We start from the raw sequence: 68,118 nt of genomic DNA, 5'->3' as shown, positions 1-68,118 counted from the left end.
CGGATTAGCACACTGGCGGAGGTAGCCCCGCCCCCAGGGCACCAAAATGCCTAATTAGCATGTGAAATAAACTGTTAATATCCCAAAAGCGGTGCAGAGAATAAAGAATAAAGATAAGAAACTTACCTTCATCCTCAGCGCCCTGTGTCCTATAAGGACATATCAGCAGGTAAGATGCTTCTAACCTGCTGATAGTTTTCAGTTGCTCAAAGTCTCAGGAATTGGACAGACAGCATATTATGTAGAAATAAAAAAATAAAAAATAAACTCAGATTTCTTTATGTCAGAAAAAGCTTTAATCAACACTCAAAGGTAAATTCATCCCCACACAATCAAATAGAAGTACTGGCGGACATCCTTTTATACTGGTAATTGGCAATTTGGGAAAGGCAGGCGGTCAGGAGATACAAGCACATGCCTGAACCTAACCCGTAATCAAAGGGAGAGGATGAAGGCAGGCAAATGAGAAGTAGAAAAATCATTAAACGTCCTTAGAAATGGTCTGACACGGCCTTTCAGGACAGATTTGTTTAGATGAAAGGAAGTTACATTATTTACATGACATTACAGGACTCTCAGCATTGCCTGACTTTTCTAATACATGTAGCGCTATACTTGCCAATGGCTTTGTTAAATATGTATGTCAGGAATTTTTTTGCAGCTCCATATACTTGCTATGGAACCACCAGAGATGGTTGTATTTGACTATTACCATCAGTCTCCTAAGGTGACCATACACATTCAATACCTGTCAGATGATTAATCGTTTGGCTCACAGCTATCTCTCTCTTCTCACCATACACAGGAAAGTTCGTCACTGCTAAACTTCCTGCCTTCTCTATGGGGAGAGGAAGGGTAAACCACAGCCAGATTGCTCTGGCGGCAGCTTATCTCTTTCAGAATATAGGGTTCGAGTCGTAAAATTCCATCACACCTCACCTTTATCTCCACCAACATCTTCTTTCAGCGGAGTGTTGGGAGACCCCATGAGCAGGGGTTCGGACTATAGAAGTATACAGTGTATGGGGATCTTAAATGAGAGAAGTAAGCAGCAGCATTTACACTTGGGCTCTACTTTATTCAAATGGGGGGGGGGACACGGGACCCCTCTGTCAAGAAAAGTGAAGGTCCCAGTGGTTGGTATCACAAAGATCAGATACTGTGGATAAGGGATACCATACAATCTTTAGTTAGATACAGTCTTACCAGAGGAAGTTACATTTGCCATACATTTTCCCTTCAGTGACTTCTGCAGGAGGAATATAACATATATATAGCAGCCATTTAATGTACATCATTCTCTATTGGGGGCTCTCCGGGAGGGTCCTAGACAGGGACTGTCCTCTACAACCTCACTATGCACATTTATACATTTGATACAGTGCAGTCATAGTGCACAATGCTTCTTTCATTTTTTTTCCCCCAAAAAATGGTTTAAAAAAAAAAAGTATAATTTTCATACTATTTTTATTCTGTTTGGGATCTACTTTTAAATATCTAGAAAAAATGCATTAAATTTAACCAAACTGCACTGTATGAACAGGAAGTCAGATAACAATGACCTTCACAGTTTTCGTTAAAAAAAAAAACCTTTTTCTTTATCATCCCTTAGTCAGTTGTGTACGGATTGCTGGTAGGTGTGGTGTTACTTAGCTCTAAGGCAGCTGTCCTCTGCAGCTTTTCAACCATGCTGGATCATCTTGACAGCCGCCCAACTAGCCTTAGGCATGTGATGTCCTGATCACAGAAGTCTGAGGTATAAGCAGAGGAAAAGCTCCTGAAGGCAGACGGCCATGTAGTTGCTAAAACAAAACCACTGCATCTATGAAGAACCTGATTGTTTCCGGTGGCAATGCTCAACCACCTCAAGCTTATTCCCATTATAAGGTAGTTTGCTGGTAGTTTGCTGGTTGCGAGAATATGAAGGCATTGGGGGAGATTTGGCTCAGTTGCCCCTAGCAACCAATCAGATTCCACCTTTCATTCCTCACAGACTCTTTGGAAAATAAAAGGTGGAATCTGATTGGTTGCTAGGGGCAACTGAGCCAGTTTCACTTTACACCATATTTAATAAATCTCCCCCATTGTGTGTTAAAGGGGTTATCCAGTGCTACAAAAACATGGCCACTTTCTTTCAGAGACAACAGAACTCTTGTCTCCAGTTCAGGTGCATTTTGCAATTAAGCTCCATTCACTTCAATGGAACTGAGCAGCAAAACCCCACCCAAGCTGGAGACAAGAGTGGGGCTGTCTCTGGAAGAAAGTGGCCATGTTTTTGTAGCGCTGGATAACCCCTTTAAGGTTAAAGGAGTATTCCCATCTTAACTATTATAGTTATACTTGTAGCTAGGGATGAGCGAACCGAACCGTTATGAACCAGATTCGTTACGAACTTTGCAAAAAGTTTGGTTCGGTACCGAACCGAACTTTCAAAAAGTTTGTTACGAAGTTTGTTAAAATCGCAACGGCGTCGCAAAACTGTATTGTTTTCACAGAATGGAAGAGGATCTAAGGAATTATTACTCCTATAATCCCTTTTATCCTGTTTTTATGTGAATATCAAGGTGTGTGACGTCACTACAGGAACAGGAAGTGCCTGAGCGTCCATGCTCTTTCTCATTTGTGTGTCTAGACTGCAGAGAGAGAGGAGCTCCGTGCTAGTTAGGGAGGGAAAGCACATAGATAGATAGGCAAACAAGTAGATAGCTACAGGGAGGTAGAGAGAGGGAGAGATAGGCAGAGATAGGAAGTAAAAAACTTGTGATATCCAGGCAGAGATAGGGAGATAAAAAAAAAGACAGAGAAAAGTGAGAAGAGTCAGAACCAGCTACCGTTCTGTGACTGAGAGGAGACGCTAGTTGTTGCTGCTGTGGTGGGTGCCGTCAACCCTGTATAGCTGCAACCAAAAAAGTTCATTAAAAAAAAAAAAAACTTAAAAAAAACTTAAACCCCCCCCCCCCCCCCAAAAAAAAAAAAAAAAAAGTTTGTTTGTTTGTGATACCCTGTACATTGCTGCTTTGCTGGGTGCTGTCAACCCCGTATAGCTGCAACCCAAAAAGTTGTTAGAAAAAAGAACCTAAAAAGTAAAAAAAAAAAAAAAGGTTGTTTGTTCGTTTGTGATAACCTGTGTATTGCTGCTTTGCTGGGTGCTGTCAACCCCGTATAACTGCAACCCAAAAAGTTGTTAAAAAAAAAAAACTAAAAAAGTTAAAAAAAAAAAAAAAAAAGGTTGTTTGTTCGTTTGTGATAACCTGTACATTGCTGCTTTGCTGGGTGCTGTCAACCCCGTATAGCTGCAACCCAAAAAGTTGTTAAAAAACCCCCTGAAAAAGTAAAAAAAAAAAAAGGTTGTTTGTTTGTTCGTTTGTGATAACCTGTACATTGCTGCTTTGCTGGGTGCTGTTAACCCCGTATAGCTGCCTGCAACCACAAAAGTTCTTAAAAAAGTTAATTGAAAAAAAGTTTTAAAAAAGTACAAAAAAAACCACAAAAAAGTAAAAATAAAAAAAAGTTTTTTTGTGATTACCTGTACATTGCTACTTTGCTGGGTGCCGACACCCACAAGATTGTCACTGAAAGTTTGTTCCTTGCGGCCAGTAGCTTCTTTCATTTTCCCCCAACAAAAGAACCATGTCCAAGCGTCCTACATCCAGCACTTCACAGGCAAGGACTGCAACAGGCGGTGAGGCTAGAAGTGGTAGCACCAGGCCTGGTGGCAGCTGGGGCAACAGGCGTGGCAGCAGGGTGTAGCTACCCAAGACACCCAGTGGTTCTGTAAGAACCACACAGCCAGCGGTTCTAGATTGGCTTACCCAATCCTCCACTTCCACCGCCCAAAGCTCCCAAACGAGGTCGGCTGGATCATCCGACACCACCCTTACATGGGACGGTCAGCGAGAGTCCTCTGCCTCGTCCCCTGTTATTACTATGCCACTCACCTCTGAGGCACTGCAACTAAACGAAACTATACCCTATCACACTCCCACTATTGTAGCTGCAATTATTCAGCCGATAGAGCAAGGTTCGTTTTCGGTTCAGTTCGGACCGATCCGAACTTCACGAAAGTTTGCCAGATCGAACCGAACCAAACTTTTCAAAAGTTCGCTCATCCCTACTTGTAGCACTTGTATATGTTTTGCAATCGCATTTATTTAGCAAACTTGTCTCCTAATATGCTGCTCTTTCCCTCCCATTGTTGACAGCTTGTTGTCGAGGTTACCATTCACCACTCTGCTCTAAAAGCAGCGGTCTGGCTGGTGTGTATATATATATATATATATATATATATAGTGTATATACGTATACACCATCCAGACCACTGCTTTTAGAGCAGAGTGGTGAATGGTAACCTCGACAACAAGCTGTCAACAATGGGAGGGAAAGAGCAGCATATCAGGAGAAGGAGGCAAGTTTGTTAACGTATTTGCATCCTACACGTTATCTATATTACATAGAACAAAAGAAAATGCGTTTTTAGGAAAAAAAATATATAGAATACTTTTATTGGTACATGAAAAATAAAAGACCCAAACATTCGGGTCAAAATAGAGATTACCTTAAGAATATACTTAAATGTACTTGAGTAATCTTGAGGTAATCTCAATTTTTTATGAATGTGACTGTGCATATTTCTGCACTGCTGCACTTTAATGAGGTACTGTATACCTGTAACATCTATATGTTCATTATTTATTACATGTAGGGGGAATACTGCATTGCACGTTGTCATTTATTTACAGGGTTGTTGTCCTGGGGTCCTTTCTTTTGTTCTTTGTGGGGTCTCTGTGTTGTGTCTGTATTTCATTTGTCTGTATTTCTTTCATGTTGTACTTTATTGACCCGAATGTTTGGGTCTTTTATTTTTTATGTACCAATAAAAGTATTCTATATATTTTTCCCTAAAAACACATTTCCTTTTGTTCTACGTATCTTTTTCACGTTTGTTGTATTAAACGCTATCTATATTAGTTGAGAAGGGAATACCTTTTTAGGCTATGTTCCCAAACAGTATTTTTGCTCAATATTTTACAACAAAAACCAGAAGTGGATAGAAAACACAGAAAGGCTATGTTCACAAACTGTTGAAATTGAGTGGACGGCTGCTGTTTAATGGCAAATAATGACAGTTATTTCAAAAGAACATCCGTGGTTTTAAAATAACGGCCATTATTTGTCATTAAATGGAGGCCATCCACTTAATTTTAGCAGCATGTGAACATAGCCTTTCTGTGTTTTCTATCCACTCCTGGTTTTAGTTGCAAAATACTGATCAAAAAAATACTGTGTGGGAACATAACCTTGCTTCCAATTTTTTAACATTCAGAGCAATTTGACACTATAAAAACTATGATTTAAATCCTCTGTTAAAGTGTGACAAAGTATAATACCACACACAACCTGAGGATAGGGGTGGCACTGTTCTTGCGTGTTTTTCTAATCTTGGATAACCCCTTTGTCCCCTAAAAGTAATGCAGTGTTGTCTGACATCCTTCTCTTTATATTGTGCGCCATCTTGTGATGTGATGCATATACTACCAGTACGTATTGTGTCACGGCCAAAATTCCTAATTATCCAACAGAGATAACGGCAAGCCGTGAGTGATCCTGGCAGGGCTACCTGGCACGGGTCCACAATAGCAATAAATGTTATTTTTATTTCGGCTTTGTCATTTTCATCAGTACTGATGTAGAAAATCAGAAAATAAATCCGATATAGCATATTTTATTAGAAATAAATGAGAAACCTCAGGTTATATCAGCTGGATGTAAACAGTTCTGACCTTTTAGTGAATACATATTGTCAACATGCAAGAAGTGACTATCTAACATTGTGGCTTAGAGAATTATGCCGCCATAGGGAATAAAAGGCAGAATAAATGAATGCCAGAAATTTTCCATACTTACAATATTGCACAGTAAATCCTTGTTTATTAACTCCTTAACTACCCACCTAACCCTAAGGACCTGACCTTTTTACCTTTTTTATTATTATATTCGCCCCTAAAATAATTCATTTTATTTTTCGATTAAAGAGGTTATCTGGGTAACAAAAACAATATTCTAAACAATCCCTCTTCTCAATAACACCCTATGTCTAATATACATGTATAACCTATCTTGCACCCTTTTCCTATTTTTTTTTCTCATTCGTATCCACTCTGGAGGTCTGAAATCCTCTACTCTGGGACCACTCTGATTCTCAACTCCCTCCTCCACCCTCCCTTTGTAGTCACAGGACATGTGATCTCCTCTCTTGGGGCTGGGCTAGCTGTCTATTGACTTGGTAACCTGACCAATCGGAGACAATATCTGCATCATCTCCATGCACCTGTGCTGCTTCCATAGACTTACATGTGTCCCTGAGCCTAGGTTTCTGTAATATGAAATGTTATAGTTCTATCTCTGTTTGCTGTCAGTGAATGCAGACATATGTACCTGTCTTTGTCCCTCAGCTCTGTATATTGTAAGTGTTATGGATGTTCTTAGAGTCTAGATGAAACTAGAATGTTTTCATTCACTGTCCGCAAGCAGATATCTAAACCTACACTACACCCCCCACCCCCAGTAAACAGATGCCCGTTATGCAACACATAGCTACACCATGCGCGCGGCAGCTCTGCTACATCATCAGCTAGTATGGAATACATATTGGGGTGATGTGATATGTAAAATCAGTAAAAAAAAAAAAATGGTATATTCTGGAGAGTACCAAGAGGAAGTGTGCACAATCACTGAGACCAGGGATTAACCACGGGCCTCCAGTGGACTAAGAGCAACATAGGTAACATAGTAACATAGTTAATAAGGTTGAAAGAAAACAAGAGTCCATCAGGTTCAACCTAGGGAAACCCTACTGTGTTAATCCCGGGGAAGGCAAACCCCCCCACGAGGCAGATGACAACCGCCCCACCACAGGAGAACACCCCCCACCCCCCGACTCCAATGGCAATCAGAACAATCCCCAGTTCAACGTATCACCAGAAATAAGGGATGAGTGTTTTTCATATCCCCTACTATTCCCTACCACCTGCCAATAGCTTTTTTTTTTTTAACCACCCAAAATTGATCTTAAAAGTGGTACTGGGAGCGATGCTGGTAGCAGCAGTGGCGTAGCCACCGTGGTCGCGGGGGTCGCCCTCAGGGCCCCGCAAGGCCCTCCCTTTCAATCACTCTTGTGACCGCAAGCATTGTTTTGCTTGCGGTCACAAGAGTCCGACTCTGTCTTCCCCCGGCTGCTGCGCAGCTGCCGTGGATGTTGCATCTTATCCCCGGCAGCGCACGCATCCCAGAGCTCCCTGCGCGCCTTGGGCCCTGACTTACGGTTCCGGCGCGCAGGGAGCTCTGGGATGCGCGCGCTGCCGGGGATAAGACGCGACACCCCAGGCAGCTGCGCAGCAGCCGGGGACAGACTGAAGGAGTGAGGATTAACGTGGGAGCGCGTTGTCAGGTGAGTTAAGTTTTGTTTTTTATCAGCCTGTACGGGTGGGGGGAAAGAGGGGGGCATCTATGAGGGTGGGGGGAAAGAGGGGGGCATCTATGAGGGTGGGGGGAAAGAGGGGGGCATCTATGAGGGTGGGGGGAAAGGGGACCATCTATAAGGGAGGAGGGGGGGTGAAGGGGACCATCTATAAGGGAGGAGGGGGGGGTGAAGGGGACCATCTATAAAGGGAGGAGGGGGGGTGAAGGGGACCATCTATAAGGGAGGAGGGGGGTGAAGGGGACCATCTATAAGGGAGGAGGGGGGGTGAAGGGGACCATCTATAAGGGAGGAGGGGGGGTGAAGGGGACCATCTATAAGGGAGGAGGGGGGGGTGAAGGGGACCATCTATAAGGGAGGGGGGGTGAAGGGGACCATCTATAAGGGAGGAGGGGGGGGGGTGAAGGGGACCATCTATAAAGGGAGGGGGGGGTGAAGGGGACCATCTATAAGGGAGGAGGGGGGGGTGAAGGGGACCATCTATAAGGGAGGAGGGGGGGGGGGTGAAGGGGACCATCTATAAGGGAGGAGGGGGTTGAAGGGGACCATCTATAAGGGAGGGGGGGGTGAAGGGGACCATCTATAAGGGAGGGGGGGTGAAGGGGACCATCTATAAGGGAGGGGGGGTGAAGGGGGCCATCTATAAGGGAGGGGGGGGTGAAGGGGACCATCTATAAGGGAGGGGGGGGTGAAGGGGGCCATCTATAAGGGAGGGGGGGTGAAGGGGGCCATCTATAAGGGAGGGGGGGTGAAGGGGACCATCTATAAGGGAGGGTGGGGGGAGAGGGGGCCATCCATAAGGGAGGGGGTGAAGGGGACCATCTATAAGGGAGGGGGGGTGAAGGGGACCATCTATAAGGGAGGGGGGGTGAAGGGGACCATCTATAAGGGAGGGGGGAAGGGGACCATCTATAAGGGAGGGGGGGAGAGGGGGCCATCTATAAGGGAGGGTGGGGGGAGAGGGGGCCATCCATAAGGGAGGGTGAGGAGAGAGGGGGCCATCTATAAGGGAGGCGGTAAAGGGGGCCATCTATATGGAGCGGGGAGAGGAGGCCATCTATAAGGGAGGGTGGGGGGAGAGGGGGCCATCTATAAGGAGGGCAACATGGGGGGAGAGGGGCCATCTATTTGGGGGGGGCAACATAGGGGGAGAGGGAATACACAGAGGGGGGCATATATTATTAGGGGGTCACATAGAGTCAGGGCTACCCACTAAAGGAGTGTGTAAAGGGGACAATACAGATGTGCAGTGTGTATATAGATGAGGATGGTGCCAGAGTGAGGAGACTAATATGTCTGTCTGGCAGATTCTGTGGATTCGTGGCTCGGAGAAGTTCTCATAACGGCCCAGGGCAAATGGAGAAGAAGATGAAAAGGGAAGAACTCCGATCAGAGAAGACGTCCCCCTGTGAGTCACTTGATATAACTGCACTGTAATGTATATGGTGTATAGAGCCTGTGTAGAGCTGGGGCCACCTCTATATGACTGGATGAGGTGATTTAGTGTACTGGATTTGGTCAGTAACAATATGGTGGTGATGGTAGTGGTTGTGGTGTGGCAGTAATGTTTCCTTCCTATATACTGGTATTACTGGTAATATAGGTCTCAGTATACAGGATTTGGTCGCTAACAGTATGGCAGTAATATGTACGGTGATAATACTTTCTCTTCCAATATGCTGGTGTTAGTGGTAATATCTGTCTTGGTGTGTGTATATATATATATATATATATATATATATATATATATATATATATATATATATACACACACCAATAGCATCACTTGGTCGTGAAAGGAGGGGGGGGGGGGCCCAAGTTGGCCTCTCGCACCAGGGCCCAGGAGACATTAGCTACGCCCCTGGGTAGCAGGCTCTGGAGAAGCGGTGTCATATTAGATGCCACCGAGATTTCCCATAATTAGCTAATTGTTCCCTTCTTTATACTGCCCGCATTATTTTTTTTTAATAATTTGAAATTTTTAAAGGATTTTGCGCTGGACTGCTCCAATCTCCATAGCCCCTTCATTATGATGACTTATTGGGGCCCTGTAAAAGGATAAGCAATCAATAAAGAATTTTGGAATACCCCTTTAAAAATCACATACATGTGATTCAAACAGCTGATGGGTGGCAAGATGTACTGTCATCTCTTGCATTAAATCAGCCTGTCTGAATCACATATGTGCCATAACAGAGGGATTTGCTGGATACCAGTAGAAAAAATGCTGTTTATTCCACATTGAAGACATATGGTTTGCAGAATGCTCCACAATGCTGCCAGGGTTTGTCAGCTGTCTATGTAAATTTATAGGAATACTGTAAACTCCTAATATAACAAAACAAGAAAAAAAGCACAGTCTTTTATTCTGCTGGTTGAATTGTTCCAGAACATTCCCCAAATCCAACTCGATAGCCTTCACCTTGGCAGTAACCTGTTGTAGCAAAATAGATGAGAAGTCATGAGCAGTGGAAAAGTATACAGTAATACCATGTTCTCAAACACAATCGGTTCTGGAAGGCAGTTCTGGTGTAAAAACCAATTAAATGTCTTTAATTGTTTTTTACACTCTGCGGGTCATATGTAAAGCGCCCAGCCCACAGAGTTAAAAGAGTAGCTCTAGGTAGCAGTGCATCTTGCACCAAAACTTACTGTACAGGAGCGGGGATTCCCATCATTGACATGCGCAAGTTCAAAATTTTTCTCTCTGCCTTTGCTGCGGGAAACACCCGTTTAGAGCAGGGATTCCAATCATTATGATCGAAATCCCCGCTCCTTTACAGGGTGTTCCCTGCAGCTGGGGCAGAGAAAAAGGCAGGAGCGGGTGGTTGATTGAATTTCCCATGCCATCCTTGCTTCTCTCAGCTGCGGGGAACAGAGCCTCCAGCCTGCCTCAGCTCACAACACCCTTCTCCAGGCCGCCAGTGCCCGTGTTCTGTCCCCGCCGGCTCTCTGCACCACTTACCCGGCAGCCGCTGGCTTACTCTTCCCCTTGCCACCGTTGCTAGCTCTCACAGCGACTGGTGACTGCTCCCCCGTCCTGCCCCAGCTGTCTGCACCTTTCTCCAGGCCACCGATGCCTGTGCTGGTGCAAAACAGCGGCGGTGATCCCTAAGGCATGGAGAGTCGGCAGCGCCAAGAGCCAGCAGTGGCAGCCAGGAGAAAAGAGAGCTGGCGGCTGCCGGGTGAGCGTTGCGCGGTGGGGGGAGGGGGCGGCTGGCATGAGCGCTAGTGGCCTAGAAAAGGGTGCTGTAAGCTAGGGCAGCCAGGAGGGGCTGCATTATCACATAGTTTTGCCCATTGGACATATATTTTCTAAGGTTGAAGTATAAGCCTAGTTTTACCAAAAATGCTAGTAACACACGCATATAATGTATATGACAGTACCTCTTAAGACTACAGTGTCTCCATCCCTCAAGAATGTTCGAGTCTGACCATTTCCAAGATCAATTGGCTTGGCCCCTCTCCAGGAAAGTTCTAACATGGAACCAAAACTTTCAGGATCCTGTAACGGAAAAAAATGAAAATATGTGCCATAAATTCAGACAAGTTTATTCAAAGAGGAATCCCCCGCCCCCGCTGTATGACGCGGCTCTATTGATTCTAATAAAGCCGCGTCATAGAGGGGAGGGAATTCCCTCCCACTGGGGGCGGGTCAGTCCACCTCCTGTGCCTCAGCTCCGGCCCGGGACCCGTGGATAGAACGGCGCCGTACACGGGATCCAGGCCGCGGTTCAAAGAATGGGCCGCGGCACCGGCTTCCCTGTTCTATCCCTGGATCTGATTAAAGAGGATGTACCTGATGGTACATTCTCTTTATGGGATACTCTGCTTTGGACAATACCTGTTTGTTAGGAGAAGGGTCCCCTGAAAGTAATCTCATCAAAAGGTGCGGTTTACACCCAGATTACCCATAAACACCCCCAGGTTACCTGTAATCTAATAGCAGTTACTAGCTGAGTTTTTTGCCCCAGCAACATCTACAATAAAGATGCAAAATGGCGCTCCTTCCCTTCTGAGCCCTGCTGTGTGCCCAGACAGTGGTTTATGCACAAATATGGGGTACTGTTTTTTCCTTCCCCCTGCTCCCTGGTGCTGCCACTCTGCAAGGTGCTGCCCTAACCACCAGACCACGGGTGCCAAGTGGTAAATACGGCCCTGTCGACTGGGATGATACACTCAATTACAAAAAAGAATAGACCGATATAGAAATGTCAGTTTTTTGCAAAAAACTGTGTGCAGTTATGTCTCAGAATGCATAAGACAGTGCGTAACCCCTTGTAGTGATAAGAGGGAACCTCAGTGATATGCATAGGACATCATTAGGATACGTGTTTTGCTTCTCATGGTCGGGCCTCCAGTTGGTACTTTTCAGCAGGATAATGCTCACCAACTACCAGGAAGGGTTTCCCTTGAAGGTCTTCCCCAGATTACTACATATCCTTTACCCTACTCTGTGCCAAAATTTAACACGAATCATGTATTTATGGTGAGCCAGATATGGCAACATACAAGTGTGCAGGATCTACAGGCCCAAAGGTAACTGTGAGCCACATGATGCCATACAGAACCTGTGTGCCTCCATGCCCAACCGTATCTCATCTTGTATCCAGACTATAGGCGCCCAACAGCGTACTAGTGTGGTGCTTTGAACGGTCACTTACTAAGTTGTTACTGGGGACGCCACTTCAGTGGTGGTTGGTTGGTTGTGTTGTACAGCTCAGCCAGGGATGGTATTGTTGTGACGCCAGTGCTAGTGCAGCACACAGGTGTGAAGTTGGTACCTGCTTTTAGGTTGTGGCTGGCTGCATCCCCCTGAAATGGTTGGTGACCTGCCGGGCTGTGATGGGTCCCTTGGGCTCTTGTCATGGTAGTCCTGAGTGGCAATTGACCCACCAGGACTATTGGTTCCGCCACCCACAGAAAGGGGAAGATTAACCCAAGGTGTGTAGCGGATGTGTATAGGTGCTGGTGCTGATGAAAAGATGACTAAGTCCCAGTTAAATAAATAGAACAGCTTTACTGTGCAGTCTCTGAACAATATAAACAATTTGACAGTAGATAGATAATCTTGGCATAGACTTTAGTGCTTCACTGGATCTGTGCTGTGGAGATACTTGAAAGAGAGATAGTTGTAGCAGTGCTTAAAGAGTTTAGAGTAGAGTGGAGCAGCATAGGAAAGAAGAGTTTGTCAAGGGAGTCCCAACCCAAAGTAGTACTGTGCTCTACCGGAACTTTAGAGAAGAATACTTGAGACTTGAGAGTGAAAGATACTTGTACCCGTGTTTAGACTGTGTCTAACCACCTTCTGCCCTCTAGTGTTGAGGTACTCATCCTAATAGGGTGATACAAGCCCCAGCCGTTGTAACCTTGGTGAAGCTAAGTGTCCGAGGTTCCCCGGTGTCACCTGCACTATGAGATAGGATACGTAGACTTCCTGGTAGGTTTGTCCTATCCAGGCTAGTTCCTCTGTGTTTCAGGATACTGTCCTGCACTTTGTAGAGTGGTTCTCAGGGTGGGTTAGAATGACCCCCGACTTTCTCCCTCTGTAGTGTCTAGCACTGCATCATGGATATAGTTGATAGACTAGGAAAGATGAATGTTTCTGGCTGGTACATACACGTGTCTTGACTCCCTAACAGAACTGGGCTGACCCGGACAGGGGTCCTGGCAGAGCCAGGCCCTGGCTTGGCTACAGCAGGGACGTCTGCTCTGTGTGTCCTCCTCCCATGAGAATCTGAGTAAGACTGACCCTACACTTCCTCACACCAAGTGACTACTTCCTACAGGGATGTGTAAAAGACCCTGTGGTGGAGAAGAATGTGTGCAAAGGAAAGAAGAGAAAGGATAGGCTAGAAAAGAGGAGTATCTCCATTGGTCAGAAACACAGAAAACCTTAACCCATTATAAACTACAGCTATATGCAATATGCTATGTGCAATATCTAGACATATACAACACTGACATCTAGTGGTGAAACAACAAAAGTACTTCATCCTCACTTAACCTGGATATGAAACTTTTGCTAACAGTGTGAATAAGACACACAAAAGACACCACACTAGAGCCTCCTTCCCATTGTACAGGTTTCCCAATAAACATATCCTTTTGATCTAATTTTTGTGCAGGTTTCCCCAATAAAGGTATCCTTTCAGTCTTTATAATAAGTGATCATCAATACATTTACAAATATTAAGTTTCATTTAATTCTAACAACTTGGTGAATTATTATTATTTATTTTTTTTGTCAGTGAGTGTCCTTGTAGCCAAACATCATCCTGAACAAAAGATCAGACTCCTGAATAGGGGAGCCCACTAATAACATACTTTATCTGGGTATTTAGCCAGATGACTCTTTTAACTAAACCCTTTACTGTTTTTTTGTTTAGGGGTTCTCACATTGTATGGTCGTCTCTCCATTCGCACATCGCCAAAACCTCTGTAACCTCGCAGTGACATTATACTGACTGAATTGTTGCATAACAAAGAGCATTGTCTCCTGTTAAGTTGTATTGTTTATAATATAATTAGCCCAAGTTAATTGTCCTGCCTGATGAACAGCTGCAAAGGACTTGGACTTCCCGTCTATTTATTCATAATAAACATAAAAAAATAAAGGGAGTATATTGCACAACCCCTGTTGACTTCCTTAAAAATAAAATTGCGACAGGTATGCCATCATCGCCAAATATCAGACGTCATGGCCGGTGGCCGTAGTCAATGACAGCCGCAAAATCCTGTAGTGTGAACATAGCCTATGTGTCATTTTAGGAATTCGCCAACTCGTTTTCCAGAGCGGGGGCTTTATCTATGACTCTAGATAAGTGTTCAGACTTACCGGTCCACTTATAGTTCCGGAAGCCAAAAGATCTCCAGGGCGGACATTGCAGCCTGTCACGGTGTGATGGGCCAGTTGCTGCTTCATAGTCCAATACATGTACTGAAAAAAAAGTGTCTTTAATCAACAGATGAATCAGCCTCTAGTCAGCTAATGGGCTCAAGGGAATCAATATTACCTAAGCTGTGTAATAGAAAAAATTATATGGCTAATAGGAGCTATACAGATAGTCTGACTAGAATAGATTTTCATGTATGTTCTCTAAATAAAAAAAAATAATGTATCAATATAGTTATAGGTGTTACATAGTATGTATATCTACAAGCATTAAAAAAATCTGTATTTTAAAGAAGTACACAGGAGAAATAGAGACACACATCCCATGTATTTGACTCCCTGATGAACTTTAAGTTTACTATATTGTTCTTGCATTGCTTTAATTATATATATTTTTTTACTTTGCTGATGTGCCAGTACACCCACATGATCAATATAGCCAATCGCTGGCTTCAGGGGTAATATCTAGATGTATGACCCAAGACCAGTAGGGTCAGTGATTGGCTTCATCTGTCATGTGGATGCACAGACATGTCATTACTGCAGTAAAGTGAGAAGTGGTGACTGAAGTTGTGATTACAGCTCTGAATCAAAGAGATACTAATTCTCCTTGAGGAGAGCATCATAAAGACATATGGAGACTTACAGGCCATTCAAGCTCCACTGGGAATTATTAGACAAAAGATATGCAAAGTAGCTCTTTTATATCACCTTGTCAAGGAGACTTTCCTTTCAAGTTAGTATTTTCCACCAAAAAAGTTACATTCGTCTTTGATCACCATTTACATTAGGATTTCTGAAGCTTTCCTGTCACCAGACAGCAGTGCACCGTTGGGAATTTAGATGACAATGAAACAGTTTGGCCTAAATTATGAAGTCACATATGTAATAGATAATGGAGAAGCTACACATGAATGGAGAAAAATACATAAAATAACTTAAAGGGGTACTTCTAGTTTAAAAAACAAAATCAAGTCTTCCTGTACTTATCAGCTGCTGCATACTTTGTAGGAAGTGGTGTATTCTTTCCAGTCTGACACAGTGCTCTCTGCTGCCACCTCTGTCCTTGTCATGAATTGTCCACAGCAGTAGCAAATCCCCATAGAAAACATCTCCTGCTCTGAACAGTTCCTGATACAAACAGAGGTGGCAGCAGAGAGCATCATATCAGACTGGAAAGAATACACCACTTCCTTCAGGACATACAGCAGCGGATAGGAACTGAAGTGCTTGATATTTTTAAATATAAGTAATTGACAAATCTGTATAACTTCCTGACACCAGTCGATTTCAAAATATTTTTTTCTCCAGAGCACCCCTTTAAAATTAGTATAAAGGCCGTGAAGCAAAGTGACCTATTTTTCCTGTCTATGTGAAATGATGTAGAGAATTAGACAGACGGGGTTAGAAGCAGAGGTGACAGTGCACATGATAATGGCATCATAAACCATATGAATTGCTTACTTTGAAGTTAGATCTGCATATAGTGGCCGGCTCCTTCATTCCATCCCCTGTACAGAAAATTACACTGTTGTTGCAGGTTAGTTGTAAATAACAGAATATAAACAGAATAACAGAAAATGGTGTATATTGTAGTATACCATACATAACACAGCAGGAAGTTCTCTGGGCCGTCGTCAGAAATGTCAGGGCCCCCTACAGTGTAATTGGTCAGGGCTCCTGGAGGGGGATTGGTGTTGAAGTATTTAGAGCAGGGATGGGGAACCTTGGCTCTCTAGCTGTTGCAATACTACAACTCCCATCATGCCTGGACAGCCAAAGCTTTACTTTCCGACTGCGATATCTCTGCAACGGAGCCGGTCCAGGAGTGGGACTTTGTGCACAGGGTAAGTATAAGGGTCTCCACTGGGGGGTCGGCCAGGCTCGCCCCTGGCACGGGGGGGGGGGGGGGGGTGTCGGACTAGGGGCAGGTCCTCTTTAAAAGTAAAGTTTTAATGTACAGTATTATGTTAAATCTAAAATAAATGAAAGAAAATTAAAATTGATGCTTAGGCTAAGGCTACAATTCCCGGTTGCATGACTTAGAACCTTCATGATGCACTGCCCTTTACTCAATGGCTATTTTCCCACTTTGTTAAAATATCATTGGAAGTCTGCTGTCTTGTTAAACAGATAATCTATATCATAAAAATCAAAGTCTGTCTGTCTGTCTGTCCTTCTGTCTGTCTGTCTGTCCTTCTGTCTGTCTGTCCTCTATAGACTTCCAAACGCCTGAACCGTTTGACCCCAAATTTGGCACACAGATACATTGGGTACCCGGGAAGGTTATTGCGAAGGTCCCGTCCCCGCCAGATGTACAGGAGGGAAGGGGGAGGGGAAAGAGAGGCGCCCCATAGAGATGAATGGGAAAATCTCCTCACTGCACACACAGGTGATATAATTAGCTGCAGCAGACACGGCAGTTGGAGCCTTAGCAACCAATAGGATTACTGCTTTCATTTTCACAGGAAGCAATGGTTGCTAGGGAAGCTGCCTCACAACATCCACAGTAATAACTGGTAGACCCCCTACTCCATCTATACAGTACATGTATACAGGGCCCCCTACTCCATCTATACAGTACATGTATATACAGGACCCCCTACTCCATCTATACAGTACATGTATATACAGGGCCCCCTACTCCATCTATACAGTACATGTATATACAGGGCCCCCTACTCCATCTATACAGTACATGTATATACAGGACCCCCTACTCCATCTATACAGTACATGTATATACAGGGCCCCCTACTCCATCCATACAGTACATGTATATACAGGGCACAACAGGTATACCAAACTGTGACTGGGTAACACTGCCACACCAGACCTGACCAATACCGCCACACTGTGACTGGGTAACACTGCCATACCAGACCTGACCAATACCGCCACACTGTGACTGGGTACCACTGCCATACCAGACCTGACCAATACCGCCACACTGTGACTGGATAACACTGCCACACCAGACCTGACCAATACCACCATACTGTGACTGGATAACACTGTCATACAAGACCTGACCAATACCGCCATACTGTGACTGGATAACACTGCCACACCAGACCTGACCAATACCGCCATACTGTGACTGGATAACACTGTCATACCAGACCTGACCAATACCGCCATGCTGTGACTGGATAATACCGCCACACCAGACCTGATCAATACCGCTATACTATGCTGGATAACACTGTCATACCAGACCTAACCAATAACGCCATACTGTGACTGGATAACACTGCCATTACCAGACCTGACCAATACCGCCATACTGTGCTGGATAACACTGTCATACCAGACCTGACCAATACCGCCATACTGTGACTGGATAACACTGCCATACCAGACCTGACCAATGCCGGCAAACTGTGACTGGGTAACACCGCCACACCAGACCTGACCAATACCGCCATACTGTGACTGGATAACACCATCATATCAGACCTGACCAATACTGCCATACTGTGACTGGATAACACCGCTATACCAGACCTGACCAATACCACCATACCATGACTGGATAACACCGCCACACCAGACCTGACCAATACCGCCATACTGTGACTGGATAACACCGCCATACCAGACATGACCAATACCGACACACTGTGACTGAATAACACTGCCATACGGGTAAATACAACCCTGCAGGTATAAAGGACACTACAGGTATACAGGACCCCAAAACTATACACTACAGGTGCACGGGACCTCCACAAAACTATATACTACAGGTATACAGGACCCCAAACTTTACACTACAGGTATACAGGACCCCAAAACTATATACTACAGGTATACAGGACCTCCACCAACTATATACTACAGGTATACAGGACCCCAAACTATACACTACAGGTATACAGGATCCCAAAACTATACACTACAGGTATACAGGAACTCCACCAACTATATACTACAGGTATATAGGACCCCAAACTATACACTTTAGGTATACAGGACCTCAAAACTATACACTACAGGTATACAGGACCTACACCAACTCTATAATACAGGTATACAGCACCTTCACCAACTCTATACTACAAGTGTACAGGACCCCAAATATACTACAGGTATACAGGAACTCCACCAGCTATATACTACAGGTATATAGGACCCCAAACTATACACTACAGGTATACAGGACCTCCACCAACTCTATACTATAGTTATACAGGACCCTCAAATTATTTACTACAGGTATACAGGACCCCCTAACTATATACTACAGGTATACAAGACCTCCACCAATTATACACTACAGGTATCCAGGACCCTCAAACTATAAACTACAGGTATACAAGACCTCCACCAACTATACATTACAGGTATACAGCACCAACTATATACTACAGGTATACAGGACCCCCGAACTATACAGTACAGGTATACAGGAACTTCACCAACTGTACACTGCAGGTATACAGGACCTCCCTCAACTATACACTCTAGGTATACAGCCCCCCCCCAAATACACACTACAGGTATACAGGACCCCCCCCAACTATACACTATAGGTATACAGACCCCCCAACTATGCACTACAGATATGCGAGACCCCTAAAAACTATACATTGTGGGTATACAGAATCCCTCCAACTATGAACTACAGGTATACACTAATTCCACTGATTAACTCAGATGAAACAATACCTTTAGCTTGGCCTCCTGGGCACCTTAGAACAAATCTAATTAACACACTGACACTTTATACCCGGGCAGCGCCGGGTACATTTTCTAGTCTATATAATAAAAATCAAAGTCTGTCTGTCTGTCTGTCCTTCTGCCTGTCTGTCTGTCCTCTATAGACTTCCAAAAACCTGAACCGTTTGACCCCAAAATATGGCACACAGATACATTGGGTGCCCGGGAAGGTTATTGCGAAGGTCCCGTCTCCGCCAGATGTACAGGAGGGGAGGGGGAGGGGAAAGAGAGGCGCCCCATAGACATGAATGGGAAAATCTCCTCACTAATCACACAGGTGAAATAATTAGCTGCAGCAGACACGGCAGTTGGAGCCTTAACAACCAATAGGATTACTGCTTTCATTTTCCCAGGGAGCAATGGTTGCTAGGGCAGCTGCCTCACAACATCCACAGTAATAACTGGTAGACCCCCTACTCCATCTATACAGTATATGTATATACAGGGCACTACAGGTATACCAAACTGTGACTGGGTAACACTGCCACACCAGACCTGACCAATACCGCCATACTGTGACTGGATAACACCCCCATACCAGACCTGACCAATACCGCCATACTGTGACTGGATAACACTGTCATACCAGACCTGACCAATACCACCATACTGTGACTGGATAAAACCACCACACCAGACCTGACCAATACCGCCATACTGTGACTGGATAACACTGCCACACCAGACCTGACCAATACCGCCATACTGTGACTGGATAACACTGTCATACCAGACCTGACCAATACCGCCATACTGTGACTGGATAACACTGTCATATAAGACCTGACCAATACCGCCATACTGTGAATGGATAACCACGCCACACTAGACCTGACCAATACCGCTATACTGTGCTGGATAACGCTGTCATACCAGACCTGACCAATACCACCATACTGTGACTGGATAACACTGCCATACCAGACCTGACCAATACCGCCATACTGTGCTGGATAACACTGTCATACCAGACCTGACCAATACCGCCATACTGTGACTGGATAACACTGCCATACCAGACCTTACCAATACCGGCAAACTGTGGCTGGGTAACACCGCCACACCAGACCTGACCAATACCGCCATACTGTGACTGGATAACACCATCATATCAGACCTGACCAATACTGCCATACTGTGACTGGATAACACCGCTATACCAGACCTGACCAATACCACCATACCGTGACTGGATAACACCGCCACACCAGACCTGACCAATACCGCCATACTGTGACTGGATAACACCGCCATACCAGACATGACCAATACCGACACACTGTGACTGAATAACACTGCCATACGGGTAAATACAACCCTGCAGGTATACAGGACCCCAAAACTAAACACTACAGGTGCACGGGACCTCCACAAAACTACATACTACAGGTATACAGGACCCCAAACTTTACACTACAGGTATACAGGACCCCAAAACTATATACTACAGGTATACAGGACCTCCACCAACTATACACTTCAGGTAAACAGGACCTCCACCAACTATATACTACAGGTATACAGGACCCCAAACTATACACTACAGGTATACAGGACCCCAAAACTATACACTACAGGTATACAGGAACTCCACCAACTATATACTACAGGTATATAGGACCCCAAACTATACACTACAGGTATACAGGACCTCAAAACTATACACTACAGGTATACAGGACCTACACCAACTCTATAATACAGGTATACAGCACCTTCACCAACTCTATACTACAAGTATACAGGACCCCAAATATACTACAGGTATACAGGAACTCCACCAGCTATATACTACAGTTATATAGGACCCCAAACTATACACTACAGGTATACAGGACCTCCACCAACTCTATACTATAGTTATACACGACCCTCAAACTATTTACTACAGGTATACAGGACCCCCTAACTATATACTACAGGTATACAAGACCTCCACCAATTATACACTACAGGTATCCAGGACCCTCAAACTATTAACTACAGGTATACAAGACCTCCACCAGCTATACATTACAGGTATACAGCACCAACTATATACTACAGGTATACAGGACTCCCGAACTATACAGTACAGGTATACAGGATCTTCACCAACTGTACACTGCAGGTATACAGGACCTCCCTCAACTATACACTACAGGTATACAGCCCCCCCAAATACACACTACAGGTATACAGGCCCCCCCAACTATACACTATAGGTATACAGCCCCCCCAATTATGCACTACAGATATGCGAGACCCCTAAAAACTATACATTGTGGGTATACAGAACCCCTCCAACTATGCACTACAGGTATACACTAATTCCACTGATTAACTCAGATGAAACAATACCTTTAGCTTGGCCTCCTGGGCACCTTAGAACAAATCTAATTAACACACTGACACTTTATACCCGGGCAGCACCGGGTACATTTTCTAGTAAATAATAATAATCATGATCTATTTTTTTTTTATATTTCCCAGTGATGGCCGCCAGGGGGAGCTCCAGCAGGAATACTACTGGTAAGAGCAACCTGAAATACGGCTGCTGAAAAAAAGAGGCTGTCCCTGCTCAACTACTGTGACATCATCACCTCCCTTCTCTTTTCACAGGGGAACAAAGAGGGAAAAGGTTATATTATATGCATTGCTGTGTAGTGCTGGCATGCATTACATTCACTACGTTACTGACACGCACTACTTGCCAAAATTTCTCATCACCTATATCACTTTCACAGACTTTTTTTCCCCGATATGGATCAATACATTTTGAGAGGCTTTAGAAAAACTCACATTTGAGTTCAGATTTTTCTGGATCTATATGACTAAATCAGTAAACTACATACACATGAAGAGTGCTGCCTGCCCACCTTGGATGTCAACACTTTTAAGCTCTATACATGCAGATGATAGGCAAAGAAAGAACGTATAACTACAGATGTAGACACCTCAGAATAAACCTCCATCTGTTTCTCAACACCCACGTGGATCAATAATGCAGAATCATTAGTAAAATGCAATTTACCTTGCAGGCAGACAGACAAGTTAATATTGAATGTGTAATTACTCCTATCCCGGAGATATGGCAGCGGTGCCGGATCCTGCAAATAGATGATAGACACAAATCAATGGATGAAGAGCAACGGGAAGCGGGCGACATCCTGACTCACAGAGCTCATAGAAGAAAGCGTGTTGTTTGGGCGACTTCTATACATGTTTATAGGTCACTAAAAAGAGTTACAGATATCATTCACATGGATATCAGCTACTCACCTGCACTGGATTTGGCAGTACAAAAGGCATAAGGGCATCCATAGGCACCACCCATGGTGAGATAGTGGTTGAAAAGTTTTTGCTCAAGAAAGGACCAAGAGGAACATATTCCCATTTCTGGATGTCTCGGGCTAATCATATGGAGAGGGACAAAAAGCAACTGGTTAGTCAGTGCAATAAGATTTAGGGCTGATTTATATCCTGTGGACATAATAGAGATGAGCATAACACGAGAATGTTCAAGGCCGTCCAAACCTGGAAGTCTTTGCATTCAATTACTGGTGCCTGAAGAAGTTGGTTGCAGCCCTAGGGAATCCTACAAAATATGAAATCACCAATAGGCCATAGGGTTGCATCCAACTTCTCCAGCCACTGGTAAATTCAGAGACTTACGGGTTCGGACAGACTTAGGCATGATCAAATTGTGCGTATCTCTACTTTACATACATAGGGGGGAGATATATCAAATTGGCTCAGTTGCCCCTAGCAACCAATCGGATTCCACCTTTCATTCCTTACAGACTCTTTGAAAAATAAAAGGTGGAATCTGATTGGTTGCTAGGGGCAACTGAGCCAGTTTCACTTTACACCACGTTTGATAAATCTCCCCTATAATGTTTAAGTATTGGTTTTAATGGGATTGTCTTAATACAAGCATTGATAACATATGAAGTGTATTTTCAGATGTTTCGTTCAATCCTATCGCCACAGGTGTAGAGACTCAAACCCCAACCAACGCAGTCTGCCTTTACTAACAATTGTTCTTAGAAACACTGGTCTTGTGCCTGGTAATGTAATAGGATTCCACAATGAGTGGTATTATTGGTAAGTGGAAGCATTTCAGAACCATGGTGACTCCACCATGACCTGTAATGTTACAGAGCAGAGTCACCAAGGGCATAAAAGTCTCCAGCGCTCTAGTGACTCAATAACTGAAGAGAACGAACCTCATGTGGCATCTTATTATCTGGCCGTAAAGTCTGGTGGAGGTGGGATAATACTCGTTTGACATGTCCCCAACTAACATATCTAAGACATATCAAGTGTTTTTTTTTTCCTGACAGTGCCCATTTAATGCTTCAGCATACCAAGACATGTTGGATAACTATATGCTTTCCACCCTGTGGGAATGTCTTGGAACATTTTAATGAACTATAAAGCTGCTATAACTGGAAAGGGGGTGTGGGGGGACCAACTCTATATTAACAAACTACAGTATACCTACAAAAAAAAAAGCCCCAAAAAAGGATAACTAAACCACCAAAATACTGTATGTGAACATGGCCTCATGCCTAGAAATGTAGAATCTGATGTCCTAAAAGCTCCTGTAGCAGTAATGTGTAGGGGTCCTAATACATTTTCCAATATGGTGCATCATAGGCCATCAATATCTGATCTTTGCCACTACAACGGCCTTTCTTCTCAGATACTACTTTATAGGCAGCTCACCATAATATTGCTGCTACTTGCAGAAATAACAGTAATTTACTAAGAAACAGCTTATGATTTTCTAATATTATCACAGATAGATGGGTTTTAAAGATCAGTCATTAATAGGGATGAGCGAACTTTTGAAAAGTTCGGTTCGGTTCGATCCGGCGAACTTTTGTGAAGTTCGGATTCGTACGAACCAAACTAAAACAAAACTTTGCTATAACGGCTGAATAATTGCAGCTACAATAGTGGGAGTCTGACAGCCTTGGAGTGGTGACCTGGGAATCCTCGCTGATGATGTTGTTCAGCGCACTTTCCAGAACACGGACGAGTGGGATGATGTTGTTGATCCCATAGCCATGCCTGCTCACAAACAGAGTCGCGTCCTCAAAAGGGATCAACAATTGGCAGGACATGTTCGAAGAAACCTGTGCACTATGAGGTTTATCACATGTGCCATACAAGGTGTATGACTCATGACTCAGGACTCGGGGACAGTGATGGGACTTTTTTGGACAGTTTTTTTTTTTTTGGTTGCGCCTATTATTTTTTTAAGCTTTATTGTAAAGATATAAACTGAGATTTTCACTTAATAAAGTAGATCAGCTTAAACACTGAAGTTGCTTCTGTGTCTTGGTTGATACTCACAGACAGCTGTCACATTACATTTTTGATTAGGCAGCACCCAGGTATATCTGAGGAGACTAATTTAAAGTCTCACCCTAACAGGGGTGACGTCACACATCTTGATATTCTCAGAAAACCAGGAGTAATAATCCCTTGTATCCTGGTCTATTCTGTGATTTTATTTGTTGTTGTTCTTATTTTAACTAGATTCGTTCCGAACTTTCTCAAAGTTCGGTTCGGTGACGAACCAAAATTTTTGTAAAGTTTGTAACGAATCTGGTTCGTTACGGTTCAGTTCGCTCATCCCTAGTCATTACAATGTAAGCAAAAGTGTGCAGCGCTGTTTTCATTTGCACTTGTTTTCCATGATTAGCTGCAGTATATAAAGAAGTCACACAGCACCACCTATTGGTAAGAATGAGGTATCGTCACTAATCAAAAAAACTAATTGTATCATATTTAGCCAAAGTCAATATAAGGCCAGTTTCACACATACAGTATTGCAGCTGATTTCCCTCTACCAGTCCAGCAGAGAAAGCCGCTTCGATACTCCTTCTTGTCATTATCTATGGCTTTACATAGTCGCCACAGAATGAAAAGCCCCTTCACCCACCGCTACCAAGCTAATACATTACCTGGCCTGGCTCCTGCTTGCTTCTTGGAGTCCCAGCTTCCTAATGTCCCGCTCCACCAATTCTACATAAAACCATAGAAAATGACAAGAAAGAGTATCGCAGCAGATTTAGCTGTGGAACTCGGAGCGCAAAATCAGCTGCAATACTGTATTTGCGAAACTGGCCTAATTGTAGATCATATATATCATGTGAATGAATGCTAAATGTTTAAATCTAGTGCTTACTATTGATAACAAGTACACAGACCTCAGCATAATAAGCTTCCCATTGTTCAACCTGATGTAAAAAATCTCACACAACATTGTTGGGTGCGTTGAAGAATATTAAATACTAAGACTTTAATGGAAACCTGATGGGGGAAAAATAGAACCACAAGTTGTAGGTAAAATAGTTGCAGAACTATCATGACAATCACCACAGTTAAAGAAATACAACTCCCAGCATGCCACTATAGCCGTAGGCTGTGAAGGCATGCTGGGAGTTGAAGTATTCCAACAGCTTGAGGGAACACCGATGTAGAGGATAAATCTGCAGATAATTGTCATTTCTGATCAGTATCTGATCCTGTGAGATATCAGGTGTGCACTAGGGATGGTCCGAACCTGCCGAGGTGCGGGTTCGTATGAACCCGAACGCTCAGCAGCAGATTCCCGCTGTCTGCCCGCTCCGTGAAGCGGGCGGATACAGCGGGAGTAACGCCTGGAAAACTGGGATACAGCCTATGGCTGTGGCTGTATCCCAGTTTTCCAGGCGGTCCTCCCACTGGATCCGCCCGCTCCACGGAGCGGGCAGACAGCGGGAATCATTACCGAGGGTTTGGGTTCGTACGAACCCGAACCGAACTCGGTTCGGACCATCCCTAGTGTGCACCATAAACTTCGGTATGACCCAAACTGGCATTTATGTGAAACTGGCCTTATGCTGCTTTCACATGAGCCATATTGTGGCTACACTGGTCCAACTGGAGGAAAGAAGGGAAAGGGGGGACATGATCGAATCCTTTAAGTATGTTAAAGGACTAAATAAGGTTCAGGAGGGAAGTGTTTTTAGTAAAAAAAAATGAACTCAAGAACAAGAGGAGGTTGGAGGTTAGCTAGGGAAAAGATCAGAAGTAAGTGAGACAATATTACTTTACTGAAACAGTAGTAGCTGCTTGGAACAACTTCCAGCAGATGTGGTTGGTAAATCTACAATAACAAAATTTAAACCTTCCTGGGATAAACATATATATTTCCTAAGATAACAAGAAGGGAAATACTAATAGGGCAGACTAGATGGACCCAGTGGTCTTTTTCTGCCGACAATCTTATATGTTTCTATGTAACTCAAGCATGCTGGTGTCCATCCGAACCCGAGCGCGTAGCATTTGATTAGCGGTGGCCACAGAAGTTGGATACAACCCTAATGCTGCCTGGAAAAAAATGGATACAGCCATAGGCCGCATCCATGTTTTCCAGGACTTCCTAGAGCTTCATTATACTTCTTCAGCCCTCAGAAATCAAATGCTACACGCTTGGGTTCGGATGGACACCAGCATGCTTGAGTTGTGCTCATCTCTACTAATGACCCAGACTGATAGCATTCAATTTGGATCTGCAGATCTGTGGTTGGATCAGGACTTGTAGCCTTATAACACTCTGTGATATAAGTAAGACTCCTTGTCTGCAGCCACCTAGAGGCAGAAGTTGCCAAAGAAAAGTTTAGTTCTGAAACAAACACTTGTGATCGCTCTCATCATCCTCCATCTTCTCTCTGATTAAGCATCTCTGTAATAAACATATCCCCCGAGATTCCTACTTACCGCTCCAATCATTCATCAGCACCATGCCAAAGATGTGCTCATCAGCTTTATCAATAGGAATTGGTTTTCCTAAATCATTTCCGGGGCCCACAAAGAAAGCCTGGAAGAGAGAGAACATGAAAATTGCTCATGATTATTTCTGGTTTAAAAAAAACACACTTTTTTTTCTTTTCGCTAGAGCTTAAAACTTTTTGTGGTTTCTATTGTATGAATTTTAAAGGGAATGACTGTTCACGACAACCGCTTTCAGATACTCTGTTAATATTTGAGACCAGGCTCACAGCCATTGCAGAGGTCTGATACAATGAGCAGCTACTGCACTGGGGAATCTGGCAGCCAATGCATTATATGGCCAGCCCTTCATTTCAAGCCAAATAATCCCTTCAAAAAGGAAGGTTGACATAGTGGCAGACATTGGGGACCAAATGTACAAATGATGCAAGTAAATGACTACATAAGCTAAACCGATAATTACAAGGTATTGGGGAATTGCTGTATAAGTGCTTCTATATATATCTTTATTTTATCACATGGAAAACCAACACGTTTCAAACCGACTGGTCCTTAATTATGGTTTTGTATGGCACTTCTGTTTTGTGCCTTGGTAAGCTATTCTGAATCCAAAAGGTGTTTCCAAAAGATTTTTCTACAGTTTCCTCAGGCTGGTTAACACTGAACCACATATAAAGCAAGCACATGACTAAGGACCAGTCGATCCGAAATGTGTTTTTTCAGGTGATGAAATAAAGGACACATTATTTTATGAACTGGAGAGTCTTGACTTCTCTCCCTTTATGCTAATACTCCAGAATCTGTAGTAGTGATACATACACAATAGGTGTCAGATAAACACTTGTTGCCTATAATATGAAGAAAAGGCCTTACCATTTCTAGCTCAATGTCCAGGAGTTTGCTGGCATCAAAAATTGGTGGTTTATCTAGAATAAGAAAAAAAGAGAAAATTATTGTAAAGCTTCCGGCCCAAATCAAAATAAACAGTATCTATCTATCTATCTATCTATCTATCTATCTATCTATCTATCTATCTATCTATCTATCTATCTATCTATCTATCAAATCTTCCAGAGCCAGGGATGCTTTTTTTAGCCCTTCTATGTTCTATCTAATAGATGAGGGTCCTGAAAGGGTGACCGCCTTCCCCACTTAAAACATTCCCTGACGGGATATGTGAAAACTGCCTTCGTTTCAAACAACAAAAAACATTTGGGTTCACACTACGTATATTTCAGTCAGTATTGTGGTCCTCATATTGCAACCAAAACCAGGAGTGGATTAAAAACACAGAAAGGATCTGTTCACACAATGTTGAAATTGAGTGGATGGCCGCCATATAACGGTAAATAACGGCCATTATTTCAATACAACAGCCGTTGTTTTAAAATACCAGCAAATATTTGCCATTAATTGGCGGCCATCCACTCAATTTCAACATTGTGTGAACAGAGCCTTTATGTGTTTTCAATCCACTCCTGGTTTTGGTTGCAATATGAGGACCACAATACTGACTGAAATATACATAGTGTGAACCCAGCTAAAAATGTGAATTTTTTAATGTTGTATCACTACAATAAAGAGATAGTAGGTGCACCACTGAGCAGCCCCCAATCTTCTGGTCGGGTCATTAGATTTCCTTTGTCATACTCAAATTAGGGCACCAAAGTCCTCCCAATGCTGCACACTGGCCAAAAGGGATCTTTGGTGACTTCTTGTTCCTCCAAAGATTTATTTTTGCACCCACTATCTCTCCTTCCAATAGATTCATTAAAACAATGGGGCACAACCAGCTGCTCCGAAGCTACCTGCAGCCTGTGATACTGTGCAGCCTTAGCCACAGCCATGCTATCAGCACTCCTATTTTCATAACTTTCAATAGCTACAAGAAGTAAAACCTCACTTATCAAACATGGCATACATTGTCAAATTCCATAAAAGTCTCAGATAGGAATACCGATATATGTTTGTTTTTTTTATAACAGTCTGACTATGTGGTCCTCAGATGGAAAAAAAAAGTTGTGCACCCCTGCACTCCAATAAAGAGAAGACAAAGGTGACTTCTTTAGCTTCTGTAGGACCTACATGCTTTTCATTAAGCCAAACAACAAAAGCTATTATATCAGCAATTATATTAGATTGCAAAATGCCATATAATTGTGCTCAGTTCACATTAGCATTAAAATAACCTATGACATTTAGCAGAAGAATAGAATAATCAATGAAGTTTCTAGGTTACAGCTATAACGTTCTGCTGCAATGGTAAATGCCAATGACTGGTCCTCTGTATACATAATTATATAAAAAGTAGTTGTAATGTACAATACATCATATTGTTGATGAGATGCTAACAACCTGCTTGGTATGGTTTAGGGTGGTATTCCACGGGCCGATGGGGCCCGATAAACAAGCGTTTACTGGGCCTATACCACGGCCCCGATTATCGTTAAACAAGGGCTGCAAGGACATCGTTACCAATGTCCTTGCAGCTCTTGCTTAACTAGTATACATACCTATTCATGGTGCAGGGCTCCTCTTCTCCTGCTTCTCCCGGGTCCCGTGCGCTCCTCCAGCTTCAGGGCGGCCTGTGTCAGCTGACAAGCCGCTCAGCCAATCACTGGCCGGGACTGACTGCACATTCTTTTTGGTTCTCCTATCTGCAGGTTGGGTTTTGCAGCTCAGTTCCATTGGAGTGAATCTGAACTGTAACACCACACACAACCAAAGCCTGACTTCTGGATTTTCAAGGGTAATGTGCATGGAGCATATGGTGTCACAGTATACACATATACCCCCCAACTAATATTTTTACAGAGAGGCTTCTGGTCTATCCATAAGGCCAATAGCAGCCCAATAGCAGTGAGGAAACTTGCCTCTAAGGCACCAGTATATTCACCGATGTAGAACATCATAAATAACCTACCATCACTTGGTCTTATTTGTCCCTTTGGTCTTTTAACCGGAGTACCAGAAATTACAACAGAAGACGCCCGTCCATGATAACCAACCGGGAGATGTAACCTATGAAAATAGAATTAGAGGCTTTATTATTAGAAGGCCTCAATCTGGAAACCTGCAGTCAAATAAGGAGGCCAAAGCTTTTTATCTCTGTTTTTATTGTTTAGAAGTTTATAAGAATATGACATATGAAGTTGCATTGACTTGATCACTATATTACCAGGGATGGGGGCAGTTATTAGTAGTGAGACATTGCACAGTGCTGTAGAATAGAATGCCACTACATTTTGTGTGTATTTTGTGTACGTGTGTTTTACCATTTTATAGTTAGCCATTACCACTGAGAACTCTTGATTTTTTTTATAAGGGTAGATTTACACCTAGCAGTATTACGGTTCTATTAGACGGGCCGATCATAAACTGTTAACGAGCGCCGATCTGTTAGATTGGCGCTCGTTTACTAAGCACAGGCTGACTATCGGGCAGCAAGGCCTGCACGAACATCGTTGGCGATGTCGGTGTAGCCCTTGTCTTTAGTGTAAAATAATAAAGTATTATTAGTGCTTCCCGGTGTCATCAGAGGCCTTCCCTGATGTCTGCAGCTCTGCCTTCTGTTCCGGTCTCTACATCGACCGTCCACTCGCTGGCCGTGGCCTGTCTCGGCCAATGATTTGCTGAGCGGCTGCAGCCTGTCAGTTCACCGCAGACACTGGGGAAGGCCCCCAAGGACACTAAGGAAAACCTGAGGACACCAGTAAGGTGGTAAGGTGAGTTAATTATCGCTCCGTGTAATAAGGCCCTTACTGTAGAGATTCATGGGACTCAAAATCAAGGTCATGTTTGAGAGAGGTTATTTCTGCAGCATGTGAATAGACCTATGCAAGCCCTACTCATGTGAATGGGACACCTAAAGAAATTTCTTCAAGAAAGCTGCGTATATATATGAAAAAGAGCAATCCAGCAATCATTTAATTAAAATTCAAAGTTTTATTCTGTATAAATCTATAAAAGATAGTACAAACAGAGTGCCATCTCTCCTGTTCGCTTGACATGTTTTGGCCAGCGTTTGGCCTTGATCACAGCATGTGTGAATATACTCTTCAAAGTAAACTCACTCGTCCAATGAAGTCTTCCATGATTTATTGTTTCCCATTGACATATTGTCACTTCCAGACCAGTTGCATGTTATAATCCGGTGTGACCCCAGACTGGCTCCCAGCCCCCCAGTAAAACTAAGAACTACTAGACACATAAGGTTAACTTCATCTCACCAGTTCGGCATCAGCGCATTCTCTTTCCCTCTAAACATAATCCCCACGTTTGTAGCGTGATCCCTGGAGGAATAGAAGTCGGTGTAATCCCCTGCAAGGCAAACATCAAATCCGTGTTAACGCTGCAAATGAAATAGCTGAGGAGTTGAGTTGGCCGTTCCTGCCTCTTTGAGATATGGCGGTAAAGAAATTATAAAGTGCAGAAAAAACATTTCAGCGACTTATTTAACCGAGCAAATATTTTCTGATAAACATGGCCATTAGGTAACGCTGAGAAGTACAGATGTCCTCATCTTATATTGCGGATTCTATACTGTATTCTGCGCTCTGCTGTACATTACAAATAATAAAATGCTGAGCATAGATAAGAGCCGCATGGTAATAAGGATAATAGAGCCATCTCACTATGCAGGGGAATTCCTTCTATAGGCTCACACAGAGCAGTGTAATAGGGCCCATATAGAACTCATCCATACCCAATACTTTTAGGAAGATTGGTTGATATCTAATATGTATTGAGGTCTCCCTAATCTTTCCTAATAGCAGGTGTTGGATTTTCAATATGCCCAATCCTTTGTTCATACAGAAGGGGTCTGGCAGCAGTATATTCCCCTCTACTAGTGATGAGCGAACTTGCTGAACCTTCAGGCTCGTCCATACCAGAACGCTTGGCATTTGACTCCCGGTTGCTGGAGGAGTTGGAAGCAGCCCTAAGGAATCCTGGAAAACATGGATACAGCCTATGGCTATGTTCCCACCAAGTATAGAGATCGGCCGTTCCGTGACCCGGCTGGTCTCTGCCCGGATCATCCCGGCGGGTACTTAAGTACTGTCCGGATGATCTTTCGGCCGCAGGGTTCTGATGCGAGCACATCAGCGTGCGCCCGCATCAGAACCTCCCTTAGCACACAGTGAGCCGGAGCCGCTCGCTTCACTGTGTGAACTGACAGGGTTTCCTACGGCCGCAATTCAATGACATGTCAGTTATTTGCGGCCCCCGTGCAGGATCCCGGCCGGAGCGCATATGATGTGTATACGCAACGGCCGGGATCCCATAGAACAATAGGCATTGTTCACCCGTACAAAGTACGGCCGTGTGAACATAGCCTATGGCCGCATCCATGTTGTCTTGGTAGTCCTAGGGCTGCATCAACATTCTCCAGGCAGCCGGAGTAAAATGCCAAGCGTTCAGGTTTGGACGAATCTGAAGGTTCAGCAAGTTCGTTAATCTCTACCCTCTACCCATTGAGCAAATCCATACATAAGTGTCAAGATGATAACAGTATCATTTAAAGGGGTACTCCAGCGGAAAATAATTTCTTTCAAACCAACTGGTGTCAGAAAGATTTGTAATTTACTTCTATTAAAAAAATCTTCCAGTACTTATCAGCTGCTGTATGTCTTGCAGAAAGTGGTGTATTCTTTCCAGTCTGACACAGTGCTTTCCGCTGCCACCTCTGTCCGTGCCAGGAACTGTGCCGAGCAGTAGCAAATCCTCATAGAAAAGCTCCCCTGCTCTCCAGACTGGAAAGATTACACCACTTCCTGCAGGACATACAGCAGCTGATAAGTACTGAAAGACTGGGGATTTTTTAAAGGGGAACTATCAGCAGGTTAGATGAATCTAACCTGCTGATAGCTCCTTAGTGGGCACAGGGCACTGACGATGAAGGTATGTATTTTATCTTCATGCTTTGCGGTAAGCCCGGTAAGCTGTTAGGAGCACTGAGGGAGTGGCTACCAGCCCCCAAGCACCGATCCGGCCCCCAGCCCCACCCCTGCGCAGCGATCTTCCAGAGGCGGGCCGGATGAGTAAGTGACATACCTTCATCCTCAGCATCCCATGCCCACAAGGGAGCTATCAGCAGAATTGATTTGTCTAATCAGCTGATAGTTACCCTTTAATAGAAGTAAATTACAAATCTCTGGCACTTTCTGACACCAGTTGATTGGAATGACATTTTTTTTACCGCAGTACACCTTTTAGACTTTGCTTGTAAAGTCTGCAGTGCCAGTCTTGCCAAAAAAACATTACAGAAAATGTCAGTCAAAAAAAAAAAATGCCACAGAAGCATATAACCTGCCACTATGTCCCTATAATTCTGAGGATGAAGGTAAGTCTCTTACATGTAGTTTGTAGTTTAATCCCTATGCTAATTAGGCAGTTTGGTGCAATGGGGGGGGGGGGGACTACCACCCTCAGTGCACTGATCCATCCTGGGCCGGCCCACCCCTTCTAATGAATATTCATCCAGCGCTCTGCAGTGATGGGTACAGATTTGACGTCATTGCAGAGCACCGCACCAATATACAATAGAAGGGGTGGGCTGGCCAGGGTGGATCTGTGCACTGAGGGAGGTAGCCCCACCCCCAGTGCACCAACCGCCTTATTTACATATGGATTAAACAGAAACGGCACAGAGTATGAAGGTAAGAAACTTACCTTCATCCTCAGGGCCCCTTGCACTATATCATATCAGCACCCCTTGCACTATATCATATCAGGACATATCAGCATATTGTTTCTCTTTAAAGAAATGATCTGTGAACAGAGCCTAAGCCTTTTATTTACTTTTGTGCAATTCAGAATTCAAACTGCACCAAACAGCTCTGTGTGAACGTGGTTTGGGCTCACTTCATACTAGGGCTGTATAGACCAAGTTCACACAGAGCAGTTTAAATGCTCCCGTATAGACATTAGGGCTGTACATCACTGGTATAGGTTAAGATAGCAGCCAAAAGATATGTTGACATATACCATTGTATACCTGCGACAGGCCCATTAATTGATGGACTGAATGCAGGCTACTACTATCTGGGTCACCAGTACATACCTATACTTGCCGGCAGATGAAGCTTCGCCACTGACTGTGGAACAAATGCTCTGAAATAAAATACACAAAATGGGTTTGATGAATCGTAGATGAAAAGATAAAACATATAATGGAAAATACAATGGAAAGTTTTGACAATTTGTTAAAACATTATTCTTTACAGATTTTCGGTAAAGCTTCTCCCCGTTAATGGATATCACTATGTCATCCTTGGAAATAGAAGTTAAGCTGGGTTCACAGAGTGGTTTTGCTATCTGTTTAATGGCCGACCAAGTTTTTGTGTATGCTAAAAAAAAAAAACGGATGCGTTTTTGACCTGTTTTTTTTTCCCGTTTTTTTTTTTTTTTTTTAAATAATGGACATTGTTATGTAAAGTGGACCATTAACAGGATACCCCCCCTTCTGTCCAGCATTGTGCCTCTATAAAGATGGACTCCACTGGGATTTTCTTTTAATTTTTAAAATTTCCCCTTCACTCTCACTTTCAGGGCAATTTACACTTTTGACAGTGACAAATCAAACCTGAATTGTAAAAATGAATCACATTATAGTTTATACCCTATACACGTCCAGTATATTATGCGAATAGACATCTGGTACACTGTGAAAATGCCAAACCGCACTTTACACTCATGAGCGCCTTCACGCAATTTTGCTAAATCATTACAAATAAATAGACCAAAAATATCTATAATCCAGATGCCAGTAAAGATATAAATAAGCACTGTCATAACAAAAAAAAAACCTTGATATATTCATAGAGACATAGTAAAAGTCTTGCTCGATCGGGGTCTGAGTGTTTAATCGCTAGAACAAGAAGGGAGAAGTGTGCACTTAGCGTATTCTCTCCCAACTCTGTGTCACATGACCATGATGGTCTCATAATGTAAGTCTATGGGACCGTATCACCCAGAGACATAGAGTAAAAAAAACAATGTCGTAAAACTATAAACTAGATGTATAAAGTTAACTTCATCTCACTAGTTTGGCATCAGCGCATTCTCCTTCCCTCTAAACATAAGAGGGTCCCATAGGCTGTCCCAGCTGAGTTTGTCATTGATCTATGATTTTACATACGACATTTAATAGATATACTTCATATAAACTCTAGGGTAAAACCGCAAGTTTTTTTGGGGCACAGAAACAGTGCCAATTCTTGCACCAAAAGACACATGGTGGCAGCTTTAAAAACCCTGGTCTTATTTACTAAGGGCAAAAATCTTTTTCTTTCAAATCAACTGGTATCAAAAAGTTCTATAGATTTTTAATTTACTATTACTTAAAAATCTAAAATCTTCCCATACTTAACAGCTGCTGTATGTTTTGCAGGAAGTGGTGTTTTCTTTTCAGTGTGACACAATGCTCTCTGCTGCCACCTCTGTCCGAGACAGGAAATGTCCAGAGCAGTAGCAAATCCTCATAGAAAACCCTTCTGCTCTGGACAGTTCCTGTTTCGGACAGGGGTGGCAGCAGAGAGCATTGTGTCAGACTGGAAAGAAAATACCACTTCCTGCAGGACATACAGAAGTTGATAAGTACTAGAAAACATGAGATTTTTAAACAGAAGTAAATGAGAAATCTATTTAACTTTCTGAAACCAGTTGATTTGAAAGATAAAGATTTTCACCGTAGTACCCCTTTAAATGGGGAACTGTCTAGAAAATGCTGCTTCTTTTCCACACAACTATACTTTAAACCTCCCACTAAAGTCAATGGGAGCTTCAAGGTTTTGCCTCTCCATGCTGCTTGCATCTTAGAAAAAGCTGTAGCGTTATATCTGTGTGCACATGACCCAAGGCCTAATGTTGGTGGCATAGCTGTTAGCAGCACAGAGAGTGCTGTGCCATATGGCGGCACAATACACAATGTACTACCATATATCACAGCACTATGTTACACAGGTTACACAGCATGCCACAATCCTTTAAACTTTCATGCAACTTCTAAAGACATCTTATATACGTTAGATACATGTAGGAACATTATAGGCCCGAACAGTTAAATAAGAAAAAAAATATTTTGCTACATCTGTAAAGCAATTTCCAATGGCAGATAGAAGGCATGGCTGCTTGTATAAGCCGCACCGGCAGCGGTGTGACTGTGAGATGTGAGGTAGAGCTGTCACATATGTAATTGAGGTGAATGACCCCAAACATTGAGTAAACAGCGCTCCTGTGTGATTGATAGGACAAGCAGAATACAACCACCCAGAATAAACAGGGCACGGCTCCACTCACCTGGCACGCAGCTCCTTGTTGTCTCTAAGTGCCGGTTCTGTTGCTGACAGCAGATGTTGCAGACATTGCCGGGCCTCTCTCCATGCGTTGCGCCCCAGGGCCATGAAACTGTTGAGGGTTGGCTATGAGGAGACGACATGCATTTAGAGCAGCATATACAATACTCCCATCCTGCTATGGCTCTTTATTAGACATACATTTACTATAGGTGATGTTGTCATCATCCATACAGTAACCTTCCGTCTCACTACTCTGCCTCCCTTAAGCACGTGACAAATGTTATGACGGGAGAGCAGGATTAGATTGGGATTAAGGGGTGAGGGGGCAATTTTTATAGATGTCACTCACATCATAGACTTCAGCCACCAGAGATGGGATTCTGCCAGTGACAGTTTATAGTTGATCCAACCCGTGGTATCAAATGTTTTACTGTGGTCGGGAAGAAGTTACTGAGCATTACATCACATGCATTCTTCCCACAGGATAGTTGTGATTCCAGATCTCTGGGGCCTGTAACTCCCATACAACTGAATGGGGTGGTAGTGCACATAATCAAGCACATACAAACCCCTCTCTTATCGGGAGTGCAGGTGATAAGGAACGTGAGACTAGAGATGAGCGGACCGTCTGACGGCATCGGCGCTCTCTCATCATGCCTTTGATCCCGGCCGCATACTTGCGCTCCCGCGAATATGCAGCCAGGATATTCCAGGGAATTCAACAGGGATTCCCTGGAATATCCTGGCTGCATATTCCTGTGAGCGCAAGTATGCGGCCGGGATCAAAGGCATGACGAGAAAGCAAACTGCTTTCGGACCAAAAGTCCGAGCAGTTCGCTCATCTCTAGCTGGGACCCCATAAATATTGTTTATAATAAAAAACGAAACACTGACCTGGTTGGGTCCTTAAAGGGAATATGTCACTAGGTTTATGTTGCCTTAAATGAGGGCAGCATAAACTAGTGACAGAAATGATGAACAGAACAATGTATCACTTACATCATTCTGTTCAGCCGTTCTCCTAATATGCAGAAGAATAGGATTCTTGCCACACCCCTCCCCCCGCCCTCCAGCTGCTGTTTGACAGTTGACTACCTATACACAGCATGGAGAGATAACTGCCAATCAGCAGCTGGTGGGCGGAGTCTTCTGCTTCTCATAAATATCTGGGACTACTGGGCTCATGCACATAATGGAGAGGACTACTCATTGTCAATGTTATTCAGGAGATTATCTTTGGATCAGCTGCACAGAACAATATAAGTGATACATCATTCTGTTCAGCTTCTCTGTCACTAGTTTATGCTACCCTGAGATAGGACAACATAAACCTGCTGACAGTCTCTTTAATGGCCTTTGTCCAATATATAGATACAAAATTTGGGTTGTTAAATTTACATTGCAACTACAGCCGCGGACTAGACTCTGTAGGAGGATTGCACAGTTTGAAACTTTTGTCTTACAGTATATTATGGTGGCGTGTGGTGGCGCTAGAGAGAAATTAATCAATTACATTTCAGATCTCACCTGTTGATCGCCTTATCATGGGCATTGTCAATAGCGGAGAACCTACCGGTATTTCATTACCCACTGGCTGCACTATACTACATCCCTGTGTTTGCCCCATTCTTTCTTACCATTAGGAGACAATACATTTCACACCCATTGGGATCAAGTCAGGAGGTGCAAGAAACCCAGTGATGTTTGCTGTCACTGTATAATACTCAGGCGCCTGGAACAGAATAAATAGGATAGGATAAGCTGGCACATACCGTACCTCAAGAAATACATCCTGTTTACCCGACAAGGCAGGACCATGAAATAAATGCCTGATGACACTCAGGTCCAGGATTTGGTCACCAATGGCCACTCCTATCCTGTGTCTTGGCTGCCAAAATAGAAAAAAAGTTTTTTTTCATTATATCTTTAGATTATAGATTATTACTTTATATTACATAAAAAAATGCTCCTTACACGTGCCCCTCTTTTCTGTTTTTAATGCATCACCTGCATGTTCCCTTGCTGCCCGCCATGTCCCACAGGAGCCATTGTGGAACACAATCCATGTTATTCACTATTTATTGGCTTACATGTTGTGTTTTGTTACTTTTGCTGACATTTTAGATATTGTAGTGACCTCCAGTGGTCACTCACAGTAATAAGGAATATAGTGAAAATGAAAGTAATTCCCAATGTCGCTCACTCCAAATAAGACACAAGATAAGTCCCGACCACCAGTACAAGCGTGGACAGGTTTTCACCCTCACTGATTTTCTTGTTTCAAATCCAAATATTTAAACTAAGAAAAATATCCTTTTATAACTGACTAGAGGCCCGAAGACGAGATGTCAGGAGGGGTAAGTGCCGTTGTTTTTTGGTCTGATTTGGGTTACGATTTAGGTGCCTTGGGCCTGATCTAGGGAGACCATAGTTTGGGGTCTGCAAAATGTTCTTAGGTGTTAAATCTGCGCCCCTCCCCCCAGCTGTTGCGAAACTACCATTACCATCATGCCTGGACAGACAAAGCTTTAGCCCTCCAGCCATGATGAGAATTGTAGTTTTGCAACAGCTGGAGGGCCATTAGTTTGACATTCATGCCCTAGTTTAAGGATGGGGAACATTCGGCCCTCCAGCTGTTGTGAAACTACAATTCCCATCATGCCTGGACAGCCAAAGCTAAAGCTTTCCAGACATGATGAGAGTTGTAGTTTTGCAACATATGGAGGGATTAGCGTTTGACACCCATGCCCTAGTTCACGTATGGGGAACCTTTAGCCCTCCAGCTGTTGTGAAACTACAATTCCCATCATGCCCGGACAGCCAAAGCAAAGCTTTGGCTGTCAGAGCATGATGGGAATTGTAGTTTCACAACAGCTGGAGGGCCGAAGGTTCCTCATCCCTGCTTTAGCTATACCCCTGGTGCCTTGTTCTGCACCTATTTTATATGGATGGAATATGAAGCCAGTGTGAATGACGTCTTAGAACCAGAATCTTTCAGCAGGAGCATCCAGTCACAGTCTCTACCCTGCAGACTATAGACATACTATACATTGTATAAACCTCTGCATGCAGTTGACTGGCACAGGTAATGTGATCCTTACATGGATACACTTCCCCACCTCTAGTTGTCTTTGGTGTATGAAAACACATTAGATAATCGCATAGATTGCAATTCCCTAATGCAGAGGTGTCAAATTCATGGCCTTCAAGCTATTGCAGAACTACAACTCCCATCATGCCTGGAAAGCCAAAGCTTTGGCCGTCCAGGCATGATGGTAATGGTAGTTTTGCAACAGCTGGAGGGCCGCAGTTTGACACCTGTTGCCTAATCTGTGTCCAAAGCAATACCCAAGCCAAATTTCTACTACACGCATTATCGTAAAGCAGCAGTAGTACCAACCTCATTTTCTGTAGAGAAAATCCCGTACGGCAAATTCTGGATGGGAAAATCAGAGTCTGGGTCTACAGGGATGAAAGACATTGTGAGCAGAGACTGGAGAGCGGCCCCAGATTGTGTGTGATCCTCAGATGCCTCCAGATGTGTCAGGAGGAGGGAGGCCCAGGCCTTGTATACTTCCTCCTCCTCACTAACCAATCCTGCATAGAGAGGCTTCTACACCCACCGGCATGTCACTAATCAAAACCAGGGTCACCATGACTCAGCCCGTTCCTCTGAGCAAAGTTCAAAGACTATTCCCAAATTTGACAGCACTCGCTCTCCTGTGCAGACTGTTCACATGCTGAACACACAGAGCTCAGGGCTCAGCTCATCCTGGCTGTTTGCACATCCATTAAATCCACACCTGTTAGGGATTACAGCATTTTATTTTCTTTGTAAATACATTGGATCTAAATTCATATATACTGTATATATATATATATATATATATATATATATATATATATATATATATATATATACACTCACCGGCCACTTTATTAGGTACACCATGCTAGTAACGGGTTGGACCCCCTTTTGCCTTCAGAACTGCCTCAATTCTTGGTGGCATAGATACAACAAGGTGCTGGAAGCTTCCTCAGAGATTTTGGTCCATATTGACATGATGGCATCACACAGTTGCCGCAGATTTGTCGGCTGCACATCCATGATGCGAATCTCCCGTTCCACCACATCCCAAAGATGCTCTATTGGATTGAGATCTGGTGACTGTGGAGGCCATTTGAGTACAGTGAACTCATTGTCATGTTCAAGAAACCAGTCTGAGATGATTCTAGCTTTATGACATGGCGCATTATCCTGCTGAAAGTAGCCATCAGATGTTGGGTACATTGTGGTCATAAAGGGATGGACATGGTCAGCAACAATACTCAGGTATGCTGTGGCGTTGCAACGATGCTCAATTGGTACCAAGGGGCCCGAAGAGTGCCAAGAAAATATTCCCCACACCATGACACCACCACCACCAGCCTGAACCGTTGATACAAGGCAGGATGGATCCATGCTTTCATGTTCTTGACGCCAAATTCTGACCCTACCATCCGAATGTCGCAGCAGAAATCGAGACTCATCAGACCAGGCAACGTTTTTCCAATCTTCTACTGTCCAATTTCGATGAGCTTGTGCAAATTGTAGCCTCAGTTTCCTGTTCTTAGCTGAAAGGAGTGGCACCCGGTGTGGTCTTCTGCTGCTGTAGTCCATCTGCCTCAAAGTTCGACGTACTGTGCGTTCAGAGATGCTCTTCTGCCTACCTTGGTTGTAACGGTTGGCTATTTGAGTAACTGTTGCCTTTCTATCAGCTCGAACCAGTCTGCCCATTCTCCTCTGACTTCTGGCATCAACAAGGCATTTCCGCCCACAGAACTGCCGCTCACTGAATGTTTTTTCTTTTTCGGACCATTCTCTGTAAACCCTAGAGATGGTTGTGGGTGAAAATCCCAGTAGATCAGCAGTTTCTGAAATACTCAGACCAGCCCTTCTGGCACCAACAACCATGCCACGTTCAAAGGCACTCAAATCACCTTTCTTCCCCATACTGATGCTCGGTTTGAACTGCAGGAGATTGTCTTGACCATGTCTACATGCCTAAATGCACTGAGTTGCCGCCATGTGATTGGCTGATTAGAAATTAAGTGGTAACGTGCAGTTGGACAGGTGTACCTAATAAAGTGGCCGGTGAGTGCTGTGCAGTGCTGCCAATGGGTGCAGTGCTGCCAATGTTAAAGGGGAAGTTTGTTTACTATTAAAAAATTGCTGCTATATGTCCTGCAGGAAGTGGTGTATTCTTTCCAGTCTGGAGAGCAGGAGAGTTTTCTATGGGGATCTGCTGCTGCTCTGGACAGTTCCTGACATGGACAGAGGTGGCAGCAGAGAGCACAGTGTCAGACTGGGGAGAATACACCACTTCCTGCAAGACATACTGCCAGGGCCGTATTTACCACTAGGCACCCGTGGTCCGGTGCCTAGGGCACCAGCTTTCAGGGGGGCAGCACCAGGGAGCAGGGGGAAGAAAAAAACTTTTTTTTTTTTGTTTTATTTTTTTACTCTCCCACCTCCCCTTCAGACTTGCCAGTAAATCTGGTGTGTTTTCAAGGTGGTGGTGTTGGGGGTATGCATGTGGCGGAAACTACGCTCCTTTTTCTTCCCCACTAGTCATGTGCTGTTGTCAGGATTGTTGACCATACACCTATTGGTTACCGCATGAGGGTCTGGTATCTGCTGCATGTGGTGACGTACAGTAAGGCTATGTTCACACTACGTATATTTCAGTCAGTATATGTATATTTCAGTCAGTATATTTCAGTCAGTATTGCAACCAAAACCAGGAGTGGATTAAAAACACAGAAAGGCTATGTTCACACAATGGTGAAATTGAGTGGATGGCCGCCATTTAATGGCAAATATTTGCTGTTATTTTAGAACAACGGCTGTTATATTGAAATAATGGCCGTTATTTACTGTTATATGGCGGCCATCCACTCAATTTCAACATTGTGTGAACAGAGCCTTTCTGTGTTTTTGATCCACTCCTGGTTTTGGTTGCAATACTGACTGAAATATACGTAGTGTGAACGCAGCCTTTAGGCTATGTTCACACTACGTATATTTGAGGCTGTATGTTTGAGGCTGTATAGCAACCAAAACAAGAAGTGAATTGAAAACACAGAAAGGCTCAGTTCACATAATGTTGTAATTGAATGGATGGCCGTCATTTAGTGGCAAATATGTGCTGTTATTTTAAAACAACGGCTGTTGTATTGAAATAATGGAAGTTATTTACCGTTATATGGCGGCCATCCACTCAATTACAACATTATGTGATCAGAGCCTTTCTGTGTTTTCAATCCACTCCTGGTTTTGGTTGCTATGAGGACCTGACATGAGGACCAAATACAGCCTCAAATATACATAGTGTGAACACAGCCTAAGACTGATCAGATATCAGTGTGATGGGGAGTGAAGATGGGGCGTCTTCAGGTTTAGTGCCTAGGGCAGCAGCAGCTGTTAATACGGCCCTGCATACAGCAGCTGATAAGTACTGGAAGACTGGAGATTTTTTTAATAGAAGTAAATGACAAATCTCTGGCACTTTCTAGCACCAGTTAATTTGAAAAAAAAAAATTGTTGTGAACAACCCCTTTAACCTACAAGGGTCGCACAAGGGTATTCATGATGCTTTATGTGCCTGTAATCCCAAATAATAGATGTGTTAAAGGGGTTATCCAGTGCTACAAAAAATATGGCCGCTTTCTTCCAGAGACAGCACCGCTCGTCTCCAGTTCAGGTGTGGTTTGCAATTAAACTCCATTCACTTCAATGGAGTTACAAAACCTGTACCCAAACTGAAGACAAGAGCAGTGATGTCTCTGGAAGAAAGCAGACATATTTTTTGTAGCGCTGGATAACCCCTTTAAAATGCTGTGCAGCCCTGGCTATACTTTAGCTCTTTCACATCCTTATCATTGCCAAAAGAACATAACAATCATGCTGTTCTTACCACTCTATGCTCCCCCCTGGTGTCCTCCTGGTCCCCAGCTGATCGCTGCTGCCTCCATATCCAAGACAAAAGAGACAACCTGCTCAGTAAATCATGGCTGAATGGGTCACTGCCAGGATGAGTCCATCCTGTAAGTTGCAGAGACAGCAGGGACACCACATGAGTACACGGGAGGAGAGTGGGAAGGTTAGATTAGCATGCTTGTTATGTTATGTTATATAGTGCTCTATTTATTTCACTGTATACAAACTGTTGCTTTTATATCCTATACAACTAGAAATTGCGATATTATGCATTATAATATACTGCACTTGATTCTTCTATAAGGTTCTTCACATGGGTGCTACGGGGTGGGGAGATAATTTACTGAAAATCTTCTCATTAATTGATAGATGGAGAACTTACAAATTGCAGTTCTGCAGCCTGGTAAACTGAGAGACAGCTGCTGCAGGAGATCTATATCATTTTTATTGAATTTTAATGGGATCATCAGGTTCATGGTTTTAATTTTTTTTTTACTTTTAGTTTATTGTAAGGAATAGTGCAGCATGGAAGACTATCCTGGTCATGGGCAACAAAACACATTAGGCAATCTAGCATCCAATGACTTAAGGCCCTATTACATGGAACGATTATCGGCCATATTCGGCCGATAATCGTTCCGTGTAATAGAAGGCAACGATCATCTGTGTAACAGGAGTGGCGGCAACAGATAGCTGCTATATGCTATGGGCTGCCCGGACGATCAGCGATCACCCGGGCAGCCCCCCGCCCCAGCTCTCACCCGCTCGCTGCCAACGCATGTAATACCGGTGGCAGTGAGCGTGAAACGAGGAGCAAACAAGCGTTGACATCGCTCGTTTGCTCCTCATAGTCACCCCATGTAATAGGGGCTTTATCCCAGTACACCTAGAAACTAGCCATTATCGCTGCCTGCATTTAAAGTGAGTAAACAAAAACACACAATGTAACAGATTTTTTTTATTTAAATAAAGCCACCCCTCACCCCTACTTGACCAGTTTATTAAAAAAAATATATATACTTTGGTCATAAAGTCCTCAGCACACCGGTATCTGAAAAGGAAGAAAAAAAAAAACTGAGGAAAAAAGGCTGTTTTTAACATAAACACAAAGTTGGAACATAGCTGAACATTTACAACCCCTCACTCCTGTCCGTATGACATCCTTCGCTGCATTGCAACCTTCAGTGATTATGTGATTGTCACCAGAGGCTGCAGTACAGCTGAAGACACCACCTGCATCAGGAGGGGTAAGTGCTTCTCCACTTAGGAGCAGAACACCTGTAATTTTGGTTCTGCTCCACTGTGCTAACTGACTCCCAGAATATGAAGTGAGAATACTGTTCTGGAGCATATGAATGATAAGCTCAGTGTACGAACCTCATTACAATGAGACAGCTATCTAAAAGTGTCTACAGTTTGGAACCTGAATTCCAGCTGACAAATTCAGTGGAATGGGAAGAGAACCCTCCTGCTCATTCCCAAAGAAGGGATTAAATTTACATAGGAAGGAAAGAGGGCGGGAGAATTGGACTTAATTTTTGTTATATATATCTATCAAAGTATTGTTTTCGTATGAAATACTAGGGAATAGTATCAAAGTCAGAATTCACATCCAAGATACATACACAGATACTGGCTGGTGCCTGGCTCATGCTTGTAATGTATTATCTTAGTATAAATGATGGCTGGACCATTGCACAAATCAAGCACCATATGCTTCACTCGCATTTCCAATTGATTTGTAAGCTCTAAGGGTGCGTTTACACAGACAGATTTTTGAAGCCAAAGACAGGAATGGATTTGAAAATAGGAGAAATCTCAGGCTTTCCTTCATTACCTGTTTCTTTTTATGGTCTGTTCCGGGCTTTGGCTTCAAAGTCCTGTCAGATAAATCTCTGTGTAAACGCACCATAATGCTCTCTCTTTTTTCAACCTCATAGATCTAAATTTTGTTGGTGACATATCATTTTTTTGATGGATCAGCGCACACATAAAATGTTTTAACTGGTGATAGATGTTTAGCAGCACCGATCTATTCCCTTCTATAAGAACTCAGTTTCCAGTTAGGCCAGATTCAGACAGGGTGTTATTACCTGAACTGCCAGCAATCTATGGCTCACTAGTGACTAGGACATTCCATGAGCAAGCTTGATTGACGTGAACTATGTATATAGAGAGAAATGTGTGGATTTACAGTAATAAAGCAAAGCGCCTAGTTATCATTGCAACCTGCTTATCAGCCTGCTCAGCACCGCAATCACAGGGTGCCATTTTTAATTTTTTTTTTTTTTTTAAGGAAAATAAAAGAACCATGTAGAATGGGTATCCCTGTAATCATACTTACCTACAGAACAAAAATATGTCAGTTTTAGCTATTTTTTTTTTCCTTCAATTTTGAAGTACTGACAATGAAAGGTGTCAATACAATATTGGCTGTCCAAACATGATGGTAATTGTAGTTTTGCAATGGCTGCAGGGCTGTGGGTTTTACACCTGTTGAGTAACGCATGCATATAAAAGATAACATACATTAATTTACATTAGTTATTTAATGAAGTACTAAAACGGAACTGACCCCCCCCAATACACTCACACATACCTTAAAGAGAACCAATCAACCCAATTGGGCTAATATGGTTTCCTGGAGCAATGTATAAAGCTCCTGCAGCAGCCGCGGACATAATGGCCTAATGGCATAATTACTTTTACTCCCCCGGCTTGGGGCAGGCAGAGGCACGAAGGTAGTCATCTGGGCGGCTCCCCACTCGTGTCTAGTCACCGCTCTCTGCCTGTCAACACGCTCCGCAGGAATGATTGACATGCAGAGAGATCCGTTACTAGCCTCTCTGGCCTCCACCCAGATGACTACCTCCCCGCCTCTGCCTGTTACACACCCAGGGAATAAAACTCGTTTTTCTCCAGTATAAAGCTTCTGCAACAGCCGCGGTCGGTACTTGCCGCAGCTGCTGCAGAAGCTTTATACATTGCTCCTGGGAACCAAATCAGCCCAATTGGGTTGACTGGCTACCTTTAAAAGGAGTTTTCTTTGTATTTCACACTGTTACACATCAACATCTGATTGGCAAGGTGCCAGCACATCATCGGATTTCTTGTACGAGATGCCCGTGTGAATTTACCCTAAGGCTGGGGCTACACAGCAAATTCTGGTTAAGGGCTGTGCAAAAATTGGAAGAAAAAAAAACACTTTTCTAACCTTGGTCCCCCACAGCTCCAACCAGTCCCATGACCTTCATTCGTCTTCCTGCTCTGAGCAGAATCTACCCATTTGCCCATCCCATCACTGATATGGGAACTGCTGCATCCAGTGATGGCGGAGTGGGCAAATCCTGCTTCAAATGTTCATCTCAGAAGTGGAAAAAGAACAGAAGATTATGGGACCAGACAGAACTGGACAGGAGCGTCAGATGTAGCATAATAAGGTTTTTTGTATGACCCCGGCAAAATTAAAATTTTTCAAAAGCACTAAAGCTACATAGCTGACTTATTACATGTGACTTTATAATTACATTTCCCACAAAACAGTAGGTTGGCATGACAGATACGCAAATTACGTTAACAGCAATATTTTCTAAAACAAAACATTAACTGCGTGCGTTCACATGTACAGGATCCGCGGCAGATTTGATGCTGCAGATATCAATGTAACTAAATAACTGAACACAGGATCAAATCTCCTGCGGATTCTGTACATGTGAACGTACCCTAAGGGGTATTCCGGCCTGCAGAGATCACCTATTCACTAAATAAGTGATAAATTCTACATCAGTGGAGGTCTGACTCCCAAAAGAGCAGACACTATCCCCTTTGGTTCAAAGGCTACGCTTATTTTAAATTGGAGCAGCAGGACGTACGGTTGAGCACTGTTCCAGTCCAACTCCGGCTCACAATCTTGTGGCTAAAACCAAATTGGTCTCCTGATTTGTGGGGATCCCAGTGATATAGCATTTATCACCTATCCAGTGGATTGGGGTTAACTGTAGCAGGTCAATATACCCTTTAACTGTGTAACAGCATATATTTTTATTTTCTTTTTCACATAAGGCTTTACTTTCTCTCCAGAAACTACATCACAGCCTGGGTCTGGTTCTGCAGCTTAAAGCTATGTTCACACATTATTATGGGCCTTATTATGGTCAGTAGATATTCTAAAACCAGAGTGGATAAGAAAAACTAATATGGAAAGATTGGCACCCACTCCTGGTTTTGGTAGAACTACTGACCAAAGTGAAGCCTAAAAATCTGTGTGAGCACTGAGCGTAAAATGGTTATCTTGGATAAGCACAATGTGGCAACAAGTCCTGGCAAAACTGAAGATATCAGGCACATCCAGTGGTCAAAGGTGGCACAGTTTCCGACAATTAAAGTGGGTACTCTGTCCAGAACCCTTTTTTCCCCCTACAATTGCCGGGGAAGGGGTGGGTAAAAGAAATTACATCCACTTACCTCTCCTAGCTCCAGCGCAGCCACCCACATCCAACTGCTCCAGTCCCTAGGCGTTTGCTGGTATGAGACAGGACTTGAGAGGAGCAGAGGCAGGACCCCACTACAGCCGCTGAATGTTTGAGAGGGCCTGCCCACATTACAAGTCCTGTATCAGACCAGGAAGCAGACAGAGAGGGGATCAGGTGGATGCGGGTGGCAGCACTGGAGCCAGAGAGGTAAGTGGATGTGACCAATTTCACCCATCCCCTCCCCGGCGATTCTGAAAGAGGAGCCCAGGATAGAGTACCCCTATAAAGCAAGATTTCAGAATAAAGTCTGCATAAAGAGAACCTGTCACTCCTGACTGTTTTAGTAAAATACTTGTATTCCCATTTAAACAATTTTAGATTTTTTTTTATTTATTTTTTTTATATAGCCGTGTTGTGTCGTTCCTCTGTTGCTCACTAGAAATTTATGACTCAACCAAGTGGTTGTTACCAGTTGCGGGGCATGGAACCATCCCCTTCAATTGGATAGTGTCATTGACGCCCAGTGGTAATACCCACTTGGTTACCGAGTCATTCTAGTAGGAGGAACAGCAAATGACAGAGCTATAAGAAAAGATGCTCCAGAACTGTGGTTTCATGGGGTATCCAGATATTTACTAACAGCCGGGCTAGGAATGATGATACATTCTTTTAAAGGACCCAGGGAAATAAAAGAGCATACAGTGTCTAGGCATGTTATACAGCCATTGTGTGTATTAGAACTAAAACAAGACACAAGCTTTTAGATTTTATTTAAATCAAACTGACATAAACATAAAACCTTTGGTGAGGGGCCAGTATGTGGCCGGCGCTCACACGTTTGATTATATCTACTATAAAAATGAAACAAAAATAGTTTAAATTTATAATGTTTTAACGGCCAGAAGCAAACGGAAGGCCTTTGAAATAAATGCTCAGTTTTGTGGCACCAGCCTTTTAGACTTGTGCGGAGCCCTTTCCTTGTTCACAACTAGTACTGCCTAGTGCAGGCGAGACATTACTACCTGAAACCATCAGAGTAGGCTGGGCTCTGAGCAAACACATGCAGGACCCGCTGGGGAAAGAAAACAGATTCCAACACTAAAATGGATACGTTTGTTTTTCTAGAATTAAAGATTTCCTTTCTTAAATCACCCACTCAATCACACAATATGATGCAGAAGAAAAAAAAATAATAAACGCTCCTCGGTTGTAAAAAGGGCATTTGCCAGAGCTCAAGCACACATGATTAATCCGGTCCAATAAAATGTTGATCCGTTCAGTTCTGGGATGAATACACTGGGGATAAAGAGTCAGGAGTCTGATCATAGAGATGTAACGACAAGTCACATCCAGAGAGTACATTGCACTCCATCACATCCTCGCTCCCTCATAAACAGTTGTGCACAGTATGGAAAAAACCCGGAGACTGTTTAAAGAGTTTAAGTTGTTTTTTTGTGGTTTATCCTCGTTTCAACTGTAAGGATTTGGGAAAGTTGTAATAAGAAAAGGGGAGGAAAAAAAGTAGTAAGATGATAAAGAACGAACTGTATTCCTGGATGTAGAGTCAAGATGATAAAAGGTGGGCCGTATGACTCGGTATCCCACAATAGTCCACACCACTATTAAGGTGTCATCCAGGACACAGGCTGAGGATTAATTTCAAATTTTCTGGATCTTCTCCCCGACCACAACGGGGTTTTCTTTTCTTATCTTTTCAGCTGCATCAGCTTTATAGTCATAGGAGCAACTGTGCACATCAGAATAACGGTGTGTCCCACAGAATATATTCCCACACCGGCAGTCAAATCCTGGCCAAAAAAATAAAAGTGTATATTAATAGTAGCAAACAGTGACTTTACAACACATTTCATCCTAGCAAAAACTTACATATATAGCTTAAAGCGAGCTTCAATCTGATTCAGGAGTGTCACTAATAGAAGACTGGATATGCTCTCAATGTGGGATCAGCAGGGGTCCAAACTATTAAGAGTCATTATAGGTAAGCCAACTATGCAGCTTCCAGGGAAAGCTGAGAAGACATGGCTCACTCACCATTCACTGGCATCTCCCTGTACAGTAACATTAGGCTACATATATTTTCGTAAAACTATGGCCGTGATTAATACGAAAATATACGCGACGTTGCCGGCTAAGAAATCCTGGCCGGAGTGTATACACATAGTATACACTCCGGCCAGGATCCCTAGCGGCGCCACGAGAAACTGACATGTCAGTTTTCTGCGGCTGCTATTCATTGAATAGCGGCCGCAGAGAATCTGTCAGTGCACATTGGAGCGAGAGTCTCTCCGGCCGCACGCTCCATAGTGTGCAGTGAAGAGTTCTGATGTGGGCGTGCACGGATCAGAACTCAGTGGCGCTAAAGATCATCCGGTACTGCAGGCCTTCTCTTACAAGGTCTGAACATGGCCTTAATCCTGAGACAACCCATTGAGGGAAGTACATGAAAAGTTTTTCCGTAGGTCTCCTTTAAGCACAACCTAATAGAATGATTTGATTTTGCACGTTTTTCTTGTTGATCAACCAATACAAAGGTTTGTAGCTTATATAATGAATGTTGTGTGTGCAAAGAAAACCTAATTACTTTCATTTCACAAAACTTTTCACATGACAAAAGTTTTGATCACTCTGGGTCAGGGTGTTTAGCCCCCCCCACCAATCACCAAAAGAAGTGCTTGGCTCTGTGGTTCTCTATAGAAGTTCATAAAGCCCTTCCTTCTGAAGTGGGCAGAGAGATGTGAAGAGAAGGAAAAGTACTTCTTGAAGTTCGTTCTGGCGATTGGTAGGGGTCTGAATACCCACACCTTGAGCAATGAAAACTTGTCATGTCAAAAAGGTTTTTGAAACATTAAGACATTGCAGATATGACAAAAGTAAGGATGGTACCAGGTCTGACTCCTGTGACCCAGTGGGTTAGTGCGCCATAGCCAGGTGAAGTGTGCTTCACTCCCCATCCGATCAGCCAACTAATAGCACAAGTTGAATTCCATATAATGGAACCAGACTTTATTAGATCGGCTAGGTTATTAGAACTGGCTAGGGGGTGAAGCACACAGACAGCACCAACAGGTATTTCTCAATGACAACTTAGCAGTCAGCATAAAGCTAAGCAACACCATCTCTGACCATACACAACAGTATACAAGAAACATCCACACACACCTGTAAGTCCAACTTTTTTGCGGCACATGTGGCAACGGTTTGTCTTCTTGACTTTGGCCTTCTGTGGGGAGCGCTCTTGCTCTTCAGAAGAATTCTGTGCACTATCTGAAGCTGCAGCTACAGAAAAGATAGATTGTAATTATGCAAAATGACTCTCCATCACATCTCTGCCCTGTACAAAGGATAAAATCCCACCAAAGCAAATAATCACTTACCATCATCATCACTGTCTAACGTCTGTTCTGTTTCATTATGATTTCTCTTGCCCCTTCTCGAGCCTTCTTGCAACACACTGCGCTGAACTCCCCCCTTTTCTATGCTTGAAAAACTGAAACCCTTCTCTGAGAGTCTGCAATCTGGAATATCCAATAGCAACACCTTCCATAGCTAGTTTTAAGTAAGTCCCCTCCAGTTTTCTAGCAAAAACTACACCCCGATTTTTATAGATTACACTTCTAGAAATCCTTTCAACCCCAACACTGACTGACAAGTGATATCCACCAAGGATTTTTTGGGAAAAATCTATGTTCAAGTTCACTGCACGTAAGAGATCTGACCTCTAGCCTATTTTCGAGGTGGCCAACACTCCTGCGTTTTGGGTGACATCACCACTACAACTTTACACATCACATTTAATGTGGTTATGTGAAGCATCTAACATATTACCCATCCACAGGATAAGTATCACATGATGGAGAATCTGACCTTTGGGTCCCCCACCAATCCCAACAGATCTCCAACAAATGAACCTGACAGCAGTGTGCATCCTTAGCAGCTGCCACTCCATTCACTCAATATAGGACTGAAGAAGAACATTCCCATAGTAAGTGAATAAAATGGTGGTCAAACATTCACTCTGCCACTATAGGAGCCTATATAGTCTTGTGATTAGACAAATACGCCATATCACTGTGGAGAGGAAATATGTTAGCATCTTGAGATAACCCCCTTTAAAATACATTAGATAATATGCATAATCAGTAAGATATTGCATCTTTATCATGAATAATGTTCAAAGGCACTGAATACATGCACATCAATTATACATAAGAAAGTTAAACTAGTTCTGCACTCATATATATATATATATCACACACAGATGCCACACACAAGCCCAGAAAGAACACAATCCATTTGGCACTGAAAAAAAGAATACAGTACTAACCTTGTGCCTCCTTTGATTCAGCAGTTCTGTCATCTGTGGTTTCACCTTGCGAAGACGAGGCAGACTCTGGTTGGGAAAGAGAACTGGCAGACAGAAACGCAAAATATGAATAAATGACTAAAAAAAACACAGGCGACTATCTACGGAGGCAAGGAGTAAATATATGGCAACAAGTGGCAACTACAGTGTTATGTTCTATTCAGTTTGCCATAAAGAGTAGCATTCTCAGAATCTTTACTCTGAATTCATGAACATCAAATCAAATGCGAGTCAGGAGTCATCAAATGTGGACCACGATTCCGAGTGATCTTCTTAGTAATAGTAAATTCTTAAGGCAAGGCCTAGTAATACCCCACCCTAGACTATGCCCACAGTCTCAGGCTGGGTTCACACAGTATATTTCAGTCAGTATTTGGTCAGTATTTTGCAACCTCAACCAGGAGTGGATTGAAAAAACAGAAAGGCTCTGTTCACACAATGGTGAAATTGAGTGGATGGCCGTCATATATAACGGTAAAGAACTGCCATTATTTCAATACAACAGCCGTTGTTTTTAAATAACAGCAAATATTTGCCATTATATGGCGGCCATCCACTCAATTTCATCATTGTGTGAACAGAGCCTTTCTGTGTTTTCAATCTACTCCTGGTTGAGGTTGCAATATGAGGACCACAATACTGACTGAAAGATACGTAGTGTGAACCCAGCCTTAAAGTGTACTTAAAGGGAACTTGTTTAATTTTTTGTGGTTTATCCTTTTTTCAATTTAAAGGATTTGGGAAAGTTGCAATAAGAAAGAAAAAAAAAAAAAAAAGGGTAGGAAAAAAAGTATTAAGATGATAAAGAAAGAACTGTATTGCTGGATGTAGAGTGAAGATGATGAAGATGGACTGTATGACTTGTCAAAGGTTTGATCAATCGGGGTCTGAGAGTTCAGACCGTGACCGATGAGAAGAATGCTGGCTCTACTGACCAATCTCAGTCTGAACACTCAGACCCCAACTGATCAAAACTTTTGACATTTTTTTCTAATGACAGGTACGCTTTAATTTGGAATAAAACAATCCCATCAACCAGTAGTTCTCCGTTTAATGTTTCTAAACCTTTAATAAGAGGTTTAAAAAAAAAAAAAAAAAAAAAAAATAAGAAAGTGTCACTGACGTATTGTTTTTTTTTTTTTTTGCAGAAATCAATAGTCCAGGCGATTTTAAGAAACTTTGTAATTGGGTTTATTAGGCAAATATGCCATTATCTGCATTTAAAAAGACTTTTCCCTGCTCCCCCCTCCCTCCTCTCTCTCTCATGCACTGCTCATTATCAGGAAACCTCGACTGTTTTACATCAGTCGGGACCTGTCTGTTCTATATAGGGGGGGGGAGATTAGTCGGCAGCAGAGAACAAAGGATTACACCGTTGGACCTGTTATTCAGAGGTCAGAGAGGTCAGTGCTGACCTCAGAGGAGATAGCCCGGTGATGTAGCTGTAAATTAACTCTTTGTTGTCCTGTTTTGGTGCCTCATCTCCCTCAACCCCTCCCCTCTCCATAAGAGAGCCATGAAGACAGGTGGAGAGCTTTAACCCTGCTTTTTCATGATAAAAATGCATTTTTCGGCTAGTAAACACAATTACAAAGTTTATTAAAATCGCCTGTACTATTGATTTCTGCAAAAAAAAAAACTGTGACACTTTAAATCCCATCTTAATGAATACAGTAAATAGAGGACTAGAAGGAAGGGGATGCAGCTGCAGTAACATCCCTCAGTGTGCCATAATCTGCACACTGTGAGAGGGAAAGGGGGAGACGTCGGATTGGCTAAGGCTTGCAGAGATAATATAAGCATTTACATAAACCAACAGAATAGAGGCCACAGTCCAGTGAGAAATGTTATGAAGAATATGCATATCTAACACACATCTACTGCTGCCCAAGGGTCCTTTTGCACACAGGTATCTAAAAGATTATTGAAGCCAAAGCCAGAAATAGACTATAAACAGAGAACAGGTAATAAAGAAAACACTGAGATTTCTCCTCTTTTCAAATGCATTCCTGGCTTTGGCTTCAAAAATCTGTCAGATATCCATGTGTGTAGAAGGACCCTAAGAAACCTTATAATGCTAAGAAGCAGCATCCTGAAATCCCCTAACTAGAATATCGGAGTTTCAGCAAAATATAGTAGTTGGGGAGCTGGGGTCTTTTTACACTTGCACTTACCTGTCTTGTGACTGTGGAGGCACAGGCTCTGCTGGTTCATCCACCTTTGAGCTGACTACATGCTGTGGAGTGGAAGCCTCCACCCCACTGCCCACTGACACTACTAAATAGGAAACAAGAAAAAAAAAAAACATAGTTAACAGAGTTATATACTATACAGGTAGTGAGACCCAATACACAAGATGACTTCTCACTTACCTGGAGGACTATTTCTGCCATTGCTGCTGCTGTTTTGCCTTTGTAGATATTCTTTGTAGCAGACAGAGCATAGTCCATTGGTGCGTGGATTACCATAGAAGCCACAACCATTTGAACAAAGTAGAGGAGCTTGGTTATGGTTTGTCTCTTGCGCCATGTTCATCCACCATGCAGCTAAAACCAAAGTGAACAGAAAAAACTATTAGTACCCTGGAACTAGGGGAAGCCATGTCGTTTGCTGGTCAGACGACAATGTAGGGCCTGAAACTGGCTTTGTCCCCTATTAGGGTCTGTTCCCATCTGGTTTTGACCCAGTTTCGTGTGCACACAGGAAACCCCTTACAGTGTAAATACTAAATGTGTCCAAAGGTGCAGAGGTGACAAATACCAGGCCCACGTTAAAGAGGTTATCCAGAATTACAGAAAACACAGCTACTTTCTTGCAAAAACAGCGCCACTCCCATCCTCAGGTTGTGTGTGGTATTCACTTCAATGAAACTGAGCGGCAAAACCTGCAGCCAAACTAAGGACAGGAGAGGTGCTGTCTCTAAAAGAAAGCAGTCATGTTTTTCTATTACGTATGGACATATTTTGGCATCAAAACGACAGCCATAAAAGAACAAAAAAAAAAAAAAAGAAGTTTTGGGAACATAAGACTACATTGGAAATCATGATATCATGATTGTCAAGAAAAAAAATACATGTGTCCAAAATACAAATCTAATCAATGCTATCTAAATACAACAATAATGAAAATGTGGGACCTGACCAGTAACCATAATGACCAGCTACCACTAACCATGTCAGTAAGTTTATTACAGGGTGTTTCCCTGCAGAGGTTTACATTTCTTGGAGCAGAATTTTTTAAATTTACAAGTATGAGAATACTCAAAGAGCCATCTCTCATCTTGAGAGCTTCATACATTCCTTAAAGGAGAAGTCCATCCAGATCCATTTTTTAGCAAGTGCTGAGGAGGATAAAAGAAATAACATGTTCTTACCTCCCCCCGCTCCAGCACTGGTGGGCGCATACAGCCACTCTGGTCCACATCCAATTTCTAGTCTGAGCGGGGACCCGGGTCGTGACGTGAAGTACGCTCAGCCAGTCAGTGACCGAGGCAGGACCTCACTACAGTCCCTGACTGGCTGAGCAGACCTCACACATGACCCAGGTCCCCACTCAGACCAGAAAGTGGCTGGGGACCCGGGACCATGCGGCCACCACCGCTGGGGTGGGGGAGGTAAGAGCATGTTATTTCTTTTATCCCCCCCCCCTCCACAGCACTTGCTAAAAAAAAAAAAAAAAAAAATAGGTCTGGCCGGACTTTAATGTGCATCCCTTATTGGGAACTTTAGGTTATGCCACAAAGGCGGGTTTATTAGCCAAATATGCCATTATCTGTATGTAGAAAGCCTTTTCCCAGGCCCCCCCTCCTCTCCTTTCTGTCATCCAGTCCTCAGAATCAGGAAATCTCCACTGTTTTTTCATCAGTCGGATCTGTCTGTTCTATGAAGAGGGGAGGGGGGAGGAGGGAGATTAATGGGCAGCTGAGAGCTGAGAACAAAGGATTGCTCAGCAGGGGGAGCTATTCAGAGCCCTAATTAGAGGTCAGAGAGGTCCATGGTGACTGTCAGAGGAGAGAGCCCACGATGTGAATGTAAATTTACTCTTTGTTGTCCTGTTTTGCTGCCTTTACTTTCTCTCTCCATAGGAAAATCATGAAGACAGGGGGGAGAGCTTCAAACTACTTTTTCATGATAAAAATTCATTTTTCGGCTAATAAAACCAATTACAAAGTTTCTTAAAATCCTCTGTACTATTAATTTCTGCAATAAAAATTTTAACGACAGTGACACTAAGTCTACCTTATAATAAAGGAATGATTTCATATTCTTCACAAAATGGGATTAGACCCATTTTGCTTCCTACTGATTTCCCAAACACCTTTCATTTCATTATTTCCTCAGGGATCACAAGACGTCCTGGCCCTGAGGCAGCAATGCTATGTTAAAAGGAAATTACTAGCAGCATACAAGAATCTATCCTGCTGATATGCTTCCATAGGGCCGGGGTGCTGACTATTAATGGACCTTTAGAAGGCTTCTTTGCTGACCTGTTTGTGTGCAATATCAGTTATTTATTCATATGGTAATGGCGTTCTGTACACCGGGTGCTGTACCTTACCACTGTGTGTACCGACCCCCACCACCTCCTTATGAATATTCATCCAATGCTCTGCAGTGCTATAACTCCAGATCACTGGATGAATATTTATAAGGAGACACCGAGCTGATCGTGCACTGAGAACTAAAGTATTGCCCCCAGTGCACCATATGCCCTCAGGAGCATATAAACAGAAAGACTGCTCAAAAACAGCATAATAAACATACAATGGTAGCCAGCATCCTATACCCTATAAGACCACAGCAGCAAGACAGATTCTTATAACCAGCTATTAGTTTCCCTGATCTTTCAAAAATCTTGACATGTTATAGGAGTGGCTGCCTCCATCTTGGAGCTTACCCTCCACCCATCCCCTATGGGAAAAGCTGGCTCCTCCATGCCCAGAACGTGTAGGCTTATTGTTAGCCCGGGAGAGGAGAAGTCTGGGAGTTCGCATCCTGACCGATCACTAGAATGAGCTGGGAGAAGACCACGCCAAACACCTTCTCTTCTTTGACCTCGTGATGCAACTCTATGGCTCCGTCCTGGAGAGAAGGGAGAAGCGGATCTCTCAGCCGCACGCTTCTCCCTACCAGTTCTAGTCATCAGTCAAGGTCTAACGATCGCATATGAGCGATAATCATTCCGTGTAAACACTGCGGACGATCAAGCGACGAGCGAGAAATTGTTCATCGTGATCTTTCAACATGTTCTTAAATCGTTGTTGGTCATTCGCTGAAAATTCGCAGATCGCTTTGTGTAAACAGTCTTTCACAGATTCATCCTATGTGTGAGATAGGCTTAAGCGGTCTTAAAAACGATCGCAATAACGATTTGTCTAACAATTTTTGCGTGATTTTTTCGTCTAAATGCTGATCGTTATAAAAACCAAATCGTTGCTTCACAATTGTTAAACGATCAATTGGGCAAATTATCGCTCTGTGTAAACATAGCATTAGTTCCATTGAAGTGAATGGAGTTTGATTGCAAACCACACCTGATCTGGAGACAAAAGTCATGTTGTCTCTAGAAGAAAGTGGCCATGTTTTTGTAGCACTGGATAACCCCTTTAATGCTTTTCACATGGTCCAAGTTTCTGGAACACCATTATAGGTACCTTTTAAACCACGATGATCCTTCTTTTTCCAGGTTTCTTACACAAAGAGGTTTTGGTGATTATGTATAGTGTTTGTATTTAAAAAAAAAAAAAAAAAAAAAAGTTCTATGTTTGTTTTATCCACTATATAATTTTCCCAGAAGTGTTGTGGAAGCAAACTTGCACAGCAGCGGCTTCCCTCCAGGAACACTATGTGGCTGCTATTTAATCAATACTAAAGAATAAACAGAGGATTCTGCAGTCTGAATACTGTTCCATAGGTGTTTTGCAGTCCCGATCTATCTAGTCTGCCCTATTATTTCCTTTATTATTATTTTAGGATAGATTTATGTATATCCCAGGCAGGTTAACATCCACGTGCTGTAGATTTACCAACCATATCTGCTGGACGTTTGTGCCAAACATCTAATGGTGCGTTTACACCATTAGATGTATCGGTGCCCTGAAAGAGTGTTATGGTGCGATTACACAAAGATTTATCTGACAGAATTTTTTTAGGCCAAAGCCAGGAAGAGACTATAAACAGAACAGGTCATAAAGAAAAGACTGAGATTTCTCCTCTTTACAAATCCATTATGGCTTTGGCTGATAAATCTCATAACACTCTTTCAGGGCACTAACACAGCTGCCCACCCACCCCTAATGAATATTGTGGGCACCCATCTGTAGTAACTGCAGGGTGGCCATGCCTTTAAAAGAGTCAGTAAATGGTAAAACCTTTTCGCAAATAGTTCTTGGAGAAGTCATTAAGAGAACCAAGTCTCCCTGCACTGTAGGTGTTTACTCAATGTGCTTGATAGACAGACACTTGCACTATTTATGTCTTCTGAGTCACAGATACTATAAATCTAAGCTACTAACACACAATCATTAGATTCCATTTACACAGAAAGATTATCTGACAGATTAAAGATTTCAAGCCAAAGCCAGGAATGGATTTGAAAAAATGAGAAATCTCAGGCTTTCTTTATGACCAGATCTCTGTTTATAGTCTGTTCCTGGCTTTGGCTTCAAATCTTTGGCAGATAATCTGTCAGATAATCTTTCTGTGTAAATGAACCCTAAGACCACATGGTAACGCAGAATCCTAGGCAATACCGAAGGATTCACTTCTTCACTAGTCTGAGGAAAAAACAAAAACATACAGTACTTCACACTGGAAACCAGTAGCAAATTACAGAATACATGTGGGTATGGTTTTACAACCCCACCCTCATGTTGAAGGGGGGGGGGGGGAAACAGCACAGGAAAAACAAGCAAGCTAAGGTTTATATTTCTCTAGTTTTCATTGCAAATAACACTCCTTTAAAGCCAGGGATATCCAAAGAGATCCACGGCTGAAATATTGTGCCACATGTGGTCTTGGCACGTGTACACTCCTAAGGAATGATCTGGCGTTCCCCACCAGGCCTGCTGTGATGACACCACTGGCTCCAATGGCCACATACTGTTTGCGCAGGGGTCTCTTCCTGCCTCACACAAACAATATATGCAATGTCCTCCTATCAGAATCCGGAAATCTTACATTTTTCACACTGACCACTAGACCTACAACTAAGGCCCCCCCTAGCATTCACATGCTCTGTAGATCATGACTGCTGCAGAGCTTGAATCTGCAGGCCGGCATCATGTAGCATTAGGATGGTGGGTGCTCTGAACCTAGTCAAACCTTCATGCTTATGTACACTTACAATGGCACAGAGGTGCAGCCTGATGTACGGTGTGTTTGAATGTCTAAGCTGACATTTCCCATCCTGTACACATCACTTTCTAGCAGTGTCCTCTTTATCACTGATAGGATTACAGTGACAGGTGACAACATAGTAGAACAGGGATGTCAAACTCAGGCCCTCCAGCTGTTGCAAAACTACAAGTCCCATTATGCCTGGACAGTGGCTGTCCAGGCATGATGGGAATTGTAGTTTTAAAACAGCTGGAGGGCCTGAGTTTGACACGACTGGTGTAGAATGACCTCTGGACAGGTCACAAAGCATGCCTAAAAGTGTTCCCACCCTAGCAAGTAGGGTCTGTTCCCATGTGCATCATTTACCTTTCCTGTAAGGTCTCTACAGGTACATCCCTACAACTGAATTGTACAATCTCTCAGTCACAACACAGCAATGGGGAAAGTCCTGGCAGCTGGGAGCACTTGCCAGCTCTGTGTGCCCTTCTTAGCAGCTGTCAAGCACCTAAAATACCACATTGTCTCTGACAAGACCCAGCTCTACTTGTTGAGGCAGAAGTGTCACAAGCAGCTGCTCTCTTCTTTCATCCTCTATTGAGCATGTTTATCTCATCATATGTGCAACTCCTTCTCAACTAGAACATGGACGCATTACAGGAGCCATAGACTAGCCTTAAAAGGATTCTGTGACTAGGTTTATGTTGCTTTAAATGAGGGAAGATCGGGGTGTTACTTACATCATTCTGTTTACCTGTTCTTCTAATATGCAGGAGAACAGGATTCTTGCCACACCTCCCCCCCCCCATCCTCCAGCAGCTGATTTACAGCTTACTGCCTATACACACATGGATAGATAACTGCTAATCAGCAGCTGGTGGGGGGAGTTTTCTGCTTCTCATAAATATCCGGGACTACTGGGCTCATGCACATAATGGAGATGACTACTTATTGTCAATATTATTGAGATGATCTCTGGATCAGCTGCACAGAACAATCTAAGTGATACATCATTCTGTTCAGCTTCTCTGTCACTAGTTTATGCCACCCTGAGATAGGACAGCAGAAACCTACAGACAGTTACGGAGATCTTTTCTATTGATGGCTGGCATCTAATGTCTAGTAACTTCCACCACTACTCAAAGTAGTGACCAATGCAAACATTTCCCTTAAAGAATAAACATCAGCAGACGTCACATACCTGCCACAACCCTCCATCAGATTCCAGGTACATGCCATCATTTAGTGTAACACACTCCCAAAATATCTTGGCCATAAGTCACAGTGCATTAAGGTAATTGATGTTGCATCAACATCATGTTTATACCATTAAGATGTCTTTATTGATTAACATATAGGACGGCACATTCATGAAAACAAGTAGGAACCGTGGACTACCATGTGCCATCTTACCAGGCAATGGACTCTCTAAATAGAGTGCACCATACAGCATAGTAATACTACAAAGAATAAAAACTTATGCATTGGCCCAGGAGGAAGTGCACCCTTTACGGATACAAACACCTCCTCAAGTGTCGCAACCTCCAAGCTGTCATCCTTTTCCCTTAGGTGTTAATCCACACAAAGAAACGTAAAAGGACACAGGCTCCATGTAAGCTGTAAGCCGCACATCCTACAATAAGGAGAGTTCCCATGGACACAGCAGCATCCAAGGGATTACAGGGCAAAACAATAGGATCTGAGGAAAGCACCTGGGAAGCACGTTTGGAAGGAAGGGGGCTCAGACTAAACATGTTCATACAAGGTGAAAGCAGGGTAGACATGTAAATTGTAATGTAATAAACAAAAACGAATCAGTCATCATCCTGAGAATCACGTCCTGTATACAGGAGTGTGCCGTGCCGTATACTGTCTGCAGGTTACACAACACTGGAAAACACCATGAAATCCCTTCTGTTCTTAGAGGAATTCCTCCTATACTGTAAGCAATACCATCGGCCCATTACACAGTGCTGCCACCCACCTGTAAAGCCAAGATATTATCACAACCTCCTGTTAATACAATACCACCTAATATACCTTTCCTTTTAAGATTTTATGGCCATTCCCTAACTTGTCGTTCTGATAATTTCTACCAAAGTCCAGTCACTTTACAAGCCCGGTAGTGAGAGTAGCAGTCCCCTATATCAGTCTTCTCAGAAAAGGAATTCCTTGAAATTCCTCTATTATGGCTCCAACTTTACATGTGTCATACGGCGGCACCAGAGAACTTTTAAAGGGATTTGTAACAAAATTTAAGACATGCAAGAAATGATCAGAAGGAATCTGAATAAAATATAGCCAAGTGATATTAAAGGGGTTATCCAGTGCTACAAAAACAATTGCCACTTTTTCCCCTTTCTTGTCTCCAGGTCAGGTCTTGTTTGCAATTAAAGGGGTAGTCCGACGGGGGGGGGGGGGGGTATTTTTTTCCTGACACTGGGGAGGAGGTTGCTGAGGGAAACTACGTTCCACTCACCTCCCCGGTTCCAGCGGCGGGTCCCGCATCGCCGCGCTCCGGTCTGCTCAGCCAGTCAGTTACGGAGGCGGGATCTGTTTCAAGTCCGCTCAGATCCCGCCTCTGTCACTAACTGGCTGAGCGGACCTGAGACGTATCGTCTCGGGCCAGCGTCAGACACCAGAAAGCGGCCGGGGACCGGAGCGCCGCAATGCGGGACCCGGCGCTGGAACTGGGGAGGTGAGTGGACGTCGTTTCCCTCAGCCACCTCCTCCCCGGTCCCAGGAAAAAAAGCCCCCCCCAGATATGTCAGCTGTACCCGCATGTGACTAACCAGATTTTGATTAAATTAAAAGCATAAAACCCACACACTTGCAGGGGTATTAATAAAAAAAAAAAAAAAATTGCACTGTTATTATTTCTGTGCTGCTACCACCACTTGTCCACTACTGTATCTTACAGACAAGTATAACCTACAGCAATTGGGTCATGTGTAGATTCCCCCTTTCATCACTCCTGTCAGATTTTACCCATTAGAAGCGTCTCCCTGGGGCCCACGTGTGACTGGGGAGGCAGAGATTGTGTACACAGCTGTATCCAGGCTTGTAGCTGCTGACGTTGACTCCGGGATCAGCAGGCACAAGCATGACCGCAATCCATGCCTTCCAACTAAGCTGCAAAGCTCAAGAGATCTCAGTTACAGAAGACAAGAAACACGTGAGCACTTCAGGTGTGATGGGGGGGGGGGGGGGGTATAGATACATACACACAATTACATATATCTCCACCACTGCTCACATACTAAGGGCCCTATTACATGAGACTATTATTATCGTGCGAAAAATACGTTATATAGTTCGAATCTAAACTATTATCGTTCTGTGTAATTGCAGGCAATGATCGAAAGATCGTTCGTATGTCGTTGATTAAGATCTGAACCTAAAGTTATCGTTATTCGTTCGCTGTAATTCCACAATCGTTCGCTCAAGCTTCGCATTTTTTCACTAATCGTTCAGTGTAATTGCACAAATCAATGACACAACCGTTGTTGGATCTATGGCAGGATAAGCATATGACCAAGCAGAACAGACCTCTTCTTCAATAGCCACTGTCATTTCCAAAAACGTTTGATCTGTCATAGCAAGATATCAGAATCTTTGATTGATAAGGGTGTGAACAATTAGAAGAATTATTAGAAGAATTATCAGAACTGAGCCGGGTGAAGGGCATGCGCGATTTCACAGCATAATGTAAGACTATGGGGCCCATGTTGCTCACATAGAATAGAGAGGCATGTGGCAGAGGGTCTCGCCTCCTTGTTCTACTGATCGGTCAGGTGCTGAACATTCAGACCCAACTGATCAAAACTTGACATCTGACAAGTACACTTTAAGAAAAAAACAAAACTCAAAAAAAGTCTCCTTATCCATAGCTATGGTATGTTCTGTAATAATGATGTCACACCCAGATGATCACATGACATCCATGTAACCTAGTCCTTGCAGCCTGGGTCACATATCCTGGCACTGTACCCCCTGGCATCTGGACATCCCCAGGGTGGAATTTTACTATCACGTATAAGGATCTTGGTTTTACTTGAGCTGTAATACCCTTTTAGGGTGCACTTAAACATAAAGAATCCACAGCAGATTTGATGCTGTGTATAGTTATTTAGTTACATTGATATGTGCATCATCAAATCTGCTGTTGATTCTGTACGTGTGAACGCACCCTAAAATAAGTTTTCAAGAGTGTCAAATAACCTATACTCACCATGCCCCACCCAGCGTCTGTTCCCCTGATGACACAACCTCCCCGCACATCCCCACAACAGCCTCAGTGATTGGCTGCGCTGGATGTGGATACCCATCAGGGGACCACAGCGCCAAGGTAAGTCATATTACAGCTCGAGGAGGCAGCAATTTGTTTCCTTAAAGAAATCCGCGAATCCCTTTAAGGTCTAGAATAGATGCATAGAAGATTTCTGGCAGAAAAGGGATCACCTGGTGAATCTAGTGCACCATTATATTATCTCAGGATAGATATATGTGTATCCCAGGCAGGTTTACATTCTGTTATTGTAGATTTACCTACCACCTCAGCTGGAAGTGTGTTCCAGGCATCTACTACTCTTTCAGTAAAGTCATATTTCCTCCTGTTGCTCCTGATCTTTCCCCCAATAACCTCTCACTGTGTCCTCTAGTTCTTATGTTTTATATTTAAAGGGTTTGACCATGTCCCTCGCAGTTTGCCCTGATGCTTCCGTATGGTGCCCCTCCACCTGATGAGCTGTCAGCCATAGAGAAGCCTGTACACAGCCCATGTAGTATACGGTGCCCCTGACCCCCGGTATGTCCAGGAGCCGCCCAGTGTAGGACACGTCCATGACAATGCTATGGCCCTGCCACCCCTGCGATGGTACAGCCACTCACCTCACACACAGGCGGGGGTCAGGGTACGGGGGGAGACCCCTGGGTGGACGGTCCCCGGAGAACGCTTTATCAATGTGACCGGAGGCGAAGAGACTGAGGCCTAGAGCAGAGAGCGCCGCGCCCCCCGCGTCCCTGGATTCCCGCCTCCGTAGCTCCAGCCGCCGGCTCTTAGTCTTTATCGCCGGTTTGACTCCCGTTACGTAACGCAAACAACAAGACTGGGCTACGCTGAGAAGCGCTACCGGTGTCAGTCACTTCCTTCTTCTACACTTCCGGTTTTCCCTTCCACTTCCGGTGATGGTAGGCTTCTCGCCCCTCCCATAAGGTGTCACTCGTTCTTGGGTTGGTGACGTTGCATGACGTCATCAAGGTGGAACGCTCTGTGCTCCATCAGCTGTTTATAAAGCTGCAGCTCCCAGCGTGCACTGCGGCGCAATGGCATGCTGGGAAGTGTAGTTTCACAACGGCTGACAGCTCTTTATGCCAGACACGATAGCTGAGCATGGCCCCGGGTACATAGGGTCACAGTGCCTAGTCAGCAGGGGGGGCACTGGCAGAAGTGGGAGGAGCTGGAATGAAACGTGTTATATTTTTTTTTAGTTTTCCCCCTATTTGTACCAAGATGGCGTCGATACAAGCCGCCAAGCGGGCGCTCAGGGCTCAGCTGAAGCAGAGGCTAGCATCCCTGAGCGACCTAGAGAAGCTTCAGCAGTCCCAGGCGGTCACCCGGAAGGTGTGTGCTCCCCGTACCTAGCACTATATATATATAGAGAGAGCATATGGTGGCTGTGTGCGCTTATAAATAAAGTTGATTCAGGAAAGCACAGAGCAAGTGGGCTAAGGAGGCTATGCACGTGCCAGCCAATCAGATTGCAGCTCTTATTTGTAAGGTGGAACCTGATTGGCTGTTTGGGGAAATTCCTCCCCGTTCATAATATGACAGTTTCTGGGGTAGGTAAGTGTCCCCCATTACATAGGCTGCTCTGGTAATCATCCTCATTGGGCAGGGGCAACCAGCATGCAGTTCCCTTAGGCTGGCCCCCCAGTGTGTAGATGTCCTGCAGTTATCAGGGTATATGCACACTAAGCAATTCTTGTGGATTCCAAAAGAAATTGAAGAGAAAAGATTTATACTTAAAATTCCTCTCTGTCAGAATGCAAGCGAAATTCAAGCAGAATTCAAGCCCCATTGACTTATATAGGATTTCTCTAGCGGAATCCGCCAAAAGAATTGACATGACACTTCTATGGGCGGAGCGCAAATCCGTGATGGAAAATTAAAAATTCCGTTGTGTGCACGACTGGGCGGAAACAGCCCATTATGATCTATGGAAAAGGGCAATGTTGCAATTTAACGGGCGGAATTTCAGGCAGATTCCGCATGCATTTTAAAGCGGAATCCGCTTGAAATTCCTCGAGAATTGCTCAGTGTGCATATACTATTATGCCTCTTTATGTAGGACCCCCCCTGAGGATAATTTGCCCCCACTTTGTAGTACTCTCTGTAGGTAGTTAGATACACGTGTCACATGCACCTCTTGCCATTAGAAAATATCGACTTTCCGACTCTTCCCCAGACCGGACACAGGATGGCGTTTCTAATCGCTGTTTTCCATTTATTCAGGTCACTCAATACTTTTTTTTAGTGTAGGACTTGTAGTAGACCACACTTTTAAATTCCAGGAATTTGACCAAAGGGGTAACCACATTTGGTTTAATAAACTCAGTCTGCCCATGCCACAATGGTGGTGGGGGCTTGGTGCTGGGGAGCATACTATGAGCAGATGATGGGAGAATTAGTAGTGTTTTTCTGTCCCACTACACCGAGCAGGGAGGGGGGAAGTAGTTAGATGCATCGGCACCTCTCTCCCTCCCTGCTCGGTGCCTTCCATTTGAAGAGCAAATGTCCTTGCTCCCCAAATTATCCCATAAACATAGTCTATCAGTAAAGTGTAGATTACATTACATTACACATTACATCTCCCATAGACATCAATAAAGTCCATAAGGTTCGATATATGCTGCGCCCCCTGCTGGCCACTCTATAGGAATTACACCCCGATTCGTGACGTCACGTTTTTTTTAGAGAAATTGAAGTCTCCCTGATCTACTTAATTAAGGGAAATAGCAGTATATGTCAATTTCCCATAATTAATGTACATTAGGAATTTGTCTAACTTTCCATAAGAAATAACATATCAAAAAATGCTTTTGGAAGAACTTCTCTTTTAATGTTTGTTCCACTCCGTGCCACTCCACCACGTTGCCTGGAAAGCTGGATCCAGTCCTGGAAAACTTCTCTCTGTTACCCAGTTTAAATCTTCACAGAACTGTACTGATACAGCCACTAATTAATCACAATGTTTATTGAATTGGTTGCATATTTTAAACAGAACTCTGGCCAAATGTAAAAATCCTGGGGGGGGGAATCTATACTTACCTGCCCCCATGCCCCTGCACTGCGCAGCGTGACTGCTTACAGACCCCTGCTGCTTTTGGTCTTGTGATGTCATGTCCCAGCTCAGTGACTGAGGCAGGACACCTCTGCAGTCACTGACTTGCTGAGCGGGTATTTCCTGCTGGGATGTGACTGAGAGAAAGTGAAGAACAGAGGCAGACAGAGAGCTGTTGATGCTGCGCTGCGGGGATAGGCATCTCGTTTTTAGCCGCACATCGGGCTACACGGCAGATATCAGTGAAAAGAGGATGCTGCCGTGCAGCCCAACGTGCGGCCGACGGCCACATTGACTTTAATGAGCAGGACGGAGTCATTATGTGACTGTGTTTTGCTCGTTTGCGGGACGTACACGGCTTCTGTGCAGGACTCGAAAGCGTAGTCGACTACGCTTTTGAGTCCTGCACAGAAGCCGTGTACGTCCCGCAAATGAGCAAAACACAGTCACATAATGACTCCGTCCTGCTCATTAAAGTCAATGTGGCTGTCGGCCGCACGTCGGGCTGCACGGCAGCATCCTTTTTTCACTGATTTCTGCCGTGTAGCCCGACGTGCGGCTAAAAACGAGATGTGAACATACCCTAAGCATAGCTTCTTTATTATGTTCTCCCCATCCTGGATATTTAGATTTGGCCAGAGTTCTCCTTTATTTTCTCTTCATTGTCTGTCAGAGCAACAAGAGAGTGAATCTCCCTGTTACCTTAAAGGAAGCCTGTCACCCCGGCTGCCGGGGTGAAACCCGCTGAACCCCAGTGGGGCCCCTTATACTTACCCCTTCCTCGAAGTCCAGGACCGCGTCCCGCCGCCGAGAAATCCCCTTCGGAAGCTGTGCGCGCGCTCACCAGAGATGAGTCCGACGCCCATAGAGAATGACTAGAGCGGCAGGACGGGGTTTGGGACTTTAAGGAAGGGGTAAGTATAAGGGGCTCCACCGGGGGGTCAGGCAGGCTTCATCCCGGCAGCCGGGGTGACAGGTTCCCTTTAAGGCTGACCTCACATTGTGCAAGAAGGTGCAACCTTTTTTTTTCCCCTCTTATTGACCAATGAATCCTTATGTGTGGGGCTCTCACTTCAGCATTTGTTGGGATTTCTAAAGAAACTGATAAAACAATCGCACAAAAAATGTGTGCTTTTTTTACATTGCGTTTTTGTTTTTGCTTAGCTGTTTTCTGTTTGCTGAAAACTGATTCTAGAAATATAAACTACACTGCAATCCATGCCTCTTTGTGTATTCACCACTCATCAGAGCACTGAGCCCCCTTTGTTCTCATGAGTGATGATGGGTGCACCTTGACCAGTTGGACTTTGATGTCATTCTCCAACAAGGGTAGGCTATCAATATTTTATTCATTGCAAGTCACTTTAATCCTTTAAAGACCAGTTAGAATTGCTGTGGGATTTCAGTTATCAGACTAGCAGGATTGCTCTTGCAGTTCTTCAC

The 68,118-nt window shown here is 43.6% G+C and overlaps 3 protein-coding genes across 6 annotated transcripts in view; 1 reads left to right on the top strand and 2 right to left on the bottom strand.

The window, feature by feature from the left end:
* Positions 1-9,693: 9,693 nt before the first annotated feature.
* FAH (fumarylacetoacetate hydrolase) lies at positions 9,694-39,722 on the bottom strand. Its single transcript, XM_069986739.1, has 14 exons — positions 39,564-39,722; positions 37,941-38,051; positions 36,165-36,286; positions 33,928-33,977; positions 31,094-31,184; positions 29,788-29,885; positions 27,738-27,790; positions 26,853-26,952; positions 22,356-22,486; positions 22,108-22,183; positions 15,837-15,883; positions 14,316-14,417; positions 10,865-10,982; positions 9,694-9,911 (listed from the first exon to the last, which is right to left on the bottom strand). The coding sequence occupies exons 1-14, from the start codon at positions 39,642-39,644 to the stop codon at positions 9,841-9,843; spliced, it is 1,251 nt and encodes a 416-aa protein (XP_069842840.1). The 5' UTR covers positions 39,645-39,722; the 3' UTR covers positions 9,694-9,840.
* Positions 39,723-48,367: 8,645 nt separating this feature from the next.
* Positions 48,368-64,559, bottom strand: ZFAND6 (zinc finger AN1-type containing 6). 2 transcript variants are annotated; one of them, XM_069986749.1, is made up of 7 exons: positions 64,223-64,559; positions 54,371-54,544; positions 54,173-54,275; positions 51,960-52,042; positions 51,010-51,150; positions 50,795-50,911; positions 48,368-49,422 (listed from the first exon to the last, which is right to left on the bottom strand). In XM_069986749.1, exons 2-7 carry the CDS (start codon positions 54,531-54,533, stop codon positions 49,274-49,276), a joined length of 756 nt encoding a protein of 251 aa, XP_069842850.1. In that variant the 5' UTR covers positions 54,534-54,544; positions 64,223-64,559; the 3' UTR covers positions 48,368-49,273. The 2 variants fall into 2 exon arrangements, with proteins under 2 accessions (XP_069842850.1, XP_069842858.1); XM_069986757.1 differs by lacking the exon at positions 51,010-51,150 and having other exon boundaries at positions 64,223-64,545.
* The window catches only part of MTHFS (methenyltetrahydrofolate synthetase), a 9,883-nt gene continuing 5,396 nt past the window's right edge, over positions 63,632-68,118 (top strand). Inside the window, exon 1 of one of the 3 annotated variants that reach the window (XM_069986772.1) lies at positions 63,632-63,680. Coding sequence is in view for 1 of the 3 variants with exons in the window: in XM_069986767.1 (XP_069842868.1) it covers positions 64,845-64,955 (111 nt within the window). In the remaining 2 variants the exon portion in view is untranslated. Of the gene's footprint in view, positions 63,681-64,822; positions 64,956-65,156; positions 65,178-68,118 lie in introns of those variants that run through there. The other 2 variants (XM_069986767.1, XM_069986781.1) reach the window with 2 other exon arrangements.

The sequence above is a fragment of the Dendropsophus ebraccatus genome, chromosome 1 (genome assembly GCF_027789765.1).
Source record: "Dendropsophus ebraccatus isolate aDenEbr1 chromosome 1, aDenEbr1.pat, whole genome shotgun sequence".
Taxonomy (NCBI): Eukaryota; Metazoa; Chordata; class Amphibia; order Anura; family Hylidae; genus Dendropsophus; species Dendropsophus ebraccatus.
This window is presented reverse-complemented; position numbering and strand designations above follow the sequence as displayed.

Bases quoted from the DNA above. Each gene is read 5' to 3' on its own strand.
- FAH (XM_069986739.1), bottom strand. From the start codon at position 39,644: ATGTCTTTCATCCCTGTAGACCCAGACTCTGATTTTCCCATCCAGAAT. The intron at 33,978-36,164 runs GTGAGTGGAGCC...ATTTTATTTCAG, and splicing joins AACAAGGAGCTGCGTGCCAG to AGCATTTGTTCCACAGTCAG. The intron at 10,983-14,315 runs GTAAGTCTGAAC...TTTCCGTTACAG, and splicing joins CCGGAACTATAAGTGGACCG to GATCCTGAAAGTTTTGGTTC.
- ZFAND6 (XM_069986749.1), bottom strand. From the start codon at position 54,533: ATGAACATGGCGCAAGAGACAAACCATAACCAAGCTCCTCTACTTTGT. The intron at 52,043-54,172 runs GTAAGTGCAAGT...TCTGTCTGCCAG, and splicing joins CCTCCACAGTCACAAGACAG to TTCTCTTTCCCAACCAGAGT. The intron at 51,151-51,959 runs GTTAGTACTGTA...TGGATATTCCAG, and splicing joins TGAATCAAAGGAGGCACAAG to ATTGCAGACTCTCAGAGAAG.